This window comes from Pongo abelii, chromosome X, assembly GCF_028885655.2.
Source record: "Pongo abelii isolate AG06213 chromosome X, NHGRI_mPonAbe1-v2.0_pri, whole genome shotgun sequence".
NCBI lineage: Eukaryota > Metazoa > Chordata > Mammalia > Primates > Hominidae > Pongo > Pongo abelii.
The window spans coordinates 23,752,545-23,822,638 of NC_072008.2; the positions used below are offsets into that span (position 1 = coordinate 23,752,545).

Here is a 70,094-nt window from a genome sequence, read left to right on the forward strand (position 1 = left end):
CTCAACTGGGGTATAGATGGAGAAAATAAAGGCCAAAAAATGGGTGCCATTTCCACTCCCAACCCATATATGCACGTCACTCGCAGGATTCCAATACTCAAGCAAGCCTCAGCTGGGAGTAGAAGATCTTGCCCAAGATTCAGGAAACGATGTATTGATTATTACACTAGAATAAGCTTCTTACAAGATGGAAGTAGCCACAGGACATTCAGCTTTATGACAGTAACCAGAAAAGCTATGAGAACATCCTGGGCTTTTTTCCCAGACATGAGAAGAACAGGTCGGCAACATAGTTTTCATAGGAAAAAGAATGAAGTTGCTTTCTTTTTGTTAGACTTTATTCACATCAGTTCAACAGGACTTGAATGAAGAAACAGTGATCAAAGTCCAATTTGACTATGCTCCAAAGTTATCTGACAACCTAGAAGTCATATTAAGGACTGCAGGAGAGTCATCCACATTGTCACTATTTGATAGCACAATGCCAGAGATAATGACACACTGTGACCTTGAGACAGCAAGACTCTGTCTCAAAAACATAAAACAAAATAAAAAAAAATGCAGAAACTGGTGTTCTATAAAATGAAGGGATCCCCACAGTAGCCAGCCCAGTTTGACTAGATGCCTGAAACTGCAGTGAAATCAACAGCCAACAAAGTCTTTTAAAGAGACATTTAAATATACAAAACAGGCTGCGTCCCAAAACCCTCAAGTCCAAACATCACATTTTCTCCACATTCATGAGAGACGAACAATGATTGCTTTCCCCTTGATGCAAACCATTGACAAAGAGATTCAGAAAAGTTGACTGATGCCCATGAAGGTTGAGGGGGACGGTAACTAGTGTCTGAACTAGGCTTAAAAGTATGGGGACGGCCAGGCACAGTGACTCACATGGGTAATCCCAGCACTTTGGGAGGCCAAGGCAGGCGGATCACTGGATGTCAGGAGTTCGAGACCGGCCTGGCCAACATAATGAAACCTCCGTCTCTACTAAAAAAATACAAAAAAAAAGAAATTAGCCGGGCATTGTGGCACGCACCTGTAATCCCAGCTACTCGGGAGACCGAGGCAGGAGAATCGCTTGAACCCAGGAGGTGGAGGTTATAGTGAGCGGAGATCACGCCACTGCACTGCAGCCTGGGCAATAGAGTGAGACTCTGTCTCAAAAAATATATATGGGAACATAATCACACTGGAGATAATCCAATATATAAATTCTCTCTAGAATGACCAAGATAACTCAGGCCCAGAGAGAGTTAAATGTAGTCACATATGTGGAGGGTCTGCTTGATCTCTGACTACTCCTACAAGGATGGGATAAAGAAACACAGGTTTTACCCCACTTTACTCAACCTCAATTTCCCAGTATTCTCTCAGTGTCCTCTTTTCTCTGCTCCTTCCTCAATTTTCCCCTCGTTGTCTACTTTCCCCACATCTCTCCCATTGTCACTCATTCCACTAGTGGTATTTATAAAGAATGCAGTGGTTCTCTGACTCAGGTTAGGTCCCCAATGCTACAGGAGGCTTCTTAGGAGTACCTGGGTACAGAGATTCTAAAATAATCCATTTTGTCATTCTTATCTTCTATATGTATGTGTTCCTAAATAATATCCACCTATAAAGAACCTGAGCCTCAACCAGTTTCTCCTCTCTTGCTTTTCATAATCTCCCTTTTCACTTCTCCTATTTACCAACCATAAACCTCTTAGACGGAAAAATATTTGTAAATATCTGCAATGGTGTGTTACATAAGAGTTTCATAAGTAAAACAGCAGGAGCAGGAGAAACCATAAAAAATATGTGAATTGGAAATCATCATAATTAAAATCTTTTGTGCCAAAGGACATTATCAAGAAAGTTAAAAGACAATCCATGAAATCGGAGAAAATAATTGCAAATTATATATGTGATAAGGTTGTAGTAACCAGAATAAAAAAAATACTCTTAAAACTCTACAATGAAGGACAACCCAATTTTAAAATGGGCAAGCATATGAATACACATTTCTCCCAAAAGGATATACAAAGTCCTAAAAAGCAAATGAAAAGACGTTCAACATCATTTGTCATTAGGGAAATATAAATCAAAATCACAGTAGATACCACTTCACATCTACTAGAATGGCTATAATCAAAAAACAGGGACAATAACAAATGTTGGCAAGGATTTGGAGAAATTGAAAGCTTCATACGTTGCTGACATGCAATAGTGCAGCCATTGCGGAAAACACTTTGGCAGGCCTTCACAAAGTCACAGAGTTACCATACCCCACAATTCCAGTCCTAGGTAAATACACAATAGAATTGAACATATGTTCATAGAAAAACTTATTCTCAAATGTTCATAGCAGCATTATCCACAACAGCCAAAAGTGGAAACAAACTAATGTCCATTAACTGATAAATGTATAGAGAAAATGTTTATACAATGAAATATTATTCACCCATAAAAAGGAATGAAGGATTGACACGTGCTGCAACATGGATGAACCTAGAAAACAATTATGCTACATGAAAAAAGCCATTCACAAAAGGTAACATATTGCATGATTCCATGTATAGGAAATATCCACAATAGGCAAATCCATAGAGTCAGATAGAAGATTAGTGGTTGTGAGGTAATGGGAAGTAGGGGCACTGAGAGTGACTGCTAATACATATGGGGTGTCATTTCTGGAATAATGGAAATGTTCTGGAATGAGACAGTGGCAATTGTTCCATAACACTGTGATTACGCTAAAAACCACTGAACTATATGCTTTAAAATGGTGAATTGTATCTCAAGAAAGCTGTAAAATAAAACAACAAGTATTTATCAAACTCATAGTTTATGTGTGGATCACGAATTCAGGAACAGCTGAGCTGGGTGTTTCTGGCACAGGGCATCTCATGAGGTTACAGTCAAGATGTCAACCAGGGCTGCAGTGATCTGAATTGATTAGAGCTGGAAAATCTGCTTCCAAAATGGTACAGTCACAAGGCTGGGAAGGTAGTGCTGGTAGGTTGTGGGAGACCTCAGATTCCTCCCACATGAGCCTCTCTGGGGGCTGCTGGAGTATCTTCAATGACTCGGTAGATGATTTTCCCCAGAACGAGTAATCCCAGTGAGAGACAGAGAGAAGCTATTCTTCTCTTTTTATGATCAGGCCTCAGAAGTCACAGAACATTACTTCCATCTTATATATTTAAGAGAAGTGAGTCCCTAAGTCTGGCCCACACTCAAGGTAAATCATATTTATCCTATCATTTCAACTTGATCACATAGGGAAGGTATTATTCTCTCTCATCCACGGATGAAGAAACTGAGGCTCAGAGAGATCAAATAAATTTCCCAAGGTCAATAGCTGCCAGAACTCATTTTTGTTTTTGTACTTAATGTATTTTTGTTATTCTTATAGATTTAGGGGTGTATGAGCTGTCACACTCTGTAAAGAAATACCTGAGACTGGGTAATTTACAAAGGAAAAAAGTTTAATGGCCGGGAGTGGTGGCTCATGCCTGTAATCCTAACACTTTGGGAAGCCAAGGCGGGTGGATCACCTGAGGACAGGAGCTTGAGACCAGCCTGGCCAACATGGTGAAATCCCGTCTCTACTAAAAATACAAAAATCAGCCGGGCATGATAGTGCATGCCTGCAATCCCAGCTACTTGGGAGGCTGAGGCAGAAGAATCGCTTGAACCCAGGAGGCGAGGCAGAGGTTGCAGCGAGCTGAGATCGCGCCACTGCACTCCAGCCCGGGCAACAGAGTGAGACTCAAAAAAAAAAATGTTTAATTGGCTCACAGTTCCACAGGCTATACAAGAAGCATGATCTGGCATTCTGCTCAGCTTCTGGGAAGGCCTCAGGAAACTTATAATCAGCAGAAGGCAAAGCGGGAGTGAGGCATCTCACATGGTGGGAGCAGGAGCAAGAGAGAAAGAAGGGGAAGGTGCTGCACGCTTTTAAGCGACCAGATGTCCCAAGAACTCACTCACTATCACGAGAACAGCACTAGGAGGATAGCGCTAAACCATTAACGAGAAACTGTCCCCATGATCCAATCACCTCCCACCAGGTCTCACTTCCAACATTAGGAATTACAATTCGACATGAGATTTGGGCAGGGACACAGATTCAAATCATATCGAGGGGGTACAAGTGCAGAGTTCTTACATGCATATATTGCGCGGTGGTAGAATCTGGGCTCTTAGTGTACCCATCACCCAAATAGTGAATATTGTATCCAACAAGTAATTTTTCAGCCCTCACCCTCTCCCACCCTCCTATCTTCTGTAGTCTCCAATGTCTTTTATTCCACTCTATATATTTATGTGTATCCTTTGTTTAGCTCCCACTTAAAAGTGAGAATATGGCTGGCCAGGTGCGGTGGCTCACGCCTGTCATCCCAGCACTTTGGGAGGCCGAGGTGGGCGGATCATGAGGTCAGGAGTTCGAGACCAGCCTGGCCAACATGGTGAAACCCCGTCTCTATTAAAAATACAAAAATTAGCCAGGCGTGGTGGTAGGTGCCTGTTATCCCAGCTACTCGGGAGGCTGAGGCAGGAGACTCATTTGAACCTGGGAGGCAGAGGATGCAGTGAGCCGAGATCGCACCATTGCACTCCAGCCTGGGTGACAGGGCAAGATTCCACCTCAAAAAAAAAAAAAAGTGAGAATATGAGATATTTGACTTTCTGTTTCAGGAATTATTTCCCTTAGGATAATGGCCTCCAGTTATATCTATGTTGTTGCAGAAGACATGATTTCTTTCATTCTTTTTATGGCTGACTAGTATTCCATGGTATATACATACCACATTTCCTTTATCCAATCATCCATTGATGGACACTTAGGTTGATTCCGTATCTTTGCTGTCGTCAATAGTGCTGCAATAAACATATGCAGAGCTCGTTTTTGAACATACAAACTGCTGACTCAAAACCTGTGCTCTTAACCTCCATCAGTGGTGTTTCTTAACCAGACATGCTATATGCAAAAGCAAAGATGATGCATGTGGCCCAAAGGACCAGTTAAATACTCATCTTTGGGGCTGGGGACCAAGCACCTGAATGGTTTTTAAGATCCCTAGGGGTTGCTGAGGTGCATCTTGGGTTTAGAACTGCCCCTCTGAGCCTGATGGGTTTGTATTATTAATATGAGTAGCTGACTCCAGCTGAATGGTATGTGCCTTGAGGACAGAGTTCCCACCTCAACCTTCCTTGTGGAACCTACTGTGACAGTACAATATCTGCCCAAAGGAAGCAGACACTAGAAGGATTCTGAGCAACCGCCACCCAGGAAGAGAGTTTCTAGGAGGTTCCAAGGGAACTGAAGTATTCATGAGAGATGGCCAACATGGATACTCTCCAGTAGGCAGGAGATTCACTAGGGCCCACTTGGGGTCAGTGCCTGCCACAGTCAGGGGCATCTCAATCCAACTCAGAGCAAAAGGGTGTCAGAAAATAATGGTCAACACGAGTTTTCTCTCTCAGCTCCCAAGTGGGTCTTTGTCTGGGAGTGATTTGAAGCCCCCTACACAACCAAATCCTCATCATACCCAAAGAATATCAAAGAGTTTCAAAATGTACACTAATAGCTAACCCCCTTCGGTGTTGTATGTTCCATAGCAGCCACGCAGGTGCTCTTCCGAAGCCTCTGTACAAAGATGTGTACAGAATAATGCACTTCGAACTTCAGACCTAGAATGAAAAACTTTATCAGCAATTAATGTTTCTACCTGAAGTCTTAGCCCCTTGGCCGGGGGGGTGCCAGATCATTGGCTCCTCCTGGAAGAAGGCACTAGGACAACTGAAAGTGAAGGGGTCCTTACACAACCAACAGATGTAAGTTGTTGACTGCTCAAATAAAGTGCTTTTCCAGACCTGAAACTGGTATTTCCTTACCATTTGAACAGTGACTATTCTATTGAGAAAAAAAACTTTTTTCAGCACTTTCTTTTAGAAGTTTGAACCCAGTGTGTTTACCCTCTCCAAAGGAACCAATATTTCAGATGTAATTTTCACTTTTCCAGAATCGTTTTACTAGTTTTAAAGATGTTATCAATAACCCAGTCACTGTGAGGGTACAACATGTAACCTTTTGCTACCATCTAGTGGAACTACTGAACTTTACAATGAAACATTTTTGCTTGAATACAGTCATTTTACTACTTCATTACCTTTACCCAACACCAAGAAACACCCCTAACAAAAACAGCAAGATAGGTCCCCAGTGCCTTATCCCCTTTGGTGCTCTTCAATGAACACCACCTCCATATAGCTTTTTTTTTTTTTTTTTGAAAAAAATCACAATAAATATTTATTCAATAATTTTTTTTTTTTTTTTTTGAGATGGAGTCTTGCTCTGTCACCCAGGCTGGAGTGCAGTGGCACAACCTCGGCTCACTGCAAGCTCCGCCTCCCAGGTTCACGCCATTCTCCTGCCTCAGCCTCCCAAGTAGCTGGAACTACAGGTGCCCACCACCATGCCCGGCTAATTTTTTTTGTATTTTTTTTAGTAGAGACAGAGTTTCACTGTGTTAGCCAGGATGGTCTCGGATCTCCTGACCTCGTGATCCACCTGCCTCGGCCTCCCAAAGCGCTGGGATTACTGACGTGAGCCACAGCGCCTGGCCCATATAGCTTTTTTGTATAAATTTAAGGGGTACATGTGTAATTTTGTTACATGAATAGATTGCATAGTGGTGAAGTCAGGGCTTTTACAGCATCCATCACCCAAATAACATACACTGTACCCATTAAATAATCTATCATCATCCACCCCCTCCCACCTCCACAGTAGCTTTGAACTGAGCTTACAATAAACAAGCAGCATAAAGTTTACAAATCTATAAAAATAACTGGGATACGTAAAGTCACTAGTAGAGAATGACAGAAAGAACAAAAGGAACTACAAGAAAGCTAGCATTGCAATGTGATGACCTTTCAGACTTCTCTGTCCTAAGGACATGATGTCAGCTAATGGAGAGAGGGCAGCTCCAACAATCCTCTACACTAATCCACTCCAAATTTGGTTACAATACTAAATTGCTACCTGATGAATAGCAAAGCTATCTGGGAAAGAGAAGGCTAGTTATTGATCAACATTCATACTCTCCTTCTTTTACAGAATTGGAAGTTTTAGCTGAGGAAATGTCCAGGCCCCCATTGCAGACTTTAGCCCCTTGCCCTTGCCTTTCCTTCTAGGCGCTAGACATGGTGGTGAGCAATCCCTGGCCGTGTGAAGGAAGGCAAGAGTTTAAGACGGCAGAGTAACAAGATAGCAGCCTGATGCCAGTCTGGAGTTCCCAACCAGAATTTTACATGAGAGAGAAAGGAACAAGTGGAGAGGTTACGGCAGAAAGCCGGAAGCAATAGAAGAGGTCAAGAGAGGAGATACGGATGGAGACATCTTCGCACTTGTGAGATTTGGCAAAGGAGGGACCTGAGACGAGGAGTTTAAAGACATGTCCTTGGAAAACACCAAAACTTAGAGGTTAGAAAGAGAAACACTAGTCACAGAAGAAACAATCAGAGCAACAAGATGAACAACAGAGGAGCACCAAAGTCATAGGGGTACAGGGACCATCAGTCTTATTGTAAAAAAAGGCTTGAGAAAAGACTCATGGATCTATACATAATAACTGTGAGATGTCAGTATGACCACTCCCTGGAGCTATCCGCCTTTTATAATCCTCCCATTACTTTACCTACACAGTATGCCCAGATCACCCTTATGTGGCTCACCAATTCCTTCCATATATACCTTGTACCATCCTAGAACATCTCCCACCCTCAGACATCCTGGCCACACCAGGAACACATTATTAGTTATCACCTTATAGTCACCATCATTATCACAATGCTCCATAATTGCCCACAGCCAACAAGCACGGCAAGGTGGAATAAAAAGTAATCCGTCTACACTATGAATAGAGCATCTAAGAGAGAACACTGGAATTCAACAGAGAAGTGAAAGGAAATATCCAAGGCATGGAAGGAGAGGAGAGGCACACAAATCAGCTCAGCCAGGATCAGATGGGAGCCCAGAGGCTCCGCAGTGTAGGGAAAGAGTAAGTGAGAGATCCCCAGTGGTCCACATTCCCTCTACAGACTCCTATAATGCTAGCCACAATAGAGCCCCTCAACCCTCACAGGCCCTAAGACTAGCATGGGGAGCTGCCTGGAGACCATGCGATGGCATTGCTCTAGAGAAGTTGCTCACACTGGGTCCCACACACTCCCCAAGTCCTAAGCAGCTGTAGCATGGCACCATTTTGAGAGCCCAACCCCCACCATACTGCATTCTGCCCCGGGACCCAAGAGCCCCTGCATCTGCACATCCCTGGAGCCCCACTAACATCCCCTCACATCCAGCCAGAGGTCTGCAGCAGTATGACACCAGCTAGACCCAGCAAAGCAGCAGGCTCCCCAGCACTCTGGCACACACACTGCCCTGCACCCCAGGAATGGGCAGTGCAGTGTACCCAGGAGGCTGCCCCAAAGACAAAGGGAGCCAAGTCACATGCTCCTCAGAGCCTGAAACTCGCCTGCCTGGAGGCACAGCCATTGACAGCAACCCTGCTCCCATCACCAGCAGGACTGCAGGACACTTAAATGCACCCTGAGGCCAGATTCTCCCCCAAAGCAGCCATTGCTGCTGCCACCACTAAGGACAAAAGCAGGTACCACTGACGGTGACTTGGCCCCCTCCTCCCCCCTCCGCCATCAGCAACAGGGCCAACACACACTTGCACGTACCCTGAGGACTGGCTCCCCCAGCTGCTGCTGCTGCTGCCACCACCATGGCAGCCACTACCAGAGCTGAAGCACAGGCTCCCCAGAGCCTAAGAGCTGCCTGCCTGCAGCTGCTGCCACTGACAGCAAACCCATCCTCCCTACAAGCAGCAGGGCCACAGTGCATTTGCACATACCCTGAAGATGGACTATCCCCGCTCGCTGCCACTGCTGTGCCACCACCCGAGAACACTGCTGGGGAGCCTAGGGAATCACCCTGCCCTGCCCACCACAGCCTGTGCCCATATGGACCACTGGGGAGGGCCTGAAGGCAGTCCTGCCCAGCCTGGTACCACCCCTTTCAGTACCCAAACACGCCACCTGGGGGCATGCTCCTTCCACTACCGTTGGCATCTGTGCACTCCTCTTCCATACATGAGGACAGGCCCACCCGGCCTACTACTACCATCATAGCCAGCACCTACCTGCACACACCAACTAGGGGGCTGGGGAATGGCTCACCCAGCCTGTCATAGGCACCACTATCACAAGCGTTTGCCACCCAGGAGCCCAAGGGTTGCCCCACCACTGCTATAGCCACCATCCACGCCACACAATGAGTGGGAAAATGAGTGGGACATGGCCTCTGAGCAATTTCTCATAGGTCTCACATTTGCTCATGTTCTAGAACGATCTCTAGGCATTTCACCAAACTCAAATGAGCCACGCTGTAAGATTGTCCCTACATGGCCTATATAGATATGTGAAGGTCACCAAGACAAAACGCACATGCAATGCCCTCCTCCTAGGATATCCGTAAGTCAAAAAGTCCCTCATTGTTGGAGGAAGCTGGTGCTATCTATCATCCACCATGTGTTTCTCTGTAGAACTCTGATTTGCATGACTGAAGATTTATGATGGATTATGGGATGGATGATAGTAACAGGTCCCACAAGCTTCACTCATGGCCCTGAGTTAGATAGAGAGACTAGTGTCTGACACATGTATGAAGAGAATCTGGGGCTGGAGATGCCTCTGCCAGAATATGCAAAAAGGGGCTAGCTAGACAGTGACCTGTACCTCTGTCTCCTGCAGAAAAAAGGCTTGTGATCTCCATGTGGACATGTGGACCCTGAGAAAGAATGACAGACTTTTTCTCCATCCAGAGGAGAAAAGGCATAGAGAACTTCCCCCTACCTTCAAGCAAATGGCAGAGTTTTAGAAAGCTTTTCTTATCTCATGTTCAGTCATGGATAGAACATCCAGGCAGAAAATCAATAAGGAAACAGCTGACTTGAACAACTTTATAGACCAAATGACCTAACAGACATATACAGAACTTTCCACTGAACAGCAGAAGAATACACATTCTTCTCAAGGGCACACAGTACATTCTCCAGGATAGATCACGTGTTAGGTCACAAAACAAGTCTTAAAAAATTTAAGAAGACTGAAATCACACCAAGTACCTTCTCAGATCACAGTGGAATAAAACAAGAAATTAACAGAAAGAAAACAGGCCACGCATGGTGGCTCATGCCTGTAATCCCTGAACTTTGGGAGGCCGTGTTGGGAGGATGAGTTGAGGCCAGGAGTTCAAGACCAGCCTGAGCAACACAGTGAGAATATAGTGAGACCCCCCCATCTCTAAAAATATGTTTTTAAAAAAAATAAAAAATAATTTAATTTTTTTTTTCTTTTTGAGACAGAGTCTTGCTCTGTCGGCTAGGTTGGAATGCAGTGGCATGATCTCAGCTCACAGAAACCTCCGTCTCCCAGGCTCAAGCAATTCTCCTGCCTTAGCCTCCTGAGTAGCTAGGATTACAGGCGTGTGCCACCATGCCTGGCTAATTTTTGTATTTTTAGTAGAGACGGGGTTTCACCATGTTGGCCAGGCTTGTCTCGAACTCCTGACCTCAGATAATCTGCCCACCTCAGCCTCCCAAAGTGCTGGGGTTACAGGCGTGAACCACCACGCCTGGCCAAATAATTTAATTTTTTTAAAAAAAGGAAATTTCACAAACACGTGGAAACTAAACAACACACTCTTGAACAACCATTAGACAAAAGAGGAAATAAAAGGGAACTTTAAAACTACCTGGACACAAATGAAAATGAAAATACAATTTATGAAAACTTATGAGATGAAGCAAAAACGTAATAAGAGGGAAATTTATAGCAATAAACATCTACATCAAAAAGAAGAAAGATGATAAACAAGCTAATTTTATAACTCAAGGAACTAGAAAAAGAACAAATTAAATCCAAAGTCAGCAGAAGGAAGGAAATAATAAAGATTACAGCAGCAATAAATGAAATAGAAAAACAATTTTAAAAATCAATAAAATTAAGAGTTAGTATTCTGAAAAGATAAACAAAATTGACAAACCCTTAGCTGGACTAAGAAAAAAGGGAGAAGACTCAGATGAAATCAGAAATGAAAGAAGTACAATACAACAAATGATTCAGAAATAAAAAGGATTATAAGGGATTATTATGAACAATTATACACCAACAAATTGAATAACCTAGAAGAAATGCATAAATTCTGAAAAATATACAACCTAGCAAGACCAAATCAAGAAGAAACAAAAAGCCTGAAAACATCAGTATCACATAAGGAGACTGAATCCATAATCAAAAACCTCCCAACAAAGAAAAGCCCGAGACCAGATGGTTTCATAAGTGAATTCTACCAAATACTCAAAGAAAAAATGCCAACCCTTCTTAAACTTCCAAAAAGTAAAAGAAGAGGGAACACTTCCAAACTCATTGTATGAGGCCAACATCATCCTAAGCCAGCCAAAGACAGCACAAGGGAAAAAAAAAAAAGTGTACGCCAATATTCCTGAAACATAGATGCAAAACATCTTGAATAAAACACTATAAAACCAAATTCAACAGCACATCAAAAGGATTATATACCACAACCAAGTGAGATTTGTCCCTTGGTTCAATATGCAAAATTTAATGTGATATACCACATTAACAGAATAAAAGATAAAACCACAAAATCATCTCCATAGATGCAGAAAAAGCATTTGACAAAATTCAGCATTCTTTCATGATAAAAAATCTCAACAAAATAGGTGTAGAAGGAACTTACCTCAACACAATAAAGGCCATTATGAAAAACCCACAGCTAAAATCATTTTCAATGAGGAAAAACTGACAGCTTTTCATCTAAGATCCAGAACAAGGCAAAGATGACAATTCCTGCCACTGCTACTTGACAAAGTACTGGAAGTCTTAGCCAGAGCAATCAGGCAAGAAAAAGAAATAAAAGGCATCCAAATCAGAAAGAAAGAAGTAAAATTATCTCTGTCTGCAGATGACATGACCATACACCTAGAAAACCCTAAAGACTCCACACACACATACATACACACACAAAAAAAAACTCTTAGAACTAAAAAACAAATTCAATAAAGTTGTAGGATACAAAATCAACATTAAAAAATCAGTGGTGTTTCCATACACTAACAACAAACTATCCAAAAGGGAAATTAGGAAAACAATCCCATTTACATTAGCAAAAAAATAAAATACTTAGAAATTAACCAAAGAGATTAAAGACTTGTACCATGAAAATTACAAAACATTGATAAAAGAAATTGTAAAAGACATATAATACAAAGACATCCCATGTTCATGGATTGGAAGAATTAATACTGTTAAAATATTCATACTATACAAAGCAATCTACAGACTCAGCGCAATCCCTATCAAAATCACAATGGCATCTTTACAGAAACAGAAGAAACAAATGTATATGGAACCATAAAAGAAACTGAATAGCCAAAGTAATATGGAACAAGAAGAACAAAGCTGGAGTCACTTCCTGACTTCAAATTCTATTACAAAGCTATAATAATCAAAATGGTAGGGTACTGGCATAAAAACAGATGTATAGACCAATGGAACAAAACAAGAGATCCAAGAAATAAACCCATCCATATATGCTCAACTAATCTTCAAAAAAGGCATCAAGAATACACAATAGAGAAAGGATAGTCACTTCAATAAATGGTGTTGGGAAAACTGGATATCTACATGCAAAATAATGAAATCGGACCCTTATCTTACACCATAAACAAAAACCAACACAAAATGGATTAAAGATTTAAACATAACATCTAAAACTATCAAACTCCTAGAAGAAAACAGGGGAAAAACTCCTTGACATTGGTTTTGGCAATGATTTCTTGCATATGACACCAAAAACACAGGCAACGAAAGCAAAAGTAAACAAATGGGACTATGTCAAACTAAAAAGTTTCTGCACAACAAAGGAAACAATCAACAAAATGAAAAGGCAACCTAGAGACTGGTAGAAAATATTTACAAACCATATATGATAAGGTGTTAATATCTAAAATATATAAGCCACTCTTATACCTTAACAGGAAAAGAAAAACCCAAATAACTCAGTTTAAAAATGGGCAAACGACCTAAATAGACCTTTTTTCCAAAGAAGACAATACAACAGGTATATGAAAAGGTACTCAACATCCCTAATCATCAGAGAAGTGCAAATCAAAACCACAATTGGATATCACCTCACAACTGTTAGGAGGGCTATTATCAAAGAGTCAAAAGATATGTGTCATCAAGGATGTTATACACTGTTGATGGGAATGTAAATCAGTACAGTCATTATGGAAAGCAGTATGGAGGTTCCTCAAAATATTAAAAATAGAATTACCATATGGCCCAGCAATCCCACTTCTGGGTATATATCCAAAGGAATTGAAATGAGAATTAAAGAGATATCTGCATATCTGCACTCCCATGTTTACTGCAGCATTATTCACAATAGCCAAAATATGAAAACAACCTCAGTGTTGGTGGATGGATGAATAGATAAAGAAAATGTGGTGTGTCTGTGTGTGTAATATTATACAGCCTCAAAAAAGGAAGGAAATGCTGCCATTTGTGACAACTTGGATGAACCTGGAGGACATTATGCTAAGTGAAATAAGCCAGACACAGAGGGACAACTACTGCATGATCTCACTTATGTGTGGAATCTAAAAAAGTCAAACTCACGGAAACAGAGAAGAGAAGTATGGTTATCAAGGGATGGAAGGTAGGGGAAAGGGGATGATGTTGGTCAAGGGGTACAAACTTTTAGTTTTCCAAGATGAATAATTTCTGGAGATCTAATTTACAGCATAGTCAACAATAGTTAACAGTACTGTACTCTATACTTGTAATTTGCTAAGAGGATATATCTTAAATCAAATCTTCTCAACACACACACACACACACACACAGAGGTAACTCTGTAGAGGTAATGAATATGTTAATTAGCTTTATTGTGGTGATCATTTCATGATATATATGTATATCAAAACAAGTTGTACACCTTAAATATATATAATTTTAATATATCAATGATATTTCAACAAGGCCATTTTTTTAAAGTCTGTCTTATATCCTGCTGGAATTAGCAAAAACAGGGATTAATATCAGACTCACATAAATGAAGTCCAGAACCTATGGCTGGAATGCTCTTGCTGGAAGATACAATAAGAGACTGACTTGTGAGTGAACCACACGTCTATCACATGCACAAGAAAGAACTGCGCTTTCCAGTGTCTACATGTGGAGGCTATAATGTCGAGTGGCCTGAGATCGTATTAAAATTAAAGCATCCAAGAGGAACACTTGGAAAGAAAAGAAGGAGCACAACAGAGGGGTGAGTGACAAAATCCTAAGGACTAAGATGCCCAGACCCAGAAAAGGCACATTCCTGAAAGCCTGCATTGAATGGGAAGTCGAACGCACACTGTCTCAGGTAAGAGATTTGGCAGAGGCTCTGTTATGGATTGAAGTGTGTCCTTCAAAACGTTTATATGTGAAGTCCTAACACCCAGTATCTCAGAATGTGACACTATTTGGAGATAGGGACTTTACAGAGGTAATCAAGTTAAAACAAAAACATTAGGTGGCCCTGTTCCAATATGACTGGTGTCCTTTAAGAAGAGAAAATTTGGACACAGACATATACAGAGAGAATGCCATGGGAATAGGAAGACGTTCATCTATAAGCCAAAGACGGAGGCCTAGAACACAGCCTTCTCTTGCAGCCCTTGGAAGGAACCAACTGCCAACACATTGATTTCTGACTTATAGCCTCCAGAACTGTGAGACAAATTTCTGATGTTTAAACAGAGTTGGTGCTACTTTGTTGTGGCAGCCTTATCCGACTAATTTGATAAAGCCAGCCTTATCAGACTTGGCCTTGGTCTCCAAAGGCCAAGATAATAAATGTCAAATACTGCCATAATCTAAAGTGAAGCACTAGGACACCTTGCGAAGAAATGGAAACATACAGGATCTGCTGGCATTACTTGTCACTTCACTTATATGTGGAATCTCAACAAGTTGAACTCATAGAAAGACAGGAGAAGGATGAAGTTAATGGGGAGACGCTAGTCAAAGGGTACAAACTTTCAGTTATAACATGAGTAAGTTCTGGAGATCTAATGTACAACATGATGATTATAGTTAATGTATTATTCTAGACTGGGTTTCTACCTGCTTAGAAGTGACCGCAGGACAGTTCGTTAAGAGCAGCCAGATGACTATGGGAACTTCCTGAGATTCCTTCCCATACAAGGAAAGAACATTCTCAAGCCAGTTGTTTCACATAAAAAGAAAGTTACTTTCTTTTTGTTTCCATGAAGGCAGCTCAACAACAACACAATTGTGGACCAGTGAATGAATTTCTATCCGAATATGCTCCAGAGAAATCAGACAGCCAAGAAATTATAATGAGGACTGCAGGATGGCACTCCTCTCTGGAATGTTTGGTAGCCCTAAGGTAGGAGATACATAGCGACTTCTCAGCTATGCACAATCCTACTGTTCTAGCATTTTTCAGTGGATATTGAAAATATGAAAAAATAAAGAGGCCCCCCTGAGAAAACCAACTAGTATAAATTCCCCTGCTTCAAGGAGGGAAGGAGAATTTCATAGAGGAGATGATCCTCTGGGAATAAAAAGGGGGCTACTTACCCAAAAAGAGCTGAAGGCAGTCACACATGTGGCAGTCTGCATGTACCCTGACATCTCACAGAAAGATGGGATAAAGGGATATTGGGTTACACACACATTATACCTGCCTTGTCTTCCTGAATTTCTCCCCATTCAACCCCCTTTTATCCCTTTGTTCCCCTTTGTGCTCTTTCTCTATTTTTTCCCATGTTTCCCATGTTCTTATTAAGCTGAGTGGTATCTATCAAAAAAAAATGCAATGATACTTACAATGAAGACTGGACCCCAATCATTCAAGGACACTTTCCTAGCAATAGCTGAGCAGGGAGCATCCCAATAAAATTTATTTCCACATAGTCATCTCCCATATATGTGGTTTTCTAAATGAGATTTGTTCTCCAGTGACCATGGAACACATCCAGATTCTCCTCCTACCCTTTCCACTACCAACTGCATTTTTCTAAAAGTGCATTGTGATCTTAGGTGCCTCTGGAATTAGAAGGTAGGTTAAAAATTCCAGCCGGGCGCGGTGGCTCATGCCTGTAATCCCAGCACTTTGGGAAGCCGAGGCGGGTGGATAACCTGAGGTCGGGAGTTCAAGACCAGCCTGACCAACATGGAGAAACCCCATCTCTACTAAAAATACAAAAAAAAATTAGCTGGGCATGGTGGCACATGCCTGTAATCCCAGCTACTCGGGAGGCTGAAGCAGGAGAATCGCTTGAACCCAGGAGGCAGAGGTTGCAGTGAGCCGAGATCGCGCCATTGCACTCCAGCCTGGGCAACAAGAGCGAAACTCCGTCTCAAAAAAAAAAAAAAAAAATCCTATCAAGTTCATTTGTCAAAAGCAGCTGGGACCTTGAAAATCCACTCCGTGCGGGAGCTGAGGCCCAAGGCCAACATGGAGATAAGGCCCCCTGAGGGCTGCCAACCACCTCATTGCAAACTTGGGATTGCAGTTCCTAGCCTAACAACTGGATACACAACATGTCATGATCCAAAAGGCAGAAAGAATACAAATAGGAGGAAATGATTTTTGCAAAATTACAGGACTACACATGTGGATTTACTGGGCACCAGAACGTACACTGAATTCAAAAGCCAACAATCACCAAGTCCTTCCAGAGTACCTTTAAAAATACAAAACAGGTTCCCAGAGAATAACCATTAGTCTAAATACCCTCACTTAAAGATATAAAGATAATCCAACATAAAAATTATCTCTAAGAACAACCAGAAGGCTTCAAGTCTAGAGAGCAGAAGGAATTCAACCTGTGACAGGGTTTGCATGCATGCTGACATCTCACAGAATGACAGAAAGAAGGAATACTGGCTTACATTCACTTTTGAAATACGTAAAATAGATAACTAAATGTATCCTCAGACCCACAATTAAGCCTGCATTGAGGCAAGATTGTGTGTGTCAGACAAGTTCCTGAAAGTCTGTCTTGAACAGGATATTGAAAGCAATATGCTTTTGGATGTAAGTATTTTGGCACAGGCTCCGAAGGTCAAAACAATAAATGTCTAGGACCCCATATCCTAAGGTGAGGTACCATACTATCTTGCCAAAACCCTGAGCAAAACTGGGTCGGCTGACATTAGTCCATTTCCAACCTTAAAGATGTGAATATTGAGGTGGAAGAAGCAGGAAAGAAATGTTAGAAGGAATTGTCACTGTGGTAGGCATTTTCTTCTGTGTCCTGAATAAAAGCCTTCACTTGCTTTCCCCAATCTCATAAACAAACACTTAATTTAAATGCAGGAAACCTGCTGGGAAAATGTCACATTTAGAATCGTAACTGACTTTCTTAAGCATGTGCTCCACTGCAAGCTGAGCATCAGCTGTCCACTCCGCTAAGGTTTTTTTGTTTTGTTTTTTTATTATACTTTAAGTTCTAGGGTACATGTGCACAATGTGCAGGTTTGTTACAAATGTATATATGTGCCATGTTGTTGTGCTGCACGCATTAACTCATCATTTACATTAGGTTTATCTCCTAATGCTTTCCCTCCCCTCTTCTCCCACCCCACAACAGGCCCCGGTGTGTTATGTTCCCCTTCCTGTGTCCAAGTGTTCTCATTGTTCAATTCCCACCTATGAGTGAGAACATGTGGTGTTTGGTTTTTTGTCCTTGCGATAGGTTGCTGAGAATGATGGTTTCCAGCTTCAACCATGTCCCTACAAAGGACATGAACTCATCATTTTTTATGGCTGCATAGTATTCCATGGTGTATATGTGCCACATTTTCTTAATCCAGTCTATCATTGATGGACATTTGAGTTGGTTCCAAGTCTTTGCTATTGTGAATTGTGCCACAATAAACATACGTGTGCATGTGCCTTTATAGCAGCATGATTTATAATCCTTTGGGTATATACCCAGTAATGGGATGGCTGGGTCAAATGGTATTTCTAGTTCTAGATCCCTGAGGAATCGCCACACTGACTTCCACAATGGTTGAACTAGTTTCCAGTCCCACCAACGGTGTAAAAGTGTTCCTATTTCTCCACATCCTCTCCAGCACCTGTTGTTTCCTGACTTTTTGAATGATCGCCATTCTAACTGGTGTGAGATGGTAGCTCATTGTGGTTTTGATTTGCATTTCTCTGATGGCCAGTGATGATGAGCATTTTTTCATGTGTCTGTTGGCTGCATAAATGTCTTCTTTTGAGAAGTGTCTGCTCATATCCTTCGCCCACTTGTTGATGGGGTTGTTTGTTTTTTTCTTGTAAATTTGTTTGAGTTCTTTGTAGATTCTGGATATTAGCCCTTTGTCAGATGAGTAGATTGCAAACATTTTCTCCCATTCTGTAGGTTGCCTGTTCACTCTGATGGTAGTTTCTTTTCCTGTGCAGAAGCTCTTTAGTTTAATTAGATCCCATTTGTCAATTTTGGCTTTTGTTGCCATTGCTTTTGGTGTTTTAGACATGAAGTCCTTTCCCATGCCGATGTCCTGAATGGTATTGCCTAGGTTTTCTTCTAGGGTTTTCACGGTTTTAGGTCTAACATTTAAGACTTTAATCCATCTTGAATTAGTTTTTGTATAAGGTGTAAGGAAGGGATCCAGTTTCAGCTTTCCACATATGGCTAGCCAGTTTTCCCAGCACCATTTATTAAATAGGGAATCCTTTCCCCGTTGCTTGTTTTTCTCAGGTTTGTCAAAGATCAGATGGTTGTAGATGTGTGGTATTATTTCTGAGGGCTCTGTTCTGTTCCGTTGGTCTATATCTCTGTTTTGGTACCAGTACCATGCTGTTTTGGTTACTGTAGCCTTGTAGTATAGTTTGAAGTCAGGTAGCATGATGTCTCCAGCTTTGTTCTTCTGGCTTAGGATTGTCTTGGAAATACAGGCCCTTTTTTGGTTCCATATGAACTTTAAAGTAGTTTTTTCCAATTCTGTGAAGAAAGTCATTGGTAGCTTGATGGGGATAGCATTGAATCTATAAATTACCTTGGGCAGTATGGCCATTTTCACGATATTGATTCTTCCTATCCATGAGCATGGAATGTTCTTCCACTTGTTTGTATCCTCTTTTGTTTTGTTCAGCAGTGGTTTGTAGTTCTCCTTGAAGAGGTCCTTCACATCCCTTGTAAGTTGGATTCCTAGGTATTTTATTCTTTTTGAAGCAATTGTGAATGGGAGTTCACTCATGATTTGGCTCTCTGTTTGTCTGTCATTGGTGTATAAAAATGCTTGTGATTTTTGCAAATTGATTTTGTATCCTGAGACTTTGCTGAAGTCATCAGCTTAAGGAGATTTTGGGCTGAGACGGAGGTGTTTTCTAAATATACAATCATGTCATCTGCAAACAGGGACAATTTGACTTCCTCTTTTCGTAGTTGAATACCCTTTATTTCTTTCTCCTGCCTGATTGCTCTTGTCAGAACTTACAACACTATGTTGAACAGGAGTGGTGAGAGAGGACATCCCTGTCTTGTGCCAGTTTTCAAAGGGAATGCTTCCAGTTTTTGCCCATTCAGTATGATATTGGCTGTGGGTTTGTCATAGATAGCTCTCATTATTTTGAGATACGTCCCATCAATACCTAATTTATTGAGAGTTTTTAGCATGAAAGGCTGTTGAATTTTGTCAAAGGCCTTTTCTACATCTATTGAGATAATCATGTGGTTTTTGCCTTTGGTTCTGTTTATATGCTGGATTACATTTATTGATTTGCGTATGTTGAACCAGCCTTGCATCCCAGGGATGAAGCCCACTTGATCATGGTGGATAAGCTTTCTGATGTGCTGCTGGATTCAGTTTGCCAGTATTTTATTGAGGATTTTTGCATCAATGTTCATCAGGGATATTTATCTAAAATTCTCTTTTTTTGTTGTGTCTCTGCCAGGCTTTGGTATCAGGATGATGCTGGCCTCATAAAATGAGTTAGGGAGGATTCCCTCTTTTTCTATTGATTGGAATAGTTACAGAAGGAATGGTACCAGCTCCTCCTTGTACCTCTGGTAGAATTCGGCTGTGAATCTGTCTGGTCCTGGACTTTTTTTGGTTGGTAGGCTATTAATTATTGCCTCAATTTCAGAGCCTGTTATTGGTCTATTCAGAGATTCAACTTCTTCCTGGTTTAGTCTTGGGAGGGTGTATGTGTCCAGGAATTTATCCATTTCTTCTAGATTTTCTAGTTTATTTGCATAGAGGTGTTCATAGTATTCTATGATGGTAGTTTGTATTTCTGTGGGATCAGTGGTGATATCCCCTTTATCATTTTTTATTGCATTTATTTGGTTCTTCTCTCTTTTCTTCTTTATTAGTCTTGCTAGCAGTCTATCCATTTTCTTGATCTTTTCAAAAAACCAGCTCCTGGATTTATTGATTTTTTGAAGTGCTTTTTGTGTCTCTATCTCCTTCAGTTCTGCTCTGATCTTAGTTATTTCTTGCCTTCTGCTAGCTTTTGAATGTGTTTGCTCTTGCTTCTCTAGTTATTTTAATTGTGATGTTAGGGTGTCAATTTTAGATCTTTCCTGCTTTCTCCTGTGGGCATTTAGTGCTATAAATTTCCCTCTACACACTGCTTTAAATGTGTCCCAGAGATTCTGGTATGTTGTGTCTTTGTTCTCGTTGGTTTCAAAGAACATCTTTATTTCTGCCTTCATGTCGTTATGTACCAAGTAGTCATTTAGGAGCAGGTTGCTCAGTTTCCATGTATTTGAGCGGTTTTGAGTGAGTTTCTTAATCCTGAGCTCTAGTTTGATTGCACTGTGGTCTCAGAGACAGTTTGTTATAATTTCTGTTCTTTTACATTTGCTGAGGAGAGCTTTACTTCCAACTATGTGGTCAATTTTGGAATAGGTGTGATGTGGTGCTGAGAAGAATGTATATTCTGTTGATTTGGGGTGGAGAGTTCTGTAGATGTCTGTTAGGTCCACTTGGTGCAGAGCTGAGTTCAATTCCTGGATATCCTTGTTAACTTTCTGTCTCGTGGATCTGTCTAATGTTGACAAGGGTGTTAAAGTCTCCCATTATTATTGTGTGGGAGTCTAAGTCTCTTTGTAGGTCTCTAAGGACTTGCTTTATGAATCTGGGTGCTCCTGTATTGGGTGCATATATATTTAAAATAGTTTGCTCTTCTTGTTGAATTGATCCCTTTACCATTATGTAATGGCCTTCTTTGTCTCTTTTGATCTTTGTTGGTTTAAAGTCTGTTTTATCAGAGACTAGGATTGCAACCCCTGCCTTTTTTTGCTTTCCATTTGCTTGGTAAATCTTCCTCCATCCCTTTATTTTGAGCCTATGTGTGTCTGCAAGTGAGATGGGTTTCCTGAATACAGCACACTGATGGGTCTTGAGTCTTTCTCCAATTTGCCAGTCTGTGTCTTTTAATTGGAGCATTTAGTCCATTTACATTTAAGGTTAATATTGTTATGTGTGAATTTGATCCTGTCATTATGATGTTAGCTGGTTATTTTGCTCGTTAGTTGATGCAGTTTCTTCCTAGCATCGAAGGGCTTTACAATTTGGCATGTTTTTGCAGCGGCTGGTACCGGTTGTTCCTTCCCATGTTAGCGCTTCCTTCAGGAGCTCTTGTAGGGCAGGCCTGGTGGTGACAAAATCTCTCAGCATTTGCTTGTCTGTAAAGGATTTTATTTCTCCTTCACTTATGAAGCTTAGTTTGGCTGGATATAAAATTGTGGGTTGAAAATTCTTTTCTTTAAGAATGTTGAATATTGGCCCCCACTCTCTTCTGGCTTGTAGAGTTTCTGTGGAGAGATCCGCTATTAGTCTGATGGGTTTCCCTTTGTGGGTAACCCGACCTTTCTCTGTGGCCAACCTTAACATTTTTTCCCTCATTTCGACTTCAGTGAATCTAACAATTATGTGTCTTGGAGTTGCTCTTCTCGAGGAGTATCTTTGTGGCATTCTCTGTATTTCCTGAATTTAAATGTTGGCCTGCCTTGCTAGGTTGGGGAAGTTCTCCTGGATACTATCCTGCAGAGTGTTTTCCAACTTGGTTCCATTCTCCCCATCACTTTCAGGTACACCAATCAGACGTAGATTTGGTCTTTTCACATAGTCCTATATTTCTTGGAGGCTTTATTCATTTCTTCTTACTCTTTTTTCTCTAAACTTCTGTTCTCGCTTCATTTCATTCATTTGATCTTCCATCACTGATACCCTTTCTTCCAGTTGATCAAATCGGCTACTGAAGCTTGTGCATTCGTCACGTAGTTCTCGTGCCATGGTTTTCAGCTCAATCAGGTCATTTAAGTACTTCTCTACACTGGTTATTCTAGTTAGCCATTCGTCTAATCTTTTTTCAAGGTTTTTAACTTCTTTGCGTTGGGTTCGAACTTTCTCCTTTAGCTCGGAGAAGTTTGATCGTCTGAAGCCTTCTCTCAACTCGTCAAAGTCATTCTCTGTCTAGCTTTGTTCCGTTGCTGGCAAGGAGCTGCATTCCTTTGGAGGGGGAGAGGTGCTCTGATTTTTAGAATTTTCAGCTTTTCTGTTCTGTTTTTTCCCCATCTTTGTGGTTATATCTACCTTTGGTCTTTGATGATGGTGACGTACAGATGGGGTTTTGGTGTGGATGTCCTTTCTGTTTGTTAGTTTTCCTTCTAACAGTCAGGACCCTCAGGTGCAGGTCTGTTGGAGTTTGCTGGAGGTCCACTCCAGACCCTGTTTGCCTGGGTATCAGCAGCAGAGGCTGCAGAACAGCGAATATTGCTGAACAGCAAATGTTTCTGCCTGATCATTCCTCTGGAAGCTTCGTCTCATAGGGGTTCCCGGCTGTGTGAGGTGTCAGTCTGCCCCTACTGGGGGGTGCCTCCCAGTTAGGCTACTCAGAGGTCAGGGACCCACTTGAGGAGGCAGTCTGTCCATTCTCAGATCTCACACTCTGTGCTGGGAGAACCACTACTCTCTTCAGAGTGGTCAGACAGGGACATTTAAGTCTGCAGAGGTTTCTGCTGCCTTTTGTTTGGCTATGCCCTGCCCCCAGAGGTGGAGTCTACAGAGGCAGGCAGGCCTCCTTGAGCTGCAGTGGCTCCATCCAGTTCGAGCTTCCCAGCAGCTTTGTTTACCTACTCAAGCCTCAGCAATGGCGGGCGCCCCTCCCCCAGCCTCGCTGCGGCCTTGCAGTTCAATCTCAGACTGCTGTGCTAGCAATGAGCGAGGCTCCGTGGGCGTGGGACTCTCCAAGCCAGGCGTGGGATATAATCTCCTGGTGTGCCGTTTGCTAAGACTGTTGGAAAAGCGCAGTATTAGGGTGGGAGTGACCCGATTTTCCAGGTGCCGTCTGTCACCCCTTCCCTTGGCTAGGAAAGGGAATTCCCCCAACCCCTTGCGCTTCCCACCTCGCCCGGCTTCGGCTCACACTCAGTGGGCTGCACCCACTATCCTGCCTCCACTGTCCAATGAGCCCCAGTGAGATGAACCCGGTACCTCAGTTGGAAATGCAGAAATCACCTGTCTTCTGCGTCGCTCATGCTGGGAGCCGTAGACTGGAGCTGTTCCTATTCGGCCATCTTGGAACTGCCCCCTCAGCTAAGGTTTTTTGTTGTTGTTTTATTTTTTATCAATATATAACAGTTGTACATAGTTTGAGGGTACATGTGATATTTTGGTATATGTATATAATGTGTAATGACCCATTTTCTTTGAGAATTTGAGTCATTTTTCAATGGCACCTGCTGTCTGGGGATAGTATGTGAATTAAATAGTTCATTGCAGGGAGTACTGTTTGCTGTAAAGGTTGCACCAATGTGTAACTGTGTGTGGTTGGTGAGTCCAAATATTAAACCAGTCCAACTAACAGTTATTTCAAAGAATTCCACATCTGCTGTGTGCACAGGATTGACAATGCCATACACAGAAAAGGGATCTATTGCAACCCATGAACAGTGGTAACCTTGAGAAAGGGTACAGCACCAGGTCTGAACTATCTGCATGTGGGATCCAGAGATCTTTCTACTCGACTAGACAGCTGGCACCCTGGACACATTTGCCAGACTCCCTTGGTCTCATATGCTGGAAACAGTAAGTCTTAATTTGGGGCCAGATCCTGAATTGTAGATGGACTACCATGCCTTGTTACGTAGTCTATCAAGGTAGCCATTATCTCAACATGGGCAAGACATGTCTGATGAGCTTATTAACTCCACCAATTTTCATCCCCAAATGGATTTTATCCACAAGGATTTACATGGGGCATAAATAGGAAGTATGTATTTTATGCAATTACCTGATTATAGCTGCCACCACTGAGGCTGAGACTTGATCATATAGTCGGCCCCCTGCCAGGCATTAGTCCACACTGTCAGCCCATGGGCACCTTCCCAGGAGTGATTCAAAATATAACAGGGTGAATTGGGGGGGCCATTTCTAAGGCAAGCACTGCAGCCTATATCTAAACCAATACATCAGAATTTCCTTTTCATGCACAGAAGCAAGCAGGTTTTGTACAGATTGTACAACTTCTGCAGCCTACTACACCCCATCTGCCTTCAACTTAGTGGATGCATCCATGAACAAGACTCAGGAACACTCAGGAACCTGGATGCACCAAAGCCACCAGGAACATCAAGGTGGCCCAGTCCCTGCATCTGACACAGCCACAGCTAGAGGGTGACTGGACACTTTTTCCTACACCTCCAAGATGCCTTTACTATCTGATGTACTTCTTCTCTGGAAATACCCTTTTCCCTTTAAAATGAATGTTTCTTAGCCAAAACTCACTTTAATAGCATTCTCATTTGGGATTCATCCCATAATAAAGAATTTGGGGTGTATCAGGACCTGCTCTTGTCTTGTTACTCTGTTGATGTCCACCAACACCAACTAACAAGCCATCAAAAGCCTCTAAAGTGACATATATCAAGTGATAGTTTCAGACAAGGACCGCGAATGAATCCCAAAATGTGCTATTACCTTTAACGAAAGAGCCACGTCTTTTGCTGTTAGTTTTTGTCTGCATTAATAGCAGTTACTGACACTGTCTTTCAAAATGCCTCTGGGTGACTTGCCTCAGTGGCAAGGTGATCTAGACAACTTGGAGAGTTTCTAAGGCAGGCTGTTGGTCAAGTTGAATGCCTTTCAAGCAATCTTATGTAATGAGCTGACAGAATCTCTATGTAATGTGTATGAAATATATCCAATACTAAACAAGCTTATAATGTTCTGTGCCAAATTTGGTTTTAGGGCAGTTTTAAGACCATCAGTTTTTCCTGAACAGGCTCAAAGATTATACTCTGGGCACCAACCCACATGGTTCAACAGAACTATATCTAAATGACTGGCTGTTGATTCTTGTCAGTATTAATCTTCCAGTGCTGGTCACTCAGATATTGGACTATTAAACACAGACAATACTGTGTCCATAGCCCTTACAATCAGAATAATGTCACCATTTAAAGATACCAGGACACCTCCGGTTAGATTTCAGTCTTTTGTAGGTTTCATCCTATCCACTGATGAGAAATCACAATGTTTAGGTTATTATGAGGCAGCAGGTGAACATGTATTATAATCTATGAAGCCAAAAAGCCTCTGAAAAAATAATGCAGGGGTACTGAAGAAAGCATTAGCATGTCCACCACCACAAACCAGGCCATTCTTTCTCAACAATGAACTCTGTGATCACTTTGATATCTGCAAGTGGAGCAATAATGAGGACTGTTGCCATATTGAGCTTGTGATATGGTACAGGGAAGCATCAAGTACTACAGGGTTTTTTGATCAACTAAGGGAACTCCTTTCACCAGCCCGCAACATGGAACCCTATACAGCTTTACTTATGCCCCACGGCTGGATTGGAGAAGGCTGGCAGGCTCTGGGTTACCTATTCAACTAACTACCACTACTCTATCATGGCATTTCCCCCACTGGAAATAGCCCTTACAATCAAGAGAAGAATTACATATACTTAACACAACTCTTTCCACAAAACACTCAGCAATATCAATTATAATATATTGCCTATGTATTGGGCCAAAAAGGCCCACCCATAAACTCACATCAGTCCATAGTCCACTCTGACAGTTATTCCCACATCCAAAGTAAATTTTTGACCGTGCCCTCTGGGACTTCTTAGAGCAAAAGTGACTTGTGTCCCCATGCCCATAAGGACTGAAAAGGCTTGACTACTTTAAGTTCCCAACCCTTGACTACATCAAGTTCCCAACATACCTTGATTGGTGCATAAAGCCTCCAGTTCCATTTAGAGAAGGAGGGGCCACATACTCTGCCCTAGACTTGTATGTTCTTAAAAGGAGAAAGATCTGGGCCAGGTGCGGTGGCTCTTGCTTGTAATCCCAGCACTTTGGGAGGCCAAAGTGGGTGGATCACCTGAGGTCAGGAGTTCGAGACCAGCCTGTTTCAACATGGTGAAACATCAGCTCTACTAAAAATACAAAAATTAGCTGGGCGTGGTAGCTCACGCCTGTAATACCAGCTACTCAGTAGGCTGAGGCAGGAGAATTGCTTGAACCCAGGAGGTAGAGGGTGCAGTAAGCCGAGATCGGGCCATTGCACTCCAGCCTGGGCAACAAGAGCAAAACTCTGTCTCAAAAAAAAAAAAAAGGAGAAAGATCTAGGTAGAAAGGTGGTATAAAATGTACTAAATGTGATAAACGTCAGTCTGAAGAGTACATATCTCAGCAAGGGAGGATAAGCCTCTCAGTCCTCCTCCTGTGATTAGCAATGTGGTCATGGCCAGACTGGCTTGGAACATAGGGTTGATCATAGATGATGGGGTGATCTTCACCCCTTGTCCTCCAGCACAACTGACAGGACTCCCTCATCTGCTAACCAAGGAGCCAAACACATATTGCCTCATTGGGCATTTGCCCATCCTCAATATCACTTCTTTCCTACTCACTGTAGGAGTGGACCTCAGTACATTTCTGTATAATAGACTGTCCCTGTCACCACTTTATCAATGAGGTCTGCTACTGCTCCTCAAGTCCCATTCCATACTTGTCCAATCAACCTGAGGGATCTCACTTGTATTTTTTCCAAAAGGGCACTATGACCTTATCAGCCTCCAGGAAAAGGGAATTAAAAATATGATGGAATCAATCTGTGAAAAACCAGGTGTGACAGAGCCCCATGTAGTTTTCCCTCTTTTACTTTAAAATAAACAGGCCAACTTTTGCAGCCATTTTGTAGCAATAACTGTTCTCTCAGGAACACAGAATACTTTATTTTTTGAAAGACAATAGTTGTTCTTTGACTACAAATGGGATTCAGTGAGGGAAACCACTTACATTATTTCAAGTATCATAACTGGCAGGTAAGCCCCGGATTTTGTTGGGGATGTTAAGTTTCCCTTGCTGGTGTGCATCTGAGGCCATAGGGTTGACACCTTCAATTTGCCAGTTGAGACATCATAACACAGTGAAAGCATTAGGCATAAGAGGAATTTTTCAAGCTGGGCACGGTGGCTCATGCCTGTAATCCCAGCACTTTGGGAGGACGAGGCGGGTGGATCACAAGGTCAAGAGTTTGAGAACACTCTGGCCAACATGGTGAAATCCTGTCTCTACTAAAAATACAAAAATTAGCCAGGCATGGTGGTGCATGCCTATAGTCCCAGCTACTCCGGAGGCTGAGGCAGGAGAGTTGCTTGAACCCAGGAGGCAGAAGTTGCAGTGAGCCAAGATCACGTCACCGTACTCCAGCCTGGGTGACAGAGCAATACTCCATTTCAAAAAAAAAAAAAAAAAAGAATAATTTTTCACTGATAAGATTTGAGCATTCACAATTCAACATATAACACATTTCAAAATCAATTACACATTAGTAAACAGTACATACAATGAATCAGCTCACAAGCCTCTCAATGATAAGATCACTTTTAACTCTTTTATCTTTTCGCTACAAGTTCTACCAGCTGCATTCAGACACTTTTTACAGAAACAAAGACTATAAATAATTTTTACACAGACACTACAATACCAGCTTCCAGGAGACCATCTACTCTCCTTGGCTGGAAGCCCAGAAAATAAGGAGGTGAGAGACACACCAGGGGAACAACTGGCACCAGTAAGCACGAGTTTGTACTTGCTTTCAGCCATCCTCTGGGATCACAAAAAATGTACCTTTAACAATAATTAGGCACCAATTAAACAGATGATTTCAATCTTACCTCTTGCTGCCTAACCTTCCAAACTTTTTCAACAGGTGACATCCACTATTGGACCCCAAAGAAACTATCTTATCTTCCCCTAACTTGGCCCACACACAGCAGGCCCATTTACCCCTACTTTGGCCCACTGTTGGACAGTGGGAGGACCCCTACACTCCCCACTCACCCATCGTGTAGACAAGGATTCCAGGGAGTCTTGATCTCTCCTAATCCACCCTATCTGTGTTACACAGTCCTAAGACTCTCATCTCATTCAATGGCTTGACCACAGTAAGTCCAGTGCCATGGATCCCTGGTGCCTTATCCATCCTAACATGGAATTTACAATCTCCTAGTGGAGGAACTTTATTGCCCCTCTTGCCTACCACTTAGGTGAGAAGTTGTGTCTTAGGAACCAACCTAACTAGTGTGCTCTCTTGTCTAATAAAATGGCCAACTTTTTCAGCCACACATTCCAGACCAGATATGTCATCTCAGGCACAGAGACACGCAAGGCCAAGGTCAAGGCCCAAATTATTATTCCACTAAAAACTCTAAAAACACACTTTTACAGCCGGGTGCAGTGGCTCACGCCTGTAATCCCAGTACTTTAGGAGGCCAAGGTGGGTGAATCACTTGAGGTCAGGAGTTTAAGACCAGCCTGGCCAACATGGTAAAACCCCATCTCTACTAAAAATACAAAAATTAGCCAGGTGTAGTGGCACACATCTGTAGTCCCAACTACTTGGGAGGCTGAGGCAGGAGGATCACCTGAGCCTGGGAGGTGGAGATTGCAGCGAACAACGATTGTGCCACTGCACTCCAGTCTGGGTGACAGACCGAGACCCTGTCTCAAAAAAAAAAAAGAGTGGTGGTCAAGGGGAAAGGAGATGAAGACAGAAAAGGCAAAAAGAGTTACTATATCCTCACACCTGTAATCCCAGCACTTTGGGAGGCCGAGGCGGGCAGATCACGCGGTCAGGAGATCGAGACTACGGTGAAACCCCGTCTCTACTAAAAATACAAAAATAAGCCGGGCGTGGTGGCGGGCGCCTGTAGTCCCAGCTACTCGGGAGGCTGAAGCAGGAGAATGGCTTGAACCCGGGAGGCAGAGCTTGCAGTGAGCCAAGATCGCGCCACTGCACTCCAGCCTGGGCGACAGAGCGAGACTCCATCTCAAAAAAAAAAAAAAAAAAAGAGTTACTATATCCATCCTATTACATATATATACACATCACTGACAGGATGACAAAACCCATGAATGCTCCAGGTAAGAGTTCATGGAGATGGGCTGGGTGCAGTGGCTCACTCCTATAATCCCAGCACTTTGGGAAGCCAAGGTGAGAGGATAGCTTGAGGCCAAAAGTTCAAGACTAGCCTGAGCAACATAGTGACACCTTACCTCTACAAAAAAATAAAAATAAAAATAATTACTAAATATAAATAAATAAAAATAGAGTAGGCAGAAACGCCTCAGTCTTTAGGAGCATAGGGTTTTGATTGATATAGTACATTGAGCTTCTAACTGGTTAGAATTGACAACAGGTTGGTTGGTTATTTAAAAGTCAACAGATGTCTATGGGACCTTCCAGAGATTTCCTCCTAGACATGGGAAGAACCGATCCCCAAGGCAGTTTCCTCCTCTTTATTACCACCTCTTTATTACCATCTCTTTATTACCATCTCTTTATTACCATCAAAGGCTTCTCAACAAACTGCTGATGAAGACATGTTCTGGAAGAAAGTCCACCGTTTAGAAAAGGGTCTACCTTCCCTCCAACAATTGTGGGATGGCAATATCTAAACCGTATCTCAAAGAAGAAACCATTCCTAGAAAAGGCTGGACAAATGTGAACAGATAACATCTAAGACAGGAGATGATAATGTCTCACTTCACAGCTATGATGCTCAAATGAGAGCATCCCATTTCAGCCTACAGGGTCTCGCCTGTATTTTTCCAATAGAACATTATGGCCTTAGCAGCCTCCAGGAGGAAGGAGTTAAAATCCCACGGAGTCAAAAGCTCTGGATCAGTGACCACCCAGTCCCTGTGAAAGCTCATCAGCTCAGGCCGGGGGCCTACATAAAAACAAACCACTCAAGGTGCTTCTACTGCCTAACACACAAACTTGGGCTCAGGCTTTCTGGACTGGCATGGAGCCAGTCCATGCCACGCATAGGGCCTAGAGGACTGACATGTTGCTATATGAATAGCAAAAGGAATATAACACGAGAAACTGGTGATCACCAAAATGAAGCGCTACCTGTACTGATCAGTCACATTGCCTAGATTCATGAAGCTGTAGTGAAATCAATATCCAACAAATACCAAGACATTTCTAAGTGAGTATTTAAGTTTACAAAACAGGCTCCCTGAGAAAACCCACAAGACTAAACACCCAGGCTTAAAAGTGTGTGGACGATATCACACTGGAGATAGTCCTGTATGAAAACTCTCTCGGAGAATAACCAGGTGGATTTGAATCCAGAGAGACCTAAAGACAGTCACATATATGGGGGATCTGCATATAAATAATGCTGCTACGAACATTTGAGAGTAAGTTTCCATGTGAACCTATGTTCAATTCTATTGTGTATTTACCTAGGACTGGAATAGAATTGAACATGGAAACTTATTCTCAAATGTTCACAGCAGCATGATTCCATCTATAAGAAATATCCACAATAGGCAAATCCATAGAGTCAGATAGTAGATTAATGGTTGTCAGGTAACACGAAGTAGGGAGAACTGACAGTAACTGCTAAGAGGTATGGGGTATCATTTTGGGTTAATGGAAATGTTCTGGAATGAGATCGCGGTAATTGTCGAATAATAATGAATAAACTAAAAATCACTGAACTGTACACTTTAAAATAGCAAAATTTATGTATACTAATTATATGTCCCCAAAACTGCAAAATTAAACAATAACAAACATTTCTCAAACTCACGGTTTGTGTGGATCACGAATTCTGGAATGGCGGAGCTGGGAGGTTCTGACCCAGTGCATCTCGTGAGGCTGTGGTCAAGATGTCAGCTGGGGCTGCAACATCAAAACTGACTGCAGGTGGAAGATCTACTTTCAAGGAGATACAGTCACAAGGCTGGCAAGGTGGTGCTGGTAGTTAATGAGAGATCTGTTTCTTCCCACGTGGGCCTCTCCAAAGGCTGTTTGTATGTCCTCACAACCTGGTGGATGACTTCTCCTAGAATGAGAGAGGAACAAATATTGCTTCCCCATTACCTCAAGTAAATGACAAAAAACTTCAGAAAGCTTGGCTTTTATCTCCTGCAGGTTAAGGATTGCAGGAAATAGTATTTGATTCATACAAGTAAAGTCTAGAGGCTGGGGCTAGAGCAGTTCCTGGCAGAAGGAACAATAAAAATGGGATGCTTGGACATAACCTGAATTACCAGCAAATGCTGAAAAATCTGTGTTTCCAAGGAACAAATATGGATCCTGAAGGGGTGGCTGCCCCTCCACACCTGTGGGTGTTTCTCGTCAGGTGGGATGAGAGACTGAGAAAAGAAAGAGGCACAGAGACAAACTACAGAGAAAGAAAAGTGAGCCCAGGGGACCGGCGCTCAGCATACAGAGGACGCACGCCGGCACCAGTCTCTGAGTTCCCTCGGTATTTATTGATCATTATCTCTACCATTTCAGAGAGGGGATGTGGCAGGACAATAGAGTAATAGTGGGGAGAGGGTCAGCAGGAAAACATGTGAACAAATGTCTCTGCATCATAAACAAGGTTAAAGAAAAAAGTGCTGTGCTTTTGATGTGCATATACATAAACATCTCAATGCCTTAAAGAGCAGTATTGCCTCCAGCATGTCTCACCTCCAGCCCTAAGGCTGTTTTCTCCTATCTCAGTAGATGGAATATACAATGGAGTTTTACACTGAGGCATTCCATTGCCCAGGGACAGCAGGAGACAGATGCCTTCCTCTTATCTCAACGGCAAAGAGGCCTTCCTCTTTTACTAATCCTCCTCAGCACAGACCTTTTACGGGTGTCGGGCTGGGGGACGGTCAGGTCTTTCCCTTCTCACGAGGCCATATTTCAGACTATCACATGGGGAGAAACCTTGGACAATACCTGGCTTTCCTAGGCAGAGGTCCCTGCGGCCTTCCACAGTGTTTTGTGTCCCTGGGTACTTGAGAGTAGGGAGTGGTGACCTTTAACAAGCATGCTGCCTTCAAGCATTTGTTTAACAAAGCACATCCTGCATAGCCCTAAATCCATTAAACCCTGAGCTGACACAGCTCAAGTTTCTGTGAGCACAGGGTTGGGGGTAGGGTTACAGATGAACAGCATCTCAAGGCAGAAGAATTTTTCTTAGTACAGAACAAAATGGAGTCTCTTACGTCTACTTCTTTCTACATAGACAGAGTAACAGTCTGATCTCTCTTTCTTTTCTCCACAGGATCCCACAAAAGAGAATGGCCTGAGATTGCCTTAAAAGGAAAAATAGCTAAGTGGGCCACCCACTGGGGTGGAAGGACCCCAACACAGGGATGGGCTACAAAAGGCCTAGGGACTGAGGTGAAGCCTAAGTGGCCAGAGGAAAGACACTGGATGTGGCAGGGTCATGTACTCTGAGGTCCCTCAAGGAATCTGCAAATGTCCCCATTTGCTGTGTCAGACAAGGATTTCCTCCATATCACCAGGCCCTAAGGCTATATTGCAACTTTGCGAACCATGCAAGGGTATGCCCTTCTCCCACAAAACTGGTACTTTCCGGGCCCCCGCTGTAGATCAGAAACAGTGTGTGGTGAAATCAAGTTTACATATGAACATTTACGTGACTATTGACTAATATTTGTGAGCATCAGTGGAATTTTAGCTTGATAATAGCAGGAACATGTCTATTTTGTTACTGCTGCCTCCCAGTGACAGTGTCTGGCACATAGTAAGTGCTCAAAAACTATTCCTGATCCCTACCTCACATGTTACACAAAATTAACTCAAATGGACCAAATACCTAAATATAAAAACGATAACTATTAAACTCTTAGAAGAAGAAAAGAGGTTTTTATCTTCATGACCTTAGATTAAGCAATGGCTTCTTAAAAATGGTGCCAAACATACAAGCAACCAAAAAACAGAGATAACTTGTACTTCAACAAAATTAAACTTTTTTACATCAAAGACCCTAGCAAGAAAGTTAAAAGACAATCCACAGAATAGGAGAAAATATTTGTAAATCATACATCTGATAAGGGTTTAGTATCCAGAATATAAAAAGAATTTGTATAACTCAACAACAAAAGGAAAATAACCCAATTATTACACAGGCAAAAGATTTAAGTGGACATTTCTCCAAAGATGATATACAAATGGCCAAAGAACACATAAAAAGATGCTCAACATCATTAGTCATTTGAGAAATGCAAATCAAAACCACAGTGAGATACAATCTCACACCATTAGGATGACTATAACCAAAAAAAAAAAAAAAATGGGCAATAACAAGTGTTGAAGAGGCTGTAGAGAAATTGGAACCCTCAAACATTGCTGGTGTGAATGAAAAATGGCGCAGCTGCTGTGGAAAACGCTTTGGCAGGTCTTCAAAAAGTTAAACATAGAGTTACCATATGGTCCAACAATTCCACTCTAGGTATATACCCAACAGAACTAAAAATATATGTTAACACAAAAACTTGTATGAGAATGTTCATAGCATCATTGTTCAAAATAGCCTAAAAGTGTAAACAACACAAATATCCATCAATTTATCAATGGATAAACAAAACTGGTATATCAACAATGGAATATTATTAAGCCATAAAAAGGAATGAAGTACCAATACACACTACAACATGGATAAACTTTGAAAACATTAAGATTAAGTAAAAGAAGCCAGGCACAAAAGGACAAATATTGTATGATCTTACTTATATGGGGTGTCTAGAAGTATTCAAATTCATAGAGACAGAAAGTAGAATATTGGTTTCCAGGGCTTAGGGGGAAAGGGAGATAGAGATTTATTGCTAATTGGTTACAGTTTCAGTTTCGGAAGATGAAAAAATTCCGGAGGATGTGGTGATGAGTGCACAACAGTGTGAATGTACTTTATGTCACTGAATGGCAAAAATGGTAAAAATACTTAAAAATGGTTAAAATGGTAAATTTTACGTTATGTATATTTTACCACAATAAAAAAGGAATGAAGTACTAACACATGATACAACTTGGATGAATCTTGAAAACATTATGCTTAAGTAAAACAAGACACAAATGATTCCATTCAAATAAAATGTCCAGAATAAGCAAATCTAGAGAGAGAAAAAGTAAATTAGCTGTTGTATGGGGGGATGTTGCTTGTTGGATAGGAGGAAGGGGGAAATTGAGAGTGATTAATAAGTATGAGGCTTCTTTTAGGGGTGTATATATAAGTGTTCTGGAATCAAATAGTGGTGAGCACAAAGCACAACATTGTGACTATGCTAACAACTACTTTATATTTTATTCCTAAAAATGAAAAAATCATGTTTTGTGAATTTTGTCTCAATTTAAAAATTGGGCAGATAGTCTTCCCCCAGAATGAGTAATCTAAGCACAAGACAGACAGAGCCTTTATGACACAGCCTCAGAAGCAACAAAGCATTACTTCTGCCATATTCATCAGAAGTGAGTACCTAAGTCTGGCCCACATTCAAAGTGAGGCTTAACATTTACCCTATCATTTCAGTTTCACAACATAGGGAAACTATTATTGTCTTCCATGTGCAGATAAACACACTGAGGCTCAGAGAGGTTGAATAAACTTACCAAGGCCACAAGGCCAATAGATAGCAGAGCTCCTATTTGAATTTAAAAACACCTGACTCCACAACCTGTGCTTTTAACTACTATCAGTGGTGGTTCTTAATTTGCCCATTTGTGAAACCTATTTGTGCCCATTTGTGAAACCAAAAATGCTTGGGGCCTCCCAAAAACCTATTGAAACATCATTTCTAAGCCGGGCACGGTGGCTCATGCCTGTAATCCCAGCACTTTGGGAGGCCGAGGCGGGAGGATCACGAGGTCAGGAGTTCGAGACCAGCCTGGCCAGCACAGTGAAACCCCATCTCTACTAAAAAAAATACAAAAAATTAGCCAGCCATGGTGGTGTGCGCCTGTAGTCCCAGCTACTCGGGAGACCAAGGTAGGAGAATTGCTTGAACCCGGTAGGCAGAGGTTGCAGCGAGCTGAGATCACGCCACTACACTCCAGCCTGGGCAACAGAGCGAGACTCCATCTCAAAAAAAAAAAAAAAAAAAAAAAAAAAGGAAACATCACTTCTGGGCCTGTAATCACAGCACTTGAATAATGGTTTTGTTTGTTGGTTGGTTTTGTTTTTTTGTTTGTTTGAGACGGAGTCTCACTCTGTTGCCCAGGCTGGAGTGCAGTGACGCAATCTTGGCTCACTGCAATCTCTGCCTTCCAGGTTCCAGCAATTCTCCTGCCTCAGCCTCCTGAGTAGCTGGGATTACAGGTGTGCACCACCACACCCAGCTAATTTTTGTATTTTTAGTAAAGACCGGGTTTCACCATGTTGGTCAGGCTGGTCTTGAACTCCTGACCTCAGGTGATCCGCCTTTCTTGGCCTCCCAAAGTGTTGAGATTATAGGCGTGAGCCACCGCGCCCAGCAAGAATGTTTTTAAGCTCCCCAAGTGTTTCTGAGGTGCATCCTGGATTTGGAACCTGCCCCCTGTCTCTGATGGTTTTGTATTATTAATATGGGCTACTGACTCCAGCTGGATGGTAAGTATCTTGAGGGCAGGGCCCCCACCTCAAGCTTCCTTGTTGATGTCACTGTGACATCACAATGTCTGCACAAATATCATTGGATGAAAGGATTCAGAGCAACTACCACCCAGAATGTCAGTTGCCAGGGGGCTCCAACAGAACTGAGGGACAAACAGTAGGTGCCTGAGAGCTGGCCGATCTGGTCACCCTCTCCAGTGGGCCACAGGGGCCCACTTGGTGGGCAGTCTCTGCTGCCAGCTAGGGCATCTCAGCTCAGCCCAGAGCAAAGAGGTGTAGGGACATAACGCTTTCCTCAAGCTTCCTTTCCCAGGTCCAAACTTAGAGGCCCAGTTTTGGGCCTAGAATTCACTGAGGTTTGTGGCTGTTTGTCCAACAGTCACCATGGATCACCGAAGCCGACTACGGGGCATAGGCCTGAACCGAATCCCTGGGACTCAGTCCCGAGCCCCCCGAGTCCCACTCCCCTTCCACGTGGAACAGGAGGCCAGGGAAGGAGAAGACTGGGAGCGAGAGCCACCTCATCAGAGGCCTCCTATCTATGAGCCACCAGAAACTGAAGAGCTGCCAGATAATGTTATGGGTAAGGACACACCCTCCCTCAGCAGAAGGAGGCTGGCATCACCTTTTTCATCCTTTACCTCCAGGAAGCAGGGGCCGGGAGGCAGAAAGCAGAGTATACAATGGGCAGAACAAGGGTGAGGGATGAGTTTGGAAGGGGGAGATTTTCTATCTGCCACAAAAGATTGTTTCACAAGGAGTAAGGATAAAATATGTGAAAGCAACTTGAAACTGAGGCTGTCTGCAATATTAGGTGTTATTTATAAAATCAGGTGTTTGCAATGTCAGTTGCTTACTGTGGACCAGGTTCTTTGGGAAACAAAGACCTATTACACATTGATTTCAGCCCCAGAGAGCCCACAGTCTAGTAGAGGAAAGACAAACTTAGGATGGTTTCTGCAGGATTCAGAAAGATAACAGGTGCTTACAGAAAACAAACTTAACATGTTCTCACTTAATTGTGGGAGCTAAAAATTAAAACAATTGAACTCATAGAGATAGAGAGTAGAAGAATGGTTACTAGAGGCTGAGAAGGGTAGTAGGGGGCTGGGGAGGGAAGTGCGGATGGTTAGTGGGTACAGAAATATAGTTAGAATGAATAAGACCTAGTATTTGATAGCACAACGGGCTGACTATAGTCAATAACAATTTAATTGCATACCCTAAAATAACTAAAAGAGTATAATTGGATTGTTTGTAACACAAATGATAAATGCTTGAGGTGATGGATAACCCATTTGCCATGATGTGATTATTACACATTGTGTGCCTGAATCAAAATATCCCATATCCCCCATAAATATATATATATACATATACCTACTATGTAGCCACAAAAAATTTTTTTTAATTTAAAAAGAAAGATAACAAGCACTTGCAGGAGGACAGAGGGCACCCTGGGATCATACAGGCTCATGCCTGTAATCCCAGCACTTTGGGAGGCCAAGGTGGGCGGATCACAATTAGCTGGGCGTGGTGGCGCGCACCTGTAATCCCAGTTACTCGGTAGGCTGAGGCAGGAGAATTGCTTGAACCCGGGAGGTGGAGGTTGCAGTGAGCCGAGATTGCGCCACAGCACTCCAGCCTGTGCGACAGAGCGAGAATCTGTCTGGAAAAAAAAAAACAAAAAAAAAAACACCTAACGCAGGGTTAAGTTGCAACATTGCCTGTTTGCCCCATAGTTCCTTTCCAGCTGGAAGAGAAGAAATGGTCTAGGGATATGGCTTTTCAGGTCAGACTTTTCTTCTCCAAGTTTTCTGGGGACCTGAAAAGGGCTCCGACTCGAGAGAGGAGTCATGGCTGTTCACAAAGATCACTGCAAGGAAAAGAATAAGAAATGGCTGTTGGAGGGATAAAACGCAAGCTATTCAGAGGCAGAAAGGTTAGTTTCCCTTTTGAGGGGCGGGGGTGGCGTGGGATGAGGAGGCTTTTTGGGAGAAATGGGCGTGGAAGGATGTCTAACAAGTGCTGGCGGCGAGGGTCGTTGGCACTTCAATGGTGGGAAGACAGCCATGGGCGAAGCTTTGTGGAAGAAATAGGTGTGAAGGATGAGAAGGCCTAAAACAGTGCTGAGGGCGCGAGGCCAGTCACGGGCAAGGACGCGAGGCCAGTCACCTGCGAAGTTTTGTGTACAAGATGGGCCCAGAAGGATGAACAGGGTCTAAAACAGTGCTGAGGGTGGGAGTGCAGAAGATCGGTCACAAGTGACGACACAATGTGGTCTTAGTCCAGTTGGTGGACACTCGGTGGCCTGGGCCTGCCCCCGGTGCGCAGACGCACACAGCAGGTTGCAGCCGCAAGCGGGGCGGTGCCCACGGCGGGGAGATGGGTGGGGAGGGCAGGGAAAAGCCAGGGGTTGGGTGATGGGGTAATTGTCAGAAAAAGGAACAACACTGCTGGGAGAGTTTTCTGGTAACTTTTCAAGTCTTCATTTAAATTAAAAAAAAAAAAAAAGCTGTCTTTGAAACAATAGATTAGGTCACTAAAAACTGCCTGTTTGCCCTTGCCTGCTGGAGGAAAGTAAATGGTTAGACCTATCCACTCTAAGTTTTTCCAGGACTTAAAGGAGCTGCAAGTAATGCAGATCATGGCATCGTTCACACAAATCACTTCAAGAAAAAAATTAGTAAATGTCTACTAGATCTTGAAACTTATTCCTGTCTATCTGGAACTTGGTAACCTCTGACCAACAACTAACTCCCCATTCCTTCCCTCTCTCCTCGCCTTCCCTACTTCCCAGCCTCTGGTAAGCAGCAGGGTAAATACAGTCAATAATAATGTATATTTCAAAATGAACAACAGTAAATTTGAAATGTGTCACCATAAAAGTCATAGGTTAACAAGGTGATGGATAAGTTAATTAATGTGATGTAATCATCCCACATTGGATACATATTTCAAAAAAATCACATTGCATCCCACGAATGTATACAATTATGATTTGTCAAGTAAATATAATTTTTAAAAATGTTAAGTGACTTTTTAAAAAGCTTATTAGAAGTATAAAATGCAAGTCATTCACAAGCATATAGGTTAGATTCCGCTTGTGAGGGGCTTGTGTGCAGTGGTGAGGCTTTGTGGAAGAGATGGATGTGGAAGGATGTCTAAAACAGCGCGGAGGTCAGGAGACCTTGTCGCTGCCTTCGCAGGGTTGGGCAACGCTCCAGGTCCGGGTCCGCCGCGGGACGCAGGCGCAAATGCAGGCTTGGGATGGGGGAGGCGCGGCCGGCGCCCACGGGGCGGGGCGGGAAGCGGGTGGGGGGGTGGAGGGGGCGGAGCAGGTCTCGCGAGGGCGCGCCCCGGCTCGCGCGGGCGTCGTGCACGCGGTTGTAGCTGCCTGGCGGCGGGAGAAGCCGCGCTCGCGCCAAGGGACGTGTTTCTGCGCTCGCGTGGTCATGGAGGCGCTGCCGCTGCTAGCCGCGACAACTCCGGACCACGGCCGCCACCGAAGGCTGCTTCTGCTGCCGCTACTGCTGTTCCTGCTGCCGGCTGGAGCTGTGCAGGGCTGGGAGACAGAGGAGAGGCCCCGGACCCGCGAAGAGGAGTGCCACTTCTACGCGGGTGGACAAGTGTACCCGGGAGAGGCATCCCGGGTATCGGTCGCCGACCACTCCCTGCACCTAAGCAAAGCGAAGAGTAGGTGGTGTCCCGCCAAAGGGTGGGAGGGGAGACTCCGGAGACACGTGTACCCCGGTTACACCCCCGGAGTCTGGGCTTGGGCGGCACCCCCTGGGCTGCCTCCGGGCCCTGGGCGGGCCTGGTTCTCTCCTAGGAGGGCGGGGAGGGGAATAAAGGGGAGTTCTAGCTGTGAAGAAAGGTATGGTTTCCACTGATCAGATTTTTGAAGAGGTAGTGGTTACCCCAAAAGCCGCAGCTGAGGGAAAGTGGGTGGTCCTAGTCCCGAGTTTGCATCGAGGATGTTGGGCAAACTGAAACAGTTCCCGAAACATCTCAAAGTGCCTTCAGCACATCCCGTCTTTTTCAGGTACTATTTCAGCGAAGGAAGACATTGATAGGTTGAATAATGATTCACAAAAAGTTTGATTAAACAGAAAAGTTGCTAAACAGTGCTCGGGAGGTCAAACATTTCGTTTTTCTTTCTTCCTTTTTGTTTGCATCTTACAAAGATTATTACTAAAAGCCACCTTCCCCAAAACCTGTGTAGTTAATGGATATTCCTTATGTTTCTCAGTCATGGAGAATCTATTACAGAGTGTACTTTTGAGGGAAATGGGGGAAAAGGAGGTTAGAAGTATGCATTTGGGTTGATGATAAACCTCGTGGCAAATTTGTGTCCTGCCAATTTGGTTTTTGATTATTTGCATTTCTGTCCAGTGTACAAAGCTAATGGCCACTTTCAGGAATGACACGTCAGACGAAGTAGATACTGTGAAAGTTGTGGCCTGCTACATCTGGATGTTAAAATTAACCAAAAGTGAACAGTGGCTATAGATAAAGGCTGTCTCTTGCTTGCTATTCAGTAACCTGCTTTTCCTACAGATCATTTGACATTCTGTAGGTGTGTAGTTGGCTTTTATGGTTCAGTTACAGCATGTTCCATGCCAGTATTCAGTGAAAAAAGTAATGCTTCACAATTGTGAATCCCTAGAGTTAAATGGAATGTTGTTATGACTTAGGATGGGTTGAGAGTGATAAATGAGAAAAACTGTTTTGTCCTCTTAAACATTTACAGTTCTTACTTAATGAAAGTAAGTACTTTCAGTTAACTACTTTGGGACTTTTTTTTTTTTTTGAGACGAAGTCTCGCTCTGTGACCCAGGCACCCTGGCTGGAGTGCGGTCGCGCGATCTCGGCTCACTGCAACCGCCGCCGCCCGGGTTCAAGTGAGTCTTCTGCCTCAGCCTCCCAAGTAGCTGGGACTACAGGTGCGCGCCACCACACCCTGCTAATTTTTGTATTTTTAGTAGAGACGGGGTTTCACTATATTGGCCAGGCTGGTCTGGAACTCCTGACCTCATGATCCGCCTGCCTCGGCCTCCCAAAGTGCTGAGACTACAGGCGTGAGCCACCGCGCCTGGCCTACTTTGAGATTTTTAAGAAAACCAGTCTTAAATTTTAAAATCAGTATTCCAAGTCCCACTGGTTTTACTTGCCTGGGAAAGTATTTTAAATATGTCAGCCAGTTAAGTGTTTACTTACATTACATATATTTTCCATAGGAAACAAATCTACTTCAAAGCTTTCCCTTTACCAGCAAAACTTAACATTTTAGTTGTTTACTACATTTCTCTGTCACATGTAGGCTTGTCTAGAATTAAAGATACAAAGACTTTTGTTAGTAAAGACTATTATGGAGCCATTAAGGCCATATTTTCAAATAATTTTTAGTAATATCAAAAACATTTCATAATTAATTTACTGTTTCCCTTAAGGAGAAAAAAAACGCGGGGACGCAAACACGTGGCAAATTTGTGTTTAAAAAAGAACGGAAAGGCCAGGCGTGGCGGCTCACGTCTATAATTTCAGCACTTTGGGAGGCCGAGGCCAGTCGATCACCTGAGGTCAGGAGTTCGAGACCAGACTGGCCAACATGGTGAAACCCCGTGTCTACTAAAAATACAAAAATTAGCCGGGTGTGATGGCGCATACCTGTAATCCCAGCTACTGGGCAAGCTGAGGCAAGAGAATCCCTTGAACCCGGGAGGCGGAAGTTGCAGTGAGCCCAGATCACACCACTGCACTCTAGCCTGGGTGACAGACTGAGACTCTGTCTCCAAAAAAAAAAAAATAACTAAAATTAAAAAAAATAAGACTAGAAAGACAGACATCAGAATGTTAACAGTAGTTGATGAGAGTTATGGAGAGAGAGGATTTAAGTATTCTTTGTACTTCTCTGCATTTACCATAATCTTTATGTTAATTACATAATTTATATTCAAGACAATTTTTGTTTTTTTAATAAATGCAAGGGATTGCTTTGGGAATTCCATTTATAGATCTTAGCAAAGTAACTACCATTCTTAACCAAATATTTCCAAAATCAATTTTCAGAACAAAATTTATTTTTCAAATATGGTTTTCCCAGTATGCTAAAATCATTAAGGCGTGTCATTGTAATAGATCATTACAATTATTATAACCTCTCACTTGAGTAGCATTTTAAGTAATTTATTTAAAGTATATATAATTGAATACGCTTCTGCTGTCTATTTCTCCCTCCTGGCCTTTACCTAATCAGATCAGGATTATATATATGAGGTAGGATGCTGGCTCAAGATAAGTAATCATATGTTATATATTAATTTTTAAGAGAAATTCATGTTGTTTGTCTCAATTTCGGAGTGACCCATAAATGGTGGCTGTTACAGAGAAGTATAAGCCTGACTTTCTAGGACCCTTAGCCAAAGTTAGAAGCAAGTATTGACTTCAATGTTTGTAAGGGGTCTGAAAATATAAGTGCTATCTGAATGTGTTAACAGAGCATGAAGGTGCATTATTATCTAAGTGTGTTGGCTAAAATTACTGTACACCCTTACAAGAGAGCAGCATGAACTGTTCAGTTTCCATTGGGTCACTTGAAACCTGTTCAAGGGAGTCTTCTTTCAAAGCCCTCTAGGAAAATGATCCCATGGTCTGGGATTTGACACTTCTGGCCTGACATATGTGTACATTCCCTCCTCATTTTGTGTAGCCTCATCTGCAGCAGGTCCTCCATGTGTATGTCAGAAGCTGGATAAACTAGTACATCTGGAAGACTGCCATTAGAGAAAGGAAAATGTAATTATTTGAAATGTAGGAAGTTGGCGACTTGAAGCGGGGCTATAGTGAAGCATCCACGAGGGTTTAGTGCAGGATAGAATTTAAGGGGTCTGTGAGCATGAATAGGGGAAAAAAGTATTTATTTTCACTAACCCGCATCTGAAATGTAGTGTTTCCTTCTATTACGAATGTCAGCAACAAACTACACTAGCTTCAGCAGTACTTGCTTGTACCTTTCACCAATAGAATCACAGTTATTTTCTTGCTACATTATGGTTATCGCAGGTATCCTGAAACACCATTTTCACTCATCGTTATCTTAGGTAGTTGTCAGATTACGACTAGATCTTGCAGTTTTGAAGTGTTATAGAGCACGTGTATTATGATATCACCAATTTTTTAAATATTTTGATAACTGCATTTAAATACAATTGGTTTCTTTTGTAATTCTATGTATTTTCCTTTTTGCATTCAATAACAATCTTTTAAGAAGTCTGTAAGCTTCACCAGACTGCCAAAGAGATCTAAAGGTAGCCCTGATTTTTAGTGATTTTCTAAAGATGTCCTTCTACCATTCCACCAACTTTCTCAGTGTTACAGAACATCATGTATTTTTCTTTCTTAGTTTCCAAGCCAGCGCCCTACTGGGAAGGAACAGCTGTGATCGATGGAGAATTTAAGGAGCTGAAGTTAACTGATTATCGTGGGAAATACTTGGTTTTTTTCTTCTACCCACTTGATTTGTAAGTAATACATGTAAATAGCTAGTAAAATCTCAGCCTTTATCAATTATTTTTCAGGAATATCAAACCAATTATTTTGTTCAGCTCTTGGTTTTTAAAAAGGCAAGCTGAAGTAAAGAAATGTATTTAAAAAGGTAACATCTACCATATATTTCAGAGTCATAACACACTGACCTCAATACTTATGTCTACATGATTATGTTATAATGGAATAATTAGAGGAAAGCTACAATATATTCATTAAGCTATACCTACTAAGGCAAGAAAATGGACTGATAATATATTAGAAAGCATTTAATAGCAAGACCTATGCCATAATTCTTTTTACTGTATCTCTCTTGATCAGAAAATTAATTCTGTAATCCCAGCACTTTGGGAGGCCAAGGCAGGTGGATCACAAAGTCAAGAGATCGAGACCATCCTGGCCAACATGGTAAAACCCCATCTCTACTAAAAATACAAAAATTAGCTGGGCGTGGTGGTACGCGCCTGTAGTCCCAGCTACTCGGGAGGCTGAGGCAGGAGAGTTGCTTGAACCCTGGAGGCGGAGGTTGCAGTAAGCCGAGATAGCGCCACTGTACTCCAGCCTGGCGACAGCAAGACTCCATCTCAAAAAAAAAAAGAAAAAGAAAATTAAGCCGTTCTCTCTAGTGATGCCATGTAATTGTGGTTTTTCCATTTTTATTCTTTGCTGCATCTGTTGCTTTTCTGGGATTTGAACATTTTGCTGAAAATACATACTGCTTAAGGAATAAGGAATAACACCTGTGTATATGTTATGGTTATTGTGGGGTTTCTCGTCTTTCTTTAACTCTGTGACAGTGAGCGTTTTTGTATATGGTCAGAAAGTTGACTAAAAGTAAATACTCTTACAGCTTTATTCACATGGAGGATTTAATTTTATTTTGCAAAACACTATTTTGAGTGTTTTTCAAAACTCATGAAAGTGAGAAGAGACCAAAAAGAGTTATGTCAATTTTTATCTTTTATTCTCTTGGAACTTACTTTTTGGTTACAACAAGTAACTAGAAGTTTCCTCCTCTATCTTTGCCACTGTGCCTTTTTCCATTAGGACTAATCTGGAACTACATAGATCAAATTTAAACTTGCAGGAAGGGTATACTTAAGCTCATTTCTATAGGTTGTTTCTAGGCCAGGGATTAACAAATTTTTTTCTGCTGGATTTGGCCTATTGACCTATTTGCCAACCCCCGCTCTAAGCCACATAGGAAGAATTCTCATGAAAATTATTACATTGAGACTAAAGTTATGAGTCTGCATAATATATAATCTTTTAAATTATAAGAACTTGCTTCTTTCTAATCAACTCATATTGTGACTTGATTTTTTTAAGTATAGCTTAATTTCTAATAGAAACCAGAAGTAGAAATTTCAGTAGACATAAAAAATGACAGGCCTTCTAAATTCATGTTGTTATAAAACCAGAAGGTTAACATGTATGTTAAATATATATGACTAACATCCTGAATTTGGAAATTAGTCTAATGTAGCAGAAAAATATGTTCTGTGTTTCTCCATTGTTATTCATAACTCCATAATGGGTAAGAGATAGTTAATTGGATCATGTTGTTAGCAGTGGTCTTCTGGGACAAGGAGCTAAGATAGCCTCTTCCTGTTTTCATGTAATGCTGGACTGTGCCTGGTTAGAGCAGGAAGAATTCTGGGGCATTTGCCACAGTCTACAAGGAGGAAAGTTACAAACGTAACCCTTCAGTTTCCTGCCAAAACTTTTTCTGTCTTCACTAAGAAGTTGGTCAAATGTATCTCTAGGTAGCATTCCTTGAAATAAGAAGAAAGGCAGAGGCTGGGTGCGGTGGCTCACGCCTGTAATCCCAGCACTTTGGGAGGCCAACATGGGCGGATCACCTGAGGTCAGGAGTTCTAGACCAGCCTGGCCAACAAGGTGAAACCCCATCTCTACTGAAAATACAAACAAAATTACCTGGGCGTGGTGGTGGGCGCTTGTAGTCCCAGTTACTCAGTAGGCTGAGGCAGGAGAATTGCTTGAACCCGGGAGGCGGAGGTTGCAGTGAGCTGAGATCACGCCACTGCACTCCAGCCTGGGCGACAGAGTGAGACCCTGCCACAAAAAAAATAAGGAAGGCTGAGGCTGACCATTCCTACCCTTTAGAAAATATTTAAAATACATTTTATAGCCCAGTTTCCAGGGACATTATCCGAGATTAGAACTGTCTACTTGGACATGACAGTGCTGTACCTGAACAACTGAAACATGTTAAAATCCTGTATTGGTATCTGGTAGGAACTTGTGCCCTAACTAAGTCTATGTTTTTCAAACTTTCTTGACCATGTCTCACGGTAGGAAATACATTTTTCATCGTCAGCCAGTACACAGGCACATATATATACGGTAACATTCCATCTGGATGCACCAGCACAGCCATGCTCCTTAAAATACTGAAAAACCCTCATATCATGTGGTAAATAGCCACTTCCCTTCCCTCCCCAACTAGTTAGTCCTCCTGCCTGATCCCTTTCAGAAACCTCCAGAACTAAAGCCAGCTTTGAGTTAAGATTGTTAAATATTTTGAATATCACTGTTGAAGACAAACATATATATATGTATATATAAATATGTGTTTCATAATTTACCCTTACTATGTATGATAGTGTCTCCTGTTTTCTCTTCGATTTCACTTTTTAAAAATGTTGTTTAGAACTGAGTTGATTTAAGGAGTCCCTACCACGGTTTGAAAAAATGCCGCCCTAGTAATATTCTCTAAACATGGCCTGACAACATGAGGGTATTAAGGTATAAAATCCCTGGCTGCACAGGACTGGTAGACAAGGTGGAAGAGGACCTTATCAAGAAAGGAGGGGCGGGGGTACTGGAAAACATTGCCTCTTCTCCAAAATACAGATAGATGCATCTAGTTCATAGGGTTGGTGTAGGAATATAAAAAAAATAGTGAAATGACGAAAAATTTGTATGGATCCTTTGAAAGCTATAAAGTACTATATAAATAAAAGGTATTATTAAATAAAAGTAATAAAATGGGGGGTGGCTATTGCTATAAGGGAGAAGGGAACATTGGTTGACTACTGATCTATTAAGTTGTAATAAGAAAGTTTATTGAGATGTAGTTGGGAACTCTAATACGTTTCTTTCTTAAATATTTGATTGAATGACAGTCTTTTAGACTACTCCATTTTGAAAAGGTTCAAATATAAAATTGATCTTAATGTACGTTTTTATTATTAAAGGTATTTGTAAAAATTGTCATTTGAAAGTTTAAGTATATGCTTATTTGGAGAATACTGAATTTTTTTTTTTTTTTTTTACCTTTCAGCACATTTGTGTGTCCAACTGAAATTATCGCTTTTGGCGATAGACTTGAAGAATTCAGATCTATAAATACTGAAGTGGTAGCATGCTCTGTTGATTCACAGTTTACCCATTTGGCCTGGTCAGTATCTTACACTTACATTTGTAGAAAAAAAAGAATGGATTTACTCTTAAAGCATGGGCAGATAACTCTTGATATGATAGAATATAATCATTTATCAGACAATTCAGGAATAGATTTATCTAAGAGTAATACATGTATCTACACATTTTCTAGGTTAAAAAAAGAGAGAAGAGTAATATAATCAGCTGCTATAGTAAAAATGCTTAAGGATTTTATAGGACATTTCAAAATAAGGGGAAAAGTTAAATGCAATAGATGTGATTTCTATAGCAAAAACCACTGAATTATATGATTATTATGATAAATTGGGTTACCATAATCTGGAGGAAAAAAATCTTTAAAATATGCCATTTCTCTGTTACACAGTTATATAGTCAAACTCAGCTTTTACAGTTTTCAAGAAACAATACTTTTTAAAAATTAATTTTAAAAAATGTTTAAACATTAATCATAAAAAGATGTTCTAGCTAAATTCGTTGTAAAGAATTGCAAATTAAAATGACAAGAGATGCCAATTTTCCCTGTCTGGTTGGCCAAGATTTAAAAGATTGAAAAAATGTATCCACTGTGGACAAAAATTGAAGAAACGGCACTCACACACAGCTGTTTAGCATTTCTGGAGAGCAGTTGGGCAACATGTCTCAAAATTGGAAATTTACATGTTAATATGAGTTTTTATAGTGTCCACAGTCTTGTGCAGAAAACTTTGTGCACAATAAAGACCATTCAGAATTGGGCCGGGCACAGTGGCTCACGCCTCTAATCCCAGCACTTTGGGAGGCCGAGGCAGGCAGATCACCTGAGGTCAGGAGTTCGAGACCAGCCTGACCAACATGGAGAAACCCTGTCTCTACTAAAAATACAAAATTAGCCAGGCGTGGTAGCGGGTGCCTGTAATCCCAGCAACTCAGGAGGCTGAGGCAGGAGAATCACTTGAACCCAGGAGGTGGAGGTTGCAGTGAGCTGAGGTCACGCCATTGCACTCCAGCCTGGGCAACGAGAGTGAAACTCCATCTTAAAAAAAAAAAAAAAGATTCAGCACTATTGGTTTTAAAACATAATATTCAATTTATTAAAGTTACAAATTTAAAACACGAGCTTTTTTTCATTTATAATCTGTGTGTGTGTATAACAAATTTTCATTGCTTGGTGAGCTACAATTTAATTAATTACGTTTCCCTAAGAAATTAATTCCCATAAGTATTTTTAAATGCAGTTATATATTTAATATATTTGAATTCCTTAAGTATCTCAATTTTCAGACAAACCTTCCCAAATACTTAAGTAGTTCTAATTTGCCAAATTCTCTTAAACATTATAAATAACTTAACATATAAATATGTACTGATTATTTCTTAATATGAAAATAGCCTGGCATGGTGGCTCACGCCTATAATCCCAGCACTTTGGGAGGTCAAAGCAGGAGAATCACGTCAACCCAGGAGTTCAAGACCAGCCTGGGCAACATAGTGAGACCCCATCTATACAAAAAATTAAAAAAAATAGCCAGGTCTGGTGGTGCATGCCTGTGGTCCCAGCTACTCGGGAGCCTGAGATGGAAGGATGACCTGAGCCTAGGTGGTCGAGGCTGTAGTGAGCCAAGATCATACCACTGCACTCCAGCCTGGGCAACAGAGTGAGATCCTGTCTCAAAAAAAAAAAAAAAAAATTAAAATAAAGGCTTAATTTGCTTCATCATTTCCTTTAAAAAAAAGAAAGAAAGACAGGGTCTTACTATGTTGCCCAGGCTGGAGTGCAGTGGCACAATCAATCATAGCTCCCTGCAGCCTTGAACTCCTGGGCTCCAACAATCCTTCTACCTCCCCAAATAGTTGGGACTGCAAGCTTGCAGCACCATACCTATTTTAATTTTTATTTTTGTAGAGATGGAGTCTTGCCATGTTGCCTGGGCTGTGCTTCATCACTTCTATAGTAATTCTAAATCTTCCGAGGATTAAAATGCATATCCACTAAGGAAAAAGTTATGTCATCCCAAATAATTTGGGATTGCTTTCCCAAGGAAATTTGGGGATACATTCTCAGCCTGATAGGGTTCACATCAACCAGAGATTTCTACTTGGGTGTCAGAACTGGGGCTCCAGGTATCTAGAGCAATGTCGTTTTGTTTTCTATCTGCTGTGTCAGTACCCTCCTGTTAGAGCATCAGCCCATGTCTCCTGGTTTCAAGTTACAGAATACAGATTGAGCGTCCCTAATCTGAAATCCACAGTGTTCCAAAATTCACAATTTGAGTGCTGACATGATGCTCAAAGGAAATGCTCAGTGAAGCATTTCAGAGTTCAGATTAGGGATGTTCAACCAGTAAGTATGCAGATATACCAAAATCGGAAAAAATACTAAATCCAAAACACTTCTGGTCCCAAGCACTTCCAATAAGGGATGCTCAACCTGTAGTGAAGGCTGATGCATCTGATATTATAACTAACTTCCTTCACTGCTTCAAGTGGACTTTGCATTTGTTTCTCAGAATATTAAAATGTCATCCATTTGTATCCTGCCTGTCTGTTCAAGGCTTTGTCTTATGATCACACTACTAAGGTTATGCTTATGATACTACATATCTTTTGATCTATCAGTTTCACTTTCAGAAATCAATTAGACAAGTGTATAAAAGTAAGAATACAAGGATGTTTTCAGCAGTGTTTATAAAGCAAAAAAAAGGTAAATGGTTTAAATCTTCATCATGGAAATTAGTAAAATACAGTAAAGATGTTCCTGACTTATGATGGTTCGACGTATAATTTTTCACCTTTACAGTGGGTTTATGGGATAGTAAATACATTTTTAGCTAATGATATTTTCAATTTATGATGTGTTTATCAAGACACAGCTCCGGCCGGGCACAGTGGCCTGTAATCCCACCACTTTGGGAGGCCAAGGTGGGCGGATCACCTGAGGTCAAGAGTTTGAGACCAGCCTGGCCAACATGGTGAAACCCCGTCTCTATTAAAAATACAAAAAATAGCTGGGTGTGGTGGCGGGTGCCTGTAATCCCAGCTACTTACAAGGTTGAGGCAAGAGAATCACTTGAACCTGGGAGGCAGAGGTTGCAGTAAGCCAAGATCGTGCCATTGCACTCCAGCCTGGGTGACACAGCAAGACTCCATCTCAAAAAAAAAAAAAAAAAAAAAGAAACAACCCTATCTTAAGTCAAGGAGTATCTGTGTATCCATACATTAAAAATGTGTTATAGGCCAGGCACGGTGGCTCACGCCTGTAATCCCAGCACTTTGGGAGGTCAAGCCAGGTGGATCACCTGAGGTCAGGAGTTCGAGACCAGCCTGGCCAACATGGTAAATCCCTGACTCTACTAAAAATACAAAAAATCAGCCAGGTGTGGTGGCACACGCCTGTAATCCCAGCTACTTGGGAGGCTGAGGCAGGAGAATCGCTTGAACCTGGGAGGCAGAGGTTGCAGTGAACCGAGATCACGCCGCTGCACTCCAGCCTGGGCGACAGACCAAGACTCCGTCTCAGAAAAAAACAAAAATGTGTTGTAGGCTGAGCACAATGGCTCACGGCTATAATCCCAGCACTTTGGGAGGGTGAAACAGGAGGATTGCTTGAAGCCAGGAGTTCGAGACCAGCCTGGGTAACAAAGTCACGCCCAATCTCTACAAAAAAGTGTTTAAAACATTAGCCCGGTATGATGGTGCACACCTGTAGTCCCAGCTTCTCAGGAGGCTGAGGCAAGAGGATCGCTTGAGCCTAGAAGTTTTGGGCTACACTGAGCTATGATCACGTCACTGCCCTGCAGCCTGGGAGACAGAGCAAGACCCTGTCTCAAAAACATAAAATAAAAATGTGTTGTGTATACATATTTTTTAATGTTTAAAGGATGTGAATATATTAAATGGGAAAAGCAAGAAAATAGAAAGTATATTAGCCTGTTTTTGTTAGTGAAAGAATGTGTGTATTTCATGTGTGTGCATGTATAGAGAAAGAGTGCTATTTTAATATATGCCGTTTTCTTAGCTCTGAGAGGTAAGCGTTCTGTTTGTTACAGGATTAATACCCCTCGAAGACAAGGAGGACTTGGGCCAATAAGGATTCCACTTCTTTCAGATTTGACCCATCAGATCTCAAAGGACTATGGTGTATACCTAGAGGACTCAGGCCACACTCTTAGGTACCTTTCAGTGGTTTTATATTATGACAAATCCAAGCGTGTTTATAATCCTTCTTGAAATAGATGTTACTTATGAAATAGAAGAACAAATTTTGATCAAGAAATATAATTTTGAGGCCAGTCACGGTAGCTCAAGCCTATAATCCTGGCACTTTGGGAGGCCACGGTGGACAGATCACTTGAGGTCAGGAGTTTGAGACCAGCCTGGCCAACATGGTGAAACCCTGTCTCTACCAAAAAATACAAAAATTACCCAGGCATGGTGGCGTATACCTGTAGTCCCAGCTGCTCGGGAGGCTGAGGTGGGAGAATTGCTTGAACCTGGGAGGCGGAGGTTTCATTGAGCCCAGATCATGCCACTGCACTCCAGCCTGGGCGACAGAGTGAAAAAAAAAAGAAATAATTGGCTGGGCATGGTGGCTCACGCCTGTAATCCCAGCACTTTGGGAGGCCCAGGGGGGCAGATCATGATGTCAAGATATCGAGACTATCCTGGCCAACCAACATGGTGAAACCCCATCTTTACTAAAAAATACAAAAATAGCTGGGCATAGTGGCACACGCCTGTAGTCCCAGCTACTCGGGAGGCTGAGGCAGGAGAATCGCTTGAACCCGGGAGGCGGAGGTTGCGGTGAGCCGAGATCACGCCTCCGCACTCCAGCCCGGGTGACAGAGCAAGACTCCGTCTCAAAAAAAAAAAAAAAGAAAGAAAAATATTACTTTGTTCTATTAGTCTTTAAACTACTAAACTTAAACTGTTAGTTTATATTACCCTGATTAAACTATGTTAGCATCATAGACTTTTAGAGCTGGAAGATTATTTAGAGGTCTTTCACCCACCCTGTCATCTTACAGATAAAAGAGACAGATTCATAGAGTTCCGTGATCTTAGCCAAAGTTATATAATAATTTAATTGCAGAGCCCAGACTTAAATCCAGGTCCCCCAACTCCTTGTCCATTTCTTTTTCCTTTTTTCCAAACTGACTCCAGTAATGTTTTTTTCTAAATACAAGTGTCATACTACTTAGCAAACCTGTGTCTTTGGAGTAGGAAAAATTAAGGAAATATTTTACCCAGACGCTCTCACTGGGTTACTTGAGCTAACAAACATTAATAGAATTCTTTGAAAGGGGGGCAATTTTAGTGTGAAACAGTTGTAATTTGGTTGTATTGCTGATTTGCTTTGTAGTGCCAATCGTTTTTCTTGAATGTTTTATGTGAAAGTGTCAGTATTTTATAATCCTGTGTTTTTTTATAACAACTTTATTGGAATATAGTTTACATGTAATACAATACCCATTTAAAGAATACAATTCAGCTGGGCATGGTAGTTCATGCCTGTAATCCCAGCACTTTGGGAGACCTAGGTGGGAGGATCCCTTGAGCCCAGGAGTTTGAGACTAGCCTGGGCAACATAACAAGACCCTTGTCTTCTACAAAAAAATAAATAGTTTTTTTTTGTTAAATTAGCCCGTTGTGGTGGCACATTCCTGTAGTCCTAGCCTACTCAATAGGCTGAGATAAGAGGATCGCTAGAGCCTGGAAGTTCAAGGTTGCAATGATCTATGATCACACCACTGCACTCTAGCCTGGGTAACAAGAGTGAGACCCTGTCTCTAAAAAAATAATTAAAATTAAAAATAAAGAATACATGACCGGGCGCGGTGGCTCACGCCTGTAATCCCAGCACTTTGGGAGGCTGAGGCAGGCGGATCACGAGGTCAGGAGATCGAGACCATCCTGGCTAACACGGTGAAACCCCGTCTCTACTAAAAAAACAAAAAATTAGCCGGGCATGGTGGCGGGCGCCTGTAGTCCCAGCTACTCTGGAAGCTGAGGCAGGAGAATGGCGTGAACCCCAGGGGGCAGAGCCTGCAGTGAGCCGAGATCGCGCCACTGCACTTCAGCCTGGGCGAAAGCAAGACTCCGTCTCAAAAAAAAAAAAAAAAAAGAAAGAATAAATTTCAGTGGTTTTTGTGTATTCACAGAGTTGTGCAACCATCACCACAATTTTAGAATGTTTTCATACTCCAAAAAACCCCACACCCATTAGCAGTCACTCCCTGTTTCCCCTAACCCACTTCCCCCAGCTTTAGGCAACCACAAATCTACTTTATGTCTCTATAGTTGCCTATTCTGGACATTTCATATAAATGGAATCCTACAATATGTGCTTTTATGACTAGCCTCTTTCACGCAGCATAATGTTCTCAAGGTTCATTGTATTGTGTCATGTATTGCTACCAGTAGTTTCCCCTCTTTTGTACTTGCTAAGTATTTAATGTTTTCTGCTTTCATAAAGTCTGTTACTAAGTTAATTTCCAAGAGTAAATATGCCCCAAAAAAGACTGAGGCAGTTTTAAAATGTGGAATCATTTGAACATTAACCAAGTAAAATTATCTAATGTTAGCTATATTATTTGACCTGAGCCAATAGTTTCTTTTTAAAATTTTTTTTTAAGGCCGGGCACGGTGGCTCACGCCTGTAATCCCAGCACTTTGGGAGGCCGAGGCAGGTAGATTGCTCGAGTCTAGCAGTTTGAGACTAGCCTGGGCAACATGGCGAAACCCTGTTTCTACAAAAAATACAAAAATTAGCTGGGCGTGGTGGCACACACCTGTAGTCCCAGCTACTCAGTAGGCTGTGACGAGAGGATCACTTGAGCCCAAGAGGTTGAGGCTGCAATGAGCCGAGATCATGCCACTGCACTTCAGCCTGGGCAACAGAGTGAGATCCTGTTTGAAAACAAATAAAAAATTTATTATTTATTTTCAAAATAATACATGCACATATGCACATAGTTTTTAAAGGTCAGATTATCTTCAACAACTGTAAATACTCTGGTACGTTTCTTAGCCAAAAACAAGTTTTTAAAGCTGCAGTTTTACAGTGATAATTCCAAATTATACATTAGATTGAGGGAGGGATGTGCATACACATGTGTGTACGTGTGTGTGTGTGTGTGTGTGTGTGTGTGTATGTGTACCATTGGAGTAGGTAGGTAGTGTGGTGTTTGTTCTGTATAGCATCCTTCTGTGTGAATGGTATAGGAATTCACAATACATAAATGAGAAGAAATGGCCTCATCTCTACCATTCTTCTGTTTTACAGAGGTCTCTTCATTATTGATGACAAAGGAATCCTAAGACAAATTACTCTGAATGATCTTCCTGTGGGTAGATCAGTGGATGAGACACTACGTTTGGTTCAAGCATTCCAGTACACTGACAAACATGGAGAAGGTACCTCTCCCTTCTAACCTTTTGATTTTTTAGTTTGAAAGATAGCATAATTAGTTAGGTTTCTTATCGTAAAAGTAATCTGGATATTTCCAAAGTTTTCTGATTATTTACAAATTATTAGCAGATCTTTTTAACAGACCAAATTATAATTTACAGTGCTTTAACAAAATATCACGCCAGGCATGGTGGCTCATGCCTGAAATTCCAGCATTGGGAGGCCAAGGTAGGAGGATTGCTTGAGCTCAGGAATTCAAGACCAGCCTGGGCAACCCAGTGAAACCTCACCTCTACTAAAAATCAAACATATATATATATATATATATATACACACTAATATATTCTGCTTACTAAATAAGACGCAAAAATATTCACTATTTGCGTAGTCCTTTTTGATAAACTCATAAAAGTTTCTGCTACTGCAATTTTTAAAATTATGTTTCTGCAAGCTTAGAATGTGTCAATCTGGCAACATTTAGTGATGTAGTTTTCATTTGCCTCTTTGCATTATTGAATTTAGCCTTTTAAATAATCCTTGATCACTTCTCTGCCTTTCAGCTAAGATGAAGTATAGTAATGTAATCTCTGGGCTTATTCAGTATCACATTTGTAATCTACAAGTTCATCATTTTGCTAAAATAGAACACATTATATATTCCTTTTAAAAATGTCACTGAGTCAGGATGCATTCTAAAGTCTCTTTTGACAAACAGTGAATCATGTCATCAGTACAAAGTACTGCAGGATACATGGCAAACAAGCTTACTGGAAGTTTATGTAAATTTGGAGGAATTTTTGCCATGCCCAGGCCTTTCAGCTCACCAGATTCCCAAACTTTTCAACTGTATTAGAGGGGCAATCAATTTGATTTCTTATATTTTAAATGTAACTAAACATAATTGGTAAAAATGAAAATAGATTAGCTGCCTGCTTATGAGCTCCATGACAAAAATTCCTTGGTGTGAACAGGAGGCTAATAGAAGTCATGTGCTCGGTGGTCTGGAAATGTTCTTATTAGTATATTCTATTAACTTCAGTTTCATATAGAAACAGAAAAAGTCAGTTGCTGAAGGTAACTGAATTCTGTTTTTAAAATGTCTTCTGCCTCTTTTTGTTTCTAGTCTGCCCTGCTGGCTGGAAACCTGGTAGTGAAACAGTAAGTATATATATATTTTTTTATGTTGAGTTGATGGTTAGAGTTAAAAAAAATAGAAAAAAAATGCTGGCCGGGCACAGTGGCTCACGCCTGTAATCCCAGCACTTTGGGAGGCTGAGGCGGGCAGATCACGAGGTCAGGAGATGGAGACCATCTTGGCTAACATGGTGAAATCCATCTCTACTAAAATACAAAAAAAAAAAAAATTAGCCGGGCGTGGTGGCGGGTGCCTGTAGTTCCAGCTACTTGGGAGGCTGAGGCAGGAGAATGGCGTGAACCCGGGAGGTGGAGCTTGCAGTGAGCCGAGATCATGCCACTGCACTCCACGCTGGGAGACAGAGCGAGACTCCGTCTCAAAAAAAAAAAAAAAAATGCTAACCTTAGAATAATCTTCGCTTGTTACTAGAACTGTCTTGATTTTGTAAATGAAGTAAACATTGCTAAGCAGAAATCAGAGTACAGACATTCTTTGGCCTGTAGGAAGAGTAGCTGAAACCGGAGAAAGCAGAATATGGGGCGTGATGCTGTGAATTTTAAAGCCAAGTATACAGATAAATACACCATTCGAAAAAAAAAAGAAGGGCAGAGCGGAGACTTGGTAGAATAATTCAGAGGTCTTATAGGTCATGTATCGAATTTCTTCCTGAATTGCGGACAAAGAAAACAGTCACAAGCAAAACCTTTCTATACATAGTAAGAGGTTTTGAGAAAATCTAGCTCAATTAATACTGAAGATAATGATTCTCTCCTTGTCATGAAGAAAGAAAAGATTGAAACACGTACATTCTTTCATTTAGGAGGCTGTCTAATTTTTTTTTCTTGTTTGAGACAGAGTCTTGCTCTGTCGCCCAGACTGGAGTGCAGTGGCATGATCTGGGCTCACTGCACCCTCCGCCTCCAGGGTTCATGCGATTCTCATGCCTCAGCCCCCTAAGTAGCTGGGACTACAAGCCTGCACCACCACACCCAGCTAATTTTTGTAATTTTTGGTAGAGACAGGGTTTCACCATGTTGTCCAGGCTGGTCTCAAACTCCTGGCCTCAAGTGATCCACCCTCCTCGGCCTCCCAAAGTGCTGGGATTACAGGCATGAGCCACTGCTCCCAGCCAGGAGGCTGTATAATTTATAGACAATCCCTGAAGTAGTCTCCTGCCAAAATACAATTTAGAAACTTGCTTGAACCTTTTTAGGAAGAACATGTTTACCTTCTAAATTCAAGAGTTTTACACAAGCTGCAGTTAGGAAATTGGAAGATACTAGAGCATTAGAGGAAGAAATCATTATCTTTGGGTAATAGAAAAATATAGACTCCTAAGACTTTCTTCCTTAGCAAACCAAAGAAAAGTACCATTAGCCATAGATAACCACTGGTAGAAATTTGCGCTCTAACCTCAGGTGTGCCCCTTTCCGGTCCTTGAATGTGCTAAGCTGATTCCTGCCTCAGGGCCTTTGCCCTTGCTGTTCTTTCTGTACTCCGTCTGCATGACTAGTTCCCTCTCTTTGCTCACATTTCAGCTCAAATGTCATCTTAGAAGTCTTTCCTCACCACTTTATCCCCACCCTAGACATCTATCCTCCAACCAACTTTTTTTTTTTTTTTTTTTTTGAGACAGAGTCTCACTCTGTCTCCCAGGCTGGAGTGCAGTGGCCCGATCTTGGCTCACTGCAACCTCCGCCTCTCAGGTTCAAGCGATTCTCCAGCCTCAGCCCCCCAAGTAGCTGGGATTACAGGCGTGTGCCACCACACCTGGCTAATTTTTGTATTTTTAGTAGAGACGGGGTTTCACCATGTTGGCCAGGCTGGTCTCAAACTCCTGACGTCAAGTGATCCACCCACCTCAGCCTCCCAAAGTGCTGGGATTACAGGCATGAGGCACCGCACCTGGCCCAACCAACCTATTTATAAAAGCATTTATTACCACAACCTAAAATTAGAATTAGGATGTAACTCCAAGGGCAGGGACTTTGGCTGTGTTGTTCACTAATAAATACTGCCTATCATAATACTTTGAATAGTTTCCATATAGCGAGTCTGTTGAAAGAATGTCCAAACACATAAATATATACAACTATTATTTGTCAATCAAAAATAAAATTAAAAAGAATGACCACCACAATATGTGATAACACGTATGCATTTTTCTGGAGGGAGAATCCGTAGTTTTCATCAGATTCTCAGAGATTTGTGGCCCCCAAAAGTTAATCATGTAAATAGTCAACATGTTTTCTGAAATGTCCGGTACTCATCCTATAATACCTTTCAGAGTGAAATTGTACTTCTTGGGAGCTCTCACTGATCTCTGGGAACTTGGACACCTAGCACGTGCCTGTGATTGGAGATGATGTTTTCATCAGTCACAGAGGGTTTTGCTGCACCTCCGGGGGAAGTGCCCCCTACCTTGAAGATGGGTCTGAAATGCTTTTTAAGGCTTCTTAAGCTGCTGCTTAAGCCAGCAGCTTCTGATTCATATTTCTTTCTATAAGCTTCATAATCAACAAATGTAAACTAACGTGACTGATTTATACTTTAAGGTACCTACTGGTCAAAGTACCTTTAATGTGTAATTTCAAATCCCCTTTGAGATCCATCAGATCAACATAGAGATGAGTAAGTTTGCTATTGTAACATTAACTTTGACCTCAAAGGCAAAACTGTTTTGCAAACCCATCAGAAATTGATTCAGAATCAGTCAATTACAAAAGTTACAATAAGTTATTTTTATATATATAAAGATAGATGTACTTTACCTATAACTAGCAAGTAACATAATGTGAGGTAAAATTATATTGGAAATTGTTTTAAAGTCTAACAGGTTTCTAAGGCTGTGATGCTCTTAGAGGGGACACAACAGTATTCATTAACCATTGACAGTAGTGCTTGATGTATTTGAGTTTGGGTTTTTGTTTTTTTTTTTACTTTGCAGCTTGAGATTTAAAAGTTGTATTCTGGACTTTAGTAAGCCCTTAGTGAACACCTGCCTCCTTTTCAGATAATTGTGGCATACCATCATTTTAGCAGCAAATGATTTTAAGAGTACATTAACATCTGTAGCCATGCTCTCTAAATGTGTTTGACTTAATTAGATCAAACCTGAAGATACCATGAAAGCCTGGTGGCCAAGAGAGGAGCTGTAAGTAAGTTTTGGGGTGCTTGAGTACAGATGTTAATTTATTCACAAAAAATAAAAATATTTGTCTTTTGGAATAGCCGAAATTAGTAGGTAGGACAAATCTCATTTTTTTCTAAATATACAATCTGATATACAAAAATAATTTTTAGTCAAGGCATGGGCAACTAATATCAGACTACTCATTATGTACTTTGGCTTTAAAATAAATTATTTCCTTTTTTTTGTTTTGTTTTAACAGATAATCCCAGATCCAGCTGGAAAGCTGAAGTATTTCGATAAACTGAATTGAGAAATACTTCTTCAAGTTATGATGCTTGAAAGTTCTCAATAAAGTTCACGGTTTCATTACCACATTGTGTTGCAGTAGTAATTTCTTGGAGAATATAAAAATCCACGTCAAAGTCCAAAGATACTTAGCATTAGCGTTAGACACTGATGCCAAAAGACAAGCAGTTATTCTCTGTCTTTCCAAAGGAAGAAATGGGAGATTGAATCAAACTGAGTAACAGCAATAATGACATTTACGGGGTACATGCCATGTGCCAGGCATTGTGTTAAGCAAGTTAGGGGCATTATTTAATCCTCACAGCAACTCATTGAGTTCTTTATTTTACACATGAGGAAACTGAAGTGCAGGTAAATTACTTACCCAAAGTCACATAGCTGGCTAGCAAAGCAAAATCCGACCTTGCACCCACACAGGCTAATTCTAGTTTCTGAGCTCTTAACACTCCACCGTGGCTCACCTCTCCATACCTTTGAGGGCAGCGGTAAAGAACGGGTTGTGAGCACACTCTCCTGCCACAGTAATAGGAATAGCTGGCCCCATGGCCCACTGCTCCGTAATAACATAAAGCCTTTCGCCCCCGCCCCCATCTCTAAATTTACATCTTCAGCTTGTATCAAATTTATAAGTAAGTTAGGTATTTATATTTAGTTTAACAAAATTTGAATCCTTAAATACATATAACTAGCTCTTAACAAATGACCATATACAAAGCTGAACTCCAGTGCTACTTCATCACCCCATTTGCCACCCCACTATGGCAATTACTTTATTGTCATTATCTGTAGACATGCCATGTAGTTAAGAGACCAGATACCCAGGAGAATTAACTTCATCCTGTCTTCCATGCTAATCTGCCAATCTCTGTTCATTTTGTTTTGTTTTGTTTCTGAAACAGGGTCTCACTCTGTCACCCAGGCTGGAGTGCAGTGGTATGGTCTCAGCTTACCGCAGCCTCAACCTCCCGGGCTCAGGCAATCCTCCCACCTCAGCCCCCCAAGTAGGTGGGACTAAGGCACGCACCACCACGCCCGGCTAATTTTTATGTTTTTTGTAGTCATGGGGTTTCACCATGTGGCCCAGGCTGGTCTTGAACTCCTGAGCCTAAGCAATCCACCCACCTCGGCCTCCCAAAGTATGGGAAGATGCATGAGCCCCTGTGCCCAGCCATCCCCTCTCTTAATACAAAAAGCCCTTCTCCCAGGGAAAGGCCATCACTAGAAGTGGTGGGGGGATTACTGGGCTTCTGGCTCAAATTGAGTTCTGTCGCAAATGGCGGGTGATTTGTAGATAGACGGGAATCCAGCTGCCATTTATAACCTCTTTCTATAGCAGAGTATGTTCTAATGCTAGCTTATAGTTGAAGTTTTATAAACCAATCTATTAGTAAAGTTGAAGACTGCTAGTACCTTGATATCTAAACAGTTTGTGATAACCTTGTCAATAGGTCCAATACAACTGGAATTCTATATGCAGATTTCCTCCTTCCAATCTAAAAAGTACAAATGTTTTACTCATGAAATAAGCTGGTATCCCTTTTTTTAAGAGTCAGGGTCTCACTCTGACATCAATGTGTTTATGTGTCTGTATATATTCATACGCGTACACTCCCTGCTGGAGTGCAGTGGCATAATCATGGCTCACTGCAGCGTCAAACTCCTGGCCTCAAGCGATCCTCCTACCTCAGCCTCCCAAGTCGCTGGGACTACAAGCATGCACCAGCAGCATCTTCTTGATTAATAGTTTCCATTCTTTGGAGCTTTTCTAGCCTCCTGTTCATTTTAGTATGGTTTACAAGGAGAACTATTTGTAGGTCCGCTCAGAAAAACCAGTCATTAATGTTTCATTCAACATTCAGCAACTATTGACCACCTAAACACTTGGTGTACATCAATGACCAAATAACAAATTTCTGCCATCAAGGAGCTCAGTATTTGATTACTGAAGCGGGTGCTGATAGACTAGTAATTTCTTGGTACTCACAAGTAAGTGAAGATACACACCCTGACTTGCCACTTTTTTTTTTTTTTTTGAGACGGACTCTTGCTTTGTCACCCAAGCTGGAGTGCAGTGGCACGATTTCAGCTCACTGCAACCTCTACCTCCCAGGTTCCAGCAATTCTCCTGTCTCAGCCTCCCGAGTATCTAGGATTACACGCATGTGCCTCCATGCCTGGCCAATTTTTGTATTTTTAGTAGAGACGGGGTTTTGCCATGTTGCTCAGGCTGGTGTCGAACTCCTGACCTCAAGTGATCTGCCTGCCTTGGCATCCCAAAGTGCTGGAATTACAGGTGTGGGCCACAGCGCCTGGCCTCTCACCACTTTTCATATCAACTGAGTGATATAAGTAGCTTCCAAATAAAATAGCACTAAATGCACACCTTTTGTCAGTGCCTTTTATAAACTATCCCTTCAAAGAGCTGACTTCTGAAAGTCCGTAAGTCCAAGCTTACATCTTAAAGATGGTCTCATGTGGCCATTTACAAGACTGGAAAAAGAGTTGAGAAAGGATAGTCCCCTGCCCTACTGGAGAGGATGGACCCTGGGCCTAACCAGGATGCAGCTACTAGAGACCTATTCCCAGAAGATGCTGACCTACCATAATCTGGAGCAGTGCTTCTCAATGGGGAGGGATGGAGATTTTGCCCCCAGGGGACATGGCAATATCTGGGATGTTTTTATTGTCAAAACTGAAAATACAGCCGGGCGCGGTGGCTCACGACTGTAATCCCAGCACTTTGGGAGGCCGAGGCGGGTGGATCACGAGGTCAGGAGATCGAGACCATCCTAGCTAACACTGTGAAACCCCGTCTCTACTAAAAAAAATACAAAAAAAATTAGCCAGGCGTGGTGGCAGGCGCCTGTAGTCCCAGCTACTCGGGAGTCTGAGGCAGGAGAAAGGCGTGAACCCAGGAGGCGGAGCTTGCTCCGCCTCAAAAAAAAAAAAAAACAAAAACCTGAAACTACTACTGGCATCTGGTGGGTAGAGGCCAAGGGTGCTGCTAAACATCCTACAATGCACAGGACCGTCCCACAACAAAGAATTATCTGCTTCAAGATGTTAACTGTGGCAATGTTGAGAAAACCCACTCTAGAGACTAAGGAAAGGAGGACACCAGTATCATTTAGTAGCTGCCTGTACAGCAGGAGGTCAGAACAATGCCACAACAGTAGGAGCTTACCCAAAATAATAGATCAAGAGATGACCTGCCCACAAACATTTTAAAAATAGTAAATAAGGCCGGACATGGTAGCTCACGCCTGTAATCCCAGCACTTTGGGAGGCTGAGGCGGGCAGATCACCTGAGGTCAGGAGTTTGTGACCAGCCTGGCCAACATGGGGAAACCCCGTCTCTACTAAAAACACAAAAATTAGCCAGGCATGGTGGTGGATGCCTGTAATCCCAGCTACCGGGGAGGCTGAGGCAAGAGAATCGCTTGAACCTGGGAGGCGGAGGTTGCAGTGAGCCGAGATCACGCCACTGCACTCCAGCCTTGGCGACAGAGCGAGACTCTGTCTCAAAAAAAAATTAGTAAATAAATAGGAGGCCAGGAGCAGTGGCTCACGCCTATAATCCCAGCACTTTGGGAGGCCAAAGTGGGCAGATCACCTGAGGTCGGGAGTTCGAGACCAGCCTGACCAACATGGAGAAATCCTGTCTCTACTAAAAATACAAAAATTAGCCGGGTGTGGTGGCAGACACCTGTAATCCCAGCTACTCAGGAGGCTGAGGCAGGAGAATCCATTGAACCTGGGACGCGGAGGTTGCGGTGAGCCAAGATCATGCCATTGCACTCCAGCCTGGGTAAAAAGAGCAAAACTCCATCTCAAAAAAAAAAATAAATAAATAAATAGGTGACCGACTGGCCACAGTGGTGCACACCTGTAATCCCAGCACTATGGGAGGCCTAGACGGGTGGATCACCTCAGATCAGGAGTTCAAGACCAGCCTGACTAACATGGTGAAACCCCGTCTCTAGTAAGTACAAAAAATTAGCTTGGCTTGGTGGCAGGCACCTGTAATCCCAGCTACTTGGGAGGCTGAGGCAGGAGAATCGCTTGAACCTGGGAGGCGGAGGTTGCAGTGAGCCGATATCGCGCCATTGCACTCCAGCCTGGGCGACAGAATGAGACTCCATCTCAAAAAAACAGAAGTGACCTGAAGTTTCTATGAAACACACCAGGCAATATCTTTCCAGTGCACTAATATATGAATGACATCTATTATTCCCTGCTTCTCCCTATAATTTCTAGTCTTCTGTTGAATATTTCACAGTTAAGCCTGGCCAGTGTTCTGAGGTTTCCAGTGATCATGGTGGACAGCTCTTTCAGGGATTTCTTAGTCCCTAGAATCTCACACAAGAGATCATTCCTCACGCCCTACCCCCCACATCCCCATTGTCTCTTCTCTGTCCAAGAGCTCATCTAACCCTACATCCTAAACTTCCCATCTGTCACTAGGTTTCCAGGTTGTATATTTTGTTCTCAAACACATTAACTACTATTTTATTATTTAATGATATTTTGGTATCCTAACCCCCCTATGAACTATGTGACAACACTATGTCACTGAGAAATCTTTGAATACAAGGTTATTAATATATAAGATGTAACAACATGTGTGTTTCAGATAAATAATTTCATAGACTGGGTGTAGTGGTTCATACCTGTAATCCTAGCACTTTGGGATGCCGAGGCGGGCGAATCACTTGAGGTCAGGAGCTCGAGACCAGCCTGGCCAACATGGTGAAACCCCGTCTCTACTAAAAATATAAAAATTAGCCGGACGTGCTCGCTTAAACCCAGGAGGCGGAGGTTGCAGTGAGCCAAGATCATGTCACTGCACTCCAACCTTGGTGACAGAACAAGACTCTCTCTCAAAAAAAAAAAAGTTTCATAAAGATGTCTGCAGCGGAGGAGAATATATATACACATATCTATGTATTTGTGTGTCTATATATATTCATACATATATGTAGGGTCAAAAAACTTTTACAGCTGGGTGCAGTGGCTCATGCCTATAATCCCAGCACTTTGGGAGGCCGAGGCAGGAAGGTCACTTGAGCCCAGGAATTTGAGACCTGCCTGGACGATATGGTGAGACCTCATCTCTACAAAAAGTACAAAAATTAGCCAGGCGTGGTGTCTTGTACTTGTAGTCCCAGCTGTTCCTGAGCCTAAGGCAGGAGGATCATTTAAGCCCAAAAGGTCAAGCCCGCAGTGAGCTGTGATCACACCACTGCACTCCAGCCTGGGCGAGAGAGCAAGACCCTGTCTCAAAAAAAACAAAGAAAAAAAGAAAAGAAAAAACTTTTTCCTCTGTTCTCACATGACAACAATCAATACAGAAGACTTCTGTGACCAAATGTGTAGGGATTTTCCCCAGCAACAGGCAAGCAATCAATTCTGCAGTGGACACCAGCCAGGAATCTTCTGATCCAATTCAATTCTGATGCTGTCCACCTGGATATAGCATCAGATACCACAGGTTGAGGGCTCAGACCCACAAGACTGCCCCCAGTTCAGACACGAGCTCCCAAGTACAGGCCTCTGGAACTTCTGACCGACTGACTTCAAGTTGGGGTTTCCATGACTCCCTCTTTAGGCTCAATTCATTTGTTAGAGCAGCTTGCAAAACTCCGGGAAATGCCCACTTACACTCACTAGTTTCTTATGAAGGATATTTTGAAGGATACGAATAAACACCCAGATGAAGAGGCACGTATGGCGAGGTCTGGAAGGGTCCTGAGCACGGGAGCTTCTGTTCCCGTGGAGCTGGGGGTGCACCATCATCTCAACACATGGGTGAATTCTTGTTCACCTTCCTGCAAGCCTTCACCAGCTCAGCTGTCCAGAAGCTCTGCGTACCTGGTCCTCTTGGGCCTTTTATGGAGACTTCATTGGATAGGCATGACTGAAGCATGGACAACCGTGTCAAAATGTGATTGGATCGCTTCTCAGCCTTTTGGCTAAGATCAAGTGCAAAATGTGATTGGACAAAAAGGGCATGATCTAATGCTAATAGACGGAGTGGGGAATCCTAGCAAGGCCTGTCTGTTCAGATTCCTGTTGGCCTCTCTGCACGGCACTCCTTCCTCCTGGGTAGGGGGCAGAACCCTTTCTAAAATGAGGATCTTATGACCTACAATCAGACAAGGTAGGTCAGAGAATTTCTTTATGACCGGCTCCAAATACAAAGGTGGGGGCAGATTATATTTTCAGTTTCTATGACCTGCCTTGGAGAGACAAAGGAGCAGGTGAAAAAGGAGGGTATGTGAAGGTCAGAGGGAGAGGCTGTTTTCTGAGCCCTGCTTCTGAGGCCTACGGCACCCGCACATTAAAACCAAAGACGGTCTTTTCCTTTGATCGCTCTGAAGCACTTCCAAAGCTGCTTCAGGAACCAAGGACTAAAGGACGAATACTTTAACAAAAGATATGCTTATTATTTAATCACTTAGGAAATAATAAGGGCTATGGGAGTTATGAGCCAGGAACCATGGACAAAAAGCTATATATATATAATGATACCACATATATATATAATGATACCACATATATATATAATGATATCACATATATATACATATATACATATATAAATATACACATATATACATATATATACATATATACATATATACATATATACATATATATACACACACAGATGCTTCTATAAACTCATCGTATTTTTTACCTAGCTTTTAAAAAGAAAAGAAAATGTTTATCATAGTTACTATGTATTTAGTTTCATATAGCAAAGTAATTTTTACCAATCCTATTACTAAATAACAATTTTAGCATAATATTGTACATTTATGTAAAATGCTAAAAATATATTTTATTTATTTATTTTGAGACGGGCTGGAGTGCAGCAGCACAATCTCGGCTCACTGCAGCCTCTGCTTCCCAGGTTCAAGCAATTCTGCCTCAGCCTCCCAAGTAGCTGGGATTACAGGCAAGCACTACCACGTCTGGCTAATTTTTGTATTTTTAGTAGAGGCAGGGTTTCACCATGTTGGCCAGGCTGACCTCAAGTGAATGGCCTGCCTCAGCCTCCCAAAGTGCTGGGATTACAGGCATGAGCCACCGCGCCCAGCCCAAAAATATATTTTAAAAGAGCCTCCTTCCTGAGTCCTAAGCTTACAATTTTTTTTAATTAACAAATTCAAAAGCCAACTCGAACACCCAAATTCACCTAAATCGTATATTTGTTCACACAAAAAACATTTATTACCTAAATATGTACAAGGGACTTTGCTAGACAATAGGAATAAAAAGATCTGATACAATTCCTTCCCTCAAGAAGCCCACAGTCTCATAAGTGAAATAAGCATGTAAGAAAAGGAATTATGGCCAGGCACAGAGGCTCACGCCTGTAATCCCAATACTTTGGGAGGCCAAAGCGAGTGGATCACTTGAGCCCAGGAGTTCAAGATCAGCCTGGGCAACATAGTGAAACTCTGTCTCCACAAAAAACTTAAAAATTAGCCAGATGTGGTGTGCATGTCTGTAGTCCCAGATACTCGGGAGGCTGAGGCAGGAGGATCACTGGAGCCCTGGGGTAGTTGAGGCTGCAGTGAGCCATGATCACACCACTGCACTCCAGCCTGGGTGACAGAGTAAGACTCTGTCTCAAATAAATAAATAAATAAATAAATAAATAAATAAAAATTTAAAAAAGGAATTGCAATACAGTGGGAATAAATGCTAAAAACGCCAGCTCCTGTGGAGGTTCCATGGTGAGCACAAACAACCACAAGAAAAATCAGGGATGGAATGAGGGAAGGTTTCACAGGGAAGAAGAGTTGTACACCCATTTCCCATTTCTCCACTGAAGGCCATATCACCTGCAAGTAGCCCTTACAGAAGAAGACAGTACTTATCACCCAATGTCAAAAGAACCAAGCACTGACTGGTTTTCCTCTTTGATGATTATCTACTGGGAAATGGCACATACTTTAGAGTTGATTGGCTAGGGTTAGGGGTCAAATGTGGGGCCAAGGCCAGATGGAAATTTTAAGAATTGAATCAAGGCTGGGGGCAGTGGGTCATGTCTGTAATCCCAGCACTTTGGGAGGCCGAGGCAGAAGGATCACTGGAGCCCAGGAGTTTGAGACCAGCCTGGGCAACAGAGTGAGACCCCAACTCTATAAAAAAAATTGTTAAAAATAGCCAGGCCTGGTGGTGTGCGCCTGTGGTCCCAGCTATTTGGGAGGCTGAGGTGGGAGGATCACTTGAGCCCAGGAGGTCCAGGCTGCAGTGAGCCGTGATCGAGCCACTGCACTCCAGCCTGGGTGACAGAGCAAGACGCTGTCTCAAATAAAAAAAAAAAAAGAATGGAATCTGTAGTCTTGATTTCATTAACTTCAAGCTCTGGCTATTTGTACAGTTCACTCTGGACATCAGAAACAGGATTTCCAAGTTGTGTTAAAGGGAATACACTGCACTGTAACACAAAGGCCACAAGATGGCACCCAGCCCACAGAAATCAAACAGCCACTTGCGAAGCCAGGGCGGGTGGGGGGGGTGGGGGCGGGGGGCGCGGTGGGGGTGTGGGGTAACGCGGGGGAGTGTTACCCTAAACTAAAAGAGCAACAACTAACTGTCAAACTAATGTTTTTACAAATTGATTAAAAAACAGGAAAATAACTTAGAAATTCAGAACAATTTAAAACTAAGCACAACTTAAATAGGTATGTGAACTTTACTAAGTATACTCCTTCCATCCATGATGGAAGGTCAAACTTTTTAACCATAATCCATGTAGAAGTAGATTTTACATTGTGACCTAGTACTCACGTAGATGTGTGTACCATGCACATACATAACGTGTCACACAACACTTAACATTACTATGCATGATGCATTCTGATGTTTTTTTCTTTTTTTAAATATTCAAGCCCACTCATTTTTATGTCCCACTAATTTCAAGCCCATAGTTAGAAAAATATATTTTTATATATATTTATATATTTTATATATATTTATATATATTTTTATATTTTATATATTTTTTATATATATTTTAAGACAAAGTCTCGCTCATGTTGCCCAGGCTGGAGTGCAGTGGCACAATCTCGGCTCACTGCAACCTCCACCTCCCAGGTTCAGGCAATTCTCCTGCCTCAGCCTCCTGAGTAGCTGGGACTACAGGCGCCCGCCACCACGCCTGGCTAATTTTTGTGTTTTTAGTAGAGACAGGGTTTCACCATGTTGGTCAGGCTAGTCTCGAACTCCTAACCTCGTGATTCACCCGCCTCGGCCTCCCAAAGTGCTGGGATTACAGGCGTGAGCCACCGTGCCCTGCCGATATATATATATATATATATATATATATATAATTTTTTTTGAGACAGAGTCTAGCTCCGTCGCCCAGGCTGGAGTGCAGTGGCGCGACCTGGGCTCACTGCAGCCTTTGCCTCCCGGGTTCAAGTGATTATCCTGCCTCAGCCTCCCAAGTAGCTGGGACTACATGTGCGTGCCACCATGCCTGGCTAGTTTTTTCATTTTTTTGTGGAGATGGTGCTTTGCCATGTTGGCCAGGAGGTCTTGAACTCCTGGGCTCCAGAGAGCCGCTCGCCTCAGCCTCCCAAAGTGTTAGGATTACAGGCATGAGCCACCACGTCTGGCCCTAATCCCTTCTTTTAACTCCTCTTTTCTGTTTCCTATTTTACGGTAAATTTATTACTTGGTGCCAACAGAAGGGAAAGAAAACACAAGTCAGCTGGGCGCAGTAGCTCACACCTGTAATCTCAGCACTTTGGGAGGTGAGGCAGAGGAGGTCGGATTACCTGAGGTCAGGAGTTTGAGACCAGCCTAGCCAACGTGGTGAAACCCCAGTCTCTACTGAAAATACAAAAATGAGTTGGGCGTGGTGGCAGGTGCCTGTACTCCCAGCTACCTGGGAGGCTGAGGTAAAAGAATTGTTTGAACCCAGGAGACAGAGGTTGCAATGAGCTGAGATCATGCCACTGCACTCCAGCCTGGGCGACAGAGTAAGACTCCATCTCAAAAGAAAAAAAATAATAATAACACAAGTCAATTTAGAGAGTCAATCACAATTGTAGCAAAAGTTTTATTCTAAGAGGAAATAAACCAAATGCCTAGAATATTTCAGCCATAATTCATTCTTATGGTTGAGACTTGACTGCATTCTCATCCATATATAGATGGCATTAGTTAACCCTTTACTATAACAGCTGAGAAAATATGTCAGAAATGTGGCAAAGGACAAAAATTCTAGACCTAATCTCGCCTCTCCCACTTATATAGTTACAAGTTAGGCTTTAGGAAGTTACCTTCCCTCTCTAAGTCTGTTTCCTCATCTCTGAAATGTGGGTAATAATAGTATTGATCTCAAAGAATTACTGTAAGGATTAAATGAGAGTATACATTTTAATGTCACTAGTACAGTGCCTGACACATATGTGTTAGCCACATATAAAAATTCTATGATTACTTTTTTTTTTTTTTTTTTTTTTTGAGACAGGGTCTCCCTCTGTTGCCCAGGCTGGAGTTCAGTGGCACGATCTTGGCTCACTACAGCCTCTGCCTCTGGGCCCAAACAATTCTCCCACCTCAGCCTCCCAAGTAGCTGAGACTACAGGCACACACCGACAGGCCCAGCTAATTTTTCTATTTTTTGTAGAGACAGGGTTTCACCATGTTGCCCAGGCTGGTTTCAAACTCCTGGACTCAAGCAATCCACCAATCTCGGCCTCTCCAAGTACTGAGACTATAGGCATTTCACCATGCTGGCCAGGCTGGTCTCGAACTCCTGACCTAAAGTTATCCACCTGCCTTGGCCTCCCACAGTGCTGGAATTACAGGCGTGAGCCACTGCGCCCAGCACTTATTATTTTTTTAGAGACAGGGTCTCACTCTGTTGTCTCACTCTGGAGTGCAGTGGCACTATCACAGCTCATTGCAGCCTCGAACTCCTGGGCTCAAACAATCATCCCGCCTCAGCCTTCCAAGCAGCTGGGACTACAGGCACGTGCCACCACGACCGGCTAATTTTTTTATTTTCTGTAGAGATAGGGTCTCACTATGTTGCCAGGCTGGTTTTGAACTCCTGGCCTCAAGCAATCCT

At 42.2% G+C, this 70,094-nt stretch overlaps 1 protein-coding gene across 5 annotated transcripts; it reads left to right on the forward strand.

Annotated features, from left to right (window-relative positions):
- The first annotated feature begins 36,133 nt into the window (after window positions 1–36,133).
- On the forward strand, window positions 36,134–59,062 carry PRDX4 (peroxiredoxin 4). Of its 5 annotated transcripts, none has more exons than XM_054544401.2 (7): window positions 36,134–36,641; window positions 43,464–43,581; window positions 46,914–47,030; window positions 51,061–51,183; window positions 54,297–54,427; window positions 55,546–55,580; window positions 58,950–59,062. In XM_054544401.2, the coding sequence occupies exons 1-7, from the start codon at window positions 36,443–36,445 to the stop codon at window positions 58,998–59,000; spliced, it is 774 nt and encodes a 257-aa protein (XP_054400376.1). In that variant the 5' UTR covers window positions 36,134–36,442; the 3' UTR covers window positions 59,001–59,062. The 5 variants fall into 5 exon arrangements, with proteins under 5 accessions (XP_054400376.1, XP_054400375.1, XP_002831502.2 ...); XM_054544400.1 differs by lacking the exon at window positions 58,950–59,062 and adding an exon at window positions 58,665–58,730 and having other exon boundaries at window positions 36,168–36,641; XM_002831456.6 differs by lacking the exon at window positions 36,134–36,641 and adding an exon at window positions 39,378–39,754.
- The last annotated feature ends 11,032 nt before the right edge of the window (window positions 59,063–70,094 follow it).

Coding starts and splice junctions, on each gene's coding strand:
- PRDX4 (XM_002831456.6), top strand. CDS start 39,514: ATGGAGGCGCTGCCGCTGCTAGCCGCGACAACTCCGGACCACGGCCGC. Junction 47,031..51,060: donor CAGTTTACCCATTTGGCCTG/GTCAGTATCTTA, acceptor TGTTTGTTACAG/GATTAATACCCCTCGAAGAC. Junction 54,428..55,545: donor CACTGACAAACATGGAGAAG/GTACCTCTCCCT, acceptor TTTTGTTTCTAG/TCTGCCCTGCTGGCTGGAAA.